The 72,089-nt window shown below is 37.2% G+C and overlaps 1 protein-coding gene across 1 annotated transcript; it reads right to left on the bottom strand.

Annotated features, from left to right (window-relative positions):
- Positions 1 to 1,131: 1,131 nt before the first annotated feature.
- On the bottom strand, positions 1,132 to 34,565 carry LOC117323712 (globin-5-like). The gene is made up of 3 exons (XM_033879128.1): positions 34,028 to 34,565; positions 13,386 to 13,617; positions 1,132 to 5,524 (listed from the first exon to the last, which is right to left on the bottom strand). Exons 1-3 carry the CDS (start codon positions 34,231 to 34,233, stop codon positions 5,378 to 5,380), a joined length of 585 nt encoding a protein of 194 aa, XP_033735019.1. The 5' UTR covers positions 34,234 to 34,565; the 3' UTR covers positions 1,132 to 5,377.
- Between the last annotated feature and the right edge of the window lie 37,524 nt (positions 34,566 to 72,089).

Here is a 72,089-nt window from a genome sequence, read left to right on the forward strand (position 1 = left end):
ACCCATTTCAAACACAACTGATACTGTCGATAACATCATGAACTATTATTTGTTTCAACAACTCAGGACTACATGCATGGCTGGTTCTAAATATAGGTAACATAGTCCTCATCAATTGAATTAGTGATTCACGTTAATCCATTTATTGTTACGAAAAGTGCCTGGTAAATTCTTAGGATCAAAAGCTTAAACAGCGTGGTTTACGAGCTTAATCTATCAAAACCGGCATCATTTTCTCTTCTAACATCCTAGAACGCGGAACAGCTTTGCATGCTCTTTTGACATTTGCAACGTGCACGGTCTGCACCACTGGAAAGAAAGGTTTTTCGTGTTGTGTCCTCGAGGAAAAACATAGCTTTGTTGTAAATGTGAGTTTGTGATGAAACCTGATTACGCAGGTTTGAAATTGCTGCTTCCAATCTTTGACGCAACTATCACTGACAACTCTCCTTTCACCACTCATTGTGCAGAAATGGCATTTTTTGGCCTTGTAAAACTCTCCAACTGCCCATTCGAATGTTTGATTTTCGGAAAATTCATTTGTCTTTAGCCAAGTCCCGTTACGTTTATCGTTAAATTGGCTGTCTTTAAATCAATTTAAAACACTCAACCAATAGTCCTTTGGTTACTTTGTAATGCCAGGGATATCTTATTCATAATCCCTGTATATCCCCCGAAAACCCTTATATTTCTCTTCTTTAGCATTTGAATTTATACTAAGACGTATGAACGTTTACTCCCGTGAGACGCTGTATACTGCTAAGGAATGTCATGAACATCGTAGGGGAAGCTCTGAATAGGTCCTGAAAGATACAGGAAGATAAAGATAGTGGCTGGACACAGTGGGTCATTAAGGCAGGTTTGACTTTGATGCAAACCATTTGAGTCTTAATATAGGTGAGTAGATTTGTTTGTATATTATGTATATAATCCCAACTTTGATTTTTGCACCCCAGTTAGGAATACATGCCATTCACCAACTATAATCTATATTTAAACTATATTCTTGTTAGGTTGTGGTAAATTTTTGCATATGCATTGCTGTTGAAATGACTGTGTAGACCAAGGCGCTGTACTACATTATTACGAACGCCCAAGTGGCCGATCTATAACAACAGGACAAACAACAGGTTAAGTGACATTTCATTTGTTTATTATAAAGTTGACACAGCGTGGCAACCATAGAACTCAAGAGATACACAGGATCCACTCCACATACATACAAAATAGTAGCACATATGACCTACATGTATAGATATATTGTGGTGAGCTTGCAAGTCACTCACACGTAATAGCGCATGGTGAAACACTTTAACATGCTTTCGTACAGTGGATCCAAGGACTCCACGAATAATTAATCAACATGAAAAATAAACGTTTTGACGTTAAAATATGTAAGATATGATTTAAAAAAACGAGGGTTTTCCCATTGCTTACACACAGGAATGTCAGTTTCAACCTCATGAAAGTCTTTTCTTTCATTATACTGTAAACCCGACTGATCAGCTACATTGTTAGTACTAAAATAGTTGACGTATCTGGATTAAGGAGGGTCGTCTCTAAACTGATCAACATATCGATTTGGCGCTGACGACCAACTACGAGTGTTTGACGGCCCGTTAAAGAGCCTTTAAGACGAAGAGTACATTAACTGGTTATATCCTTTGGAATAACTACATTATGTGGTCACTATGGCAACCATTGTCGTAGATACAGTGTTACTCGAACTCGAAGATTTTATTCAAACTATTAAGCTAAACGCCTATTCGTTACAAATCGCCTTTCACAAAGAAGTCCAATGAACTTTGAAACTGAACGCCAGTTAAAGCTAACGGAAATGCAGATTTTAGCATGATCAACACTACAGCCGTTATTTGATTTCATAATCTGGGTTAACATACCAAGGTTAGCTCGCACAAAACTGACAGCGGGATTAACATGTCCAAGATAAACCTTGTTGATTAAAATAACAGTTAAACTCAGCTACGTTACAAATGTAATGATTTCAACATTTCCGTTTCTATACACTGTAGCGTCAGATCACGAGAAGTGACGCATATTTTTAGTTTTTGTTTATATTTTTCGTAAACTGGTTTATGTTAAGTTTTGATGTAATAATACTGATTCAGACCAAGCTTCCACTTGTAACCTGCACAACATCGAAGTCGGCCTGTTCAGATTTCCCCTGGTTTTCGCTGTAAAATTCAACAGTCTTAAGTTTGGTTTGGTTTGGTTTGGTTTATTTTGTTTAACGTCCTATTAACAGCTAAGGTCATTTAAGAACGGCCTCCCGTGCGTGCGACATGCATGCGTGTGGTGAGTGCGTATGTGTGTTTTGGGAGGTAAGCCTAATGGACAAAAATGGCAGTAAGGCAAGTAATCCAACAATAAGTCACATACCCATAATGCTTCAGGATGTCTACTGATTAAATGAAAGGCACAGCCCATGTTTATGCATTGACCTAAAAATAAGTAGAATGAAAAAGATGTACAAATGTATTTTAAATTTGAAAAGTTTAATTGATTTCTGTCAATCGATGCCAATTTATGACGTCATATTGGAACGACGTCACGTCAGCGATTATCTGAATGAACATCTCAAATCATATATCTTTACAACGCAATCCTTGTTTTGGAGTTTGGCAGTAACATATTCAAGAGTTTGTAGTTACCAGGTGCAGCACTGTTGTATATGTGTTATTTGCAGTTGTTCGAAGTGGATTTAGTGAGTTATTTCCATAAGTTTTTATAGATAATCTATCGAGCCATTTATCATGTTATTATAGATAATCTATCGAGTTATTTATCATATATTATTATAGATAATCTATCGATCTATTTATCATAATGTTGTTACATATACATTATAGATACATTCTTTCGTATGCAATATCTAATGGAATAAGCCATATTCATAACATTGAAGTATTTGTTGACCCGAAACCATCGCCGCCACTGTCCGAATACACAGACAACATATATTTTTGTTGTATTCCATCAACTGCGTTTGTCGTTTCCATTGATTTTCGAAAACGATTTCTTTAATTATATGAATATAATAAATAAAACACAGCTAACATGAAAATGTGTAATTCTCAAAAAATTCTTTATCTTTATCTAAAAAATAACAACCAAATTGTCATTACAGGCATTTTGGAACTTTATTTGATGGAGGAGTATCTATATGTGCGTTGTCATGCCAACATTTGGGTCGACAGGTGTTTGGATATTTTCATTGACTTTAAGAATACAAATGTCAGACATTGCTAAAATTGAGTTCAATAAAATCTCCAGATGAAATAGAAGAAATGTTCAAGGACCTGTAACATAAGTGTTTGGGCAGAAAGCGTTTCGAAAAATTATGGTTTATTATCAGATTTTTCGTTATGTCTCATCTATAATGGAACCATACTTCTTTAGAATGTCTTTTTTGTTTTGCGTTTCATGGCTTATGAAACGCGTGCAAACGGAAGCCACCTATCAACCATACACAACAGCTACAGCCGTACAAAACGTACTCGTCATAGGGTCAATACATGATGTCAAACACAAGAACCAGTATATCTACCACACAGCAGCACTTACTCTCATATCGTACAACAAAACAGGTCTATATAAAATACTTCCTCTGTAAATAAACTCTAAATGATAAACATATATTGTCATAATAATATCTTAATAACTTATGCATGCAACATTAAATAGCTATAAATTTTATACACTTGTAACATTATTCTCTCTGCACAATTTACTTTCAAGAAGCAATCCTTGTCAAACATGCCTGTACCAGTGGCACTTTTCGAGTTGTCTTAATGATGGGTGAAGGGTGAAACAAAGGGGTCGATAGAGACCATTATAGTAACGCGTGTCACGACGGGATTCGGAACATAATATTGGTAGAGTAATAGTTATGTGTTGATCGAATTATAACACATGACGATCCCTCTGGTCAAACAATTGCAACGTGGAGTTGTACGCATATGATATTTTAAACTTTAAAAAGAGATTATATTCAGGACAATCTGCTTTAGGACAATACGTTATGCAGACAAGAGATCCTTGCAAAAATAGATTTTTAGCTGTAGGACAATACGGTATTGATACAAACGTGGAAATCTGACACATAAGTCTTGACGCTCGCGTTTTAGCTTACCTTAACAATAGATGAGTAAGCATGTCTTAAGAGGACAACCAAAAGGTAAATCAAATGCCAATCTGAATATATCTCACCAATAGATTATGGTCATTATAACCTGCTTTGTAGTTATTTCTGAATGGGGTAAATTCCATATAAATATAAAAATATTTCGCTATTGCTACGAAATACCGATCTCCCTTTTAACCCGATTCAAGCAGCATTTATAATGGGCCATTCAATTATTGTTACGTTGTACATTATATCAGCCCTTGGTTACGACACATGGTACGTATTACTCGGTTCTTATCTTCAAAAATCAATACAGCATTATGACGCCGTGGGATTAAAGTGGCTTCCTTGTTCTAAATCCCTATTTCTCAATGATGTACATTATACAATTTCTCTTTTTCTAGGTCAAATTTCCATTGTAAAAAATGCACAAATTTAATACTGGCTTTTGACTTAATAAAGAGTTATGACGTCAACCGTATTTGCAGGGGATTTGAACTTTGTTATAAGGCTTATGGATGATGCCTAATAGAAGTCTGTGGGAGCCGAAACTATCGAGGTTGTTGTGAAGAGGTTGCGAGGGTAGTTGGATGCTGCCAACTTGCCGCAAATATATTATTCACCGATTTGTATATATAATGATTAATTCAATTTCAATTAATGCTTTCAATTCAGAATGTTTCTTTAATTACACAATGTGACGTGATTCCACATCCACTACTGTTCGCACAACGTACATAAACTCCAACTCTGTGTGTCACATATAACGTAGCACACATGTGATGTATTGAATCTACACATCTACCACATAAAACATATAGGCATATTTAATGTCTTACATATGTATCCGCACCTCATCACACTGTCACTCTATCTTTTACACATTGACACCAGTTCCCGAACATCCATGGACGTTTAACTTCCTTGGTATGGCCTAACATCCTCTCTCGGCCCGTCACTCTAACACTATACTCCTTTATCTGTACAATAGGAGGACAGGCCAGCCTCCTGCTGCCACCTAGCGGGTTGTTTGTACCCACATCACTTATTTAGCATCGTACGTACCGATCCACAAAAGCCAACCCGAGCCATACGTTACACGTGCCAGCAGGCCAAATTTCCGGTAAATTTCCGGTGAAATCGTGGGAGATCCCCTATCATCTCATCCTTGTCTATTACCATGTTGGCACGATGTACGTCCGCAGCAGACATGGTCATCATCACGTGACCTCATGACACGGCATTAGACGTGTCGTATCCCTCTACCAGCGTTTTCAGAACAAACTTGATTGTTATCCTGTAGATTCTGTCCATGTTATCACTGTACCGGTCTCCAAGGGTTATTTTTACAGCCTCCAGGAACGGTACTTCAATGGCCTAAAACAATAAACAATTTTAATTAAATACACATTTATGATTTTATTGAAAGCTGTACAACAGTTTAATCCATGCACAATGCTTTTAGAGGAAGATTGCAAGAATATTATCAACTTGAACAACATTACACTTATTCTGGAAATTTAGTTTGTAGTACTAGGATGTTGAAGGTCATGCTATACATGCAGTTGTACGTTATGAATGAGCTATGTTGAACAATGCTTTGATTCGGAAAACAAAACAAATTGTCGTGTGTGGCTATTAGCATTTTGTAAGCAATGATATATTCAAAGTTAAAAGCAGAGGACGCCTTTTTCATTGTGTTTTCTTGCATGATATCATTAAGCAAATTCAACACAATAGCATTGCTTTGATAAAAAATTGACCTTGAAAGCAATACCAATCTTAACAATTAAACACATGTGTTTTTTAATTTTATCGAAATGGACGCCAAAGTGCAGATTGATCTAGGAAACAGGTAAAAATGCTTATTTGTTTTTCAAAGAAGAAATATGACATATTTTACTGGAAGTTAGTAGTCTTGTATTAAGCACGGCATATACATATGTATTGTTAGGAACTGAAAGCAAGGATTTTTAATGACATTCAACCGTAGTCTGCCGCTGTAGGGGAATTATAAGTAATTGATAACGTTTTACAAATGAAAGCTCCATGGAGAATAAGAATGGACATTCAGAATGAAAGCAGAACATTATTTCATCGGGGTATCCAGAGCAAGTAAATGTGTTTGCAGCACTCGAATCACGCAACATGACCAACAGTATGTTGACAAAGACACTGAACTTTGCGCTGATACTAGTTGACTCAATGCAAACTTCACTGATAAAAATATATTAACTAGAACACTGATACGTCAGAAAGGACCTCGGTGTGTATTCATATAACCCATAATCATTAAGAAGTCGTTTTCCCATATCGCTGAGGTTGACGTTTGACATTTGGACAATCACAAAAAAAAAAAAAAAAAACATACATTGGATATATATATTGGTTGCCTCCTTGTTTGGTTGCGACCAACTTCATCATGTCGTAACAGAATGTTCATCAGTGACAAAAAACAAAATATGATCTTGACCTTTGTCATAATTGTCTTGACGTTGACCTTGTGTTTTGACCCCAGTATCTATTTTTGTAAACCGAACACCATGACCAATTTTCATGTAAATCGGTCAATTACTACTGAACTAATAAGCCGGACGGACAGCAGACAGGCAGATACACCAACTGATTGTTATAGGGCACCTGTATCTCCGTCAGAATTCAGCCACCATAGATATATACAGAAAAAGTAAAGCACTATAAACATAGGAAACATGTAGATGTCGTATCTTTTGTTCAGATCTCTTCCTTTAAAGAACAGTTTTATTTCCGGTACAGACATAATACACGTAAATCAGCTAGCCATAAACACTAATACATGTACAGTACTACCTCAATAGATCTTACTCTTAACCGCGATCTATCAGGTGTCACAATATCAAAATAGACGTTTTATTTACACTCGCAACACGTTATCAACATGTTTGGTTTATATAGGACCAGTGTATATTTGTAAACATGTTCCATCCTTTTGTATGTTAGTATCTAGATTCCCGTGTCGGACCATTACATATACTATATTTTCTCAATAATATGCTCTCTCCAATCAATATTACTGTCAGAAGAAATATATATTTGGTCTGCATCTCGTCTCATGCATAGTGTATTTACATGCTTCTGTGGTATTTTCATCCGTAGGTCTTGATTTTATATCACTCTTCCGTAGATAAATCTACATCATTTCTGATATTTCAATTACTGTATTGTAACTGTTGCTGTAGAATTTATTTAAATTAAGGGATTAATACAATACTACAGCTCTCCACTGTGTCCATTCGTGTAAACACTGCAACAAGATAACACCGAGTAGGCGTTTTGCACAGAGATCCAATGTATTTTCGTAGACAAAGAATCTTGGCGAACAGTTGACCACAATCCAGTGATAGCATAACGGAGGTTGGCATATGTTCATGTCTGGACGTCATCAATGGACATTATCTTAAACAATCTGTGTCCCGAGTCCGATAACTGGATTCATCTTATTGCCTACATCCAATAAATCGTCGTTGCTATCTGACTGGTACCATGATGTACTAAACCTTCTCTGTAGATTTAAAAAAAAAATACATAGCTCTCATACTGAAGATAGCATGTACGTTTATCTCGGGGGACCCGTGATCAACGATACTTTTATTCAAAGTAACGTTAATGTACTCTTTCTTCACATTTGTATTTAATGTCGTCATTTAAATATACATGAGCATTAAAACATCTGAACATGACATCATCAAATGAATCTAACTAGATTATATTTATAGCGTGAATACGTGGTGTTTCTCTCTGGGGCTTACGATTCCCAGGTTTTAACCCCTTTTCCAGACCTCTCTTCAATACACAACCTCGAGTTCCGTGTGGCAGAACAAACGACAGCAATGGCGCGTGATCGCAGTAACCTTACTGTGTTTGTTATTGCTCAATTTCTGCAAAGTAAAATATTTACTATCTTTGTTCTCCTATATTAAGAATCATAATTCCATCCATATTATTATCGAATCATTAAACATCACAGCACAGATAATACATTAAACTGGGTTTGTCACTATGGTACTATTTAATAACCGGTCATAAACAAGTTTAATATCATCGGTTATATAATCATTATAACATAAACATTAATTATCTGGTGTTTTGCCCGAATGTCGAGATGCAACAATGAAATACAAGAGACGTTGTAGAGTCTTGTAATACTTCGTGACTATCTACAGTTCATCTAGGTAAGGTCGACTTTCACAAAACTACATTGGATAGGTTTTTGTCGGTATAAATATACATATATATATGTATATATCACGTTTAAATAATTCAATTTTCCAGAGAAACCTTAATTAAACTTTCAACTTCCACTTCGAAGGCGTGCGTGCATAGCATACATAACATCGCTTCAGCAAGAAGAATGAAAATTGTCATGAAACAGCAGTACAAAGGGGAGAGTATGCGCTTGGTACGTGATGAGAACCTACTTATCTCACATTGTGGGGGTTATTAGGGACGAGATTCAGTGATCAAGTACGCGTCAGACCAACCCGCACGGAGAATAGATCGATAGGCTAGTCGCTGGTTCTGCCATAGTTACCACCAAACTTCAACACTTCAACGACAATAAAGTGGTATTCAATATAACCTACAAGTTTGCATTATCAATACCAGGGCGAGTATCGGGCACTGTTAATTCTTTGAATCGCTGAAACTATTCACACATTTCCAGGAAATCAAACTTGTATTCGAGCATATTAAACACCACTCGCACACTCGTTAAATAAGTATTGGTACGTTACTCCAAACTTCTTTCCTAGTAAACTATCGTGGAAAGGACAACTATTATTAATTATTTGATTTGACGACTTTAAGGAAGTGGATTGCTTTTCAAATTCTAATAAAGATACTCTCACGTACTAATTTTGCAAGCATCAAGAGCTGGATATCCAAAACATTCAAATCAATTAACCTAAGGACTTAAGAGGACATTCCCTACTACATTTGGACATTTGTTTTGAACAATTTGGACGCTTGTTTTGGACAATATAGATATCATCACGTCTCTTTAAATATTCCATTCTAAGGTACGTGCGTAAGGTAAGTGTTACACTTCACACTGGCCCGATTGTACTACTAGTAACGTCAACAAATATACGAGGTTGGTCCAATTAATGACTATAAAAAATGTCACTGTACATACTGTCACTACGGTTCGCGCACATAACAATAACAATAACTGGAATTAATGTTGTTAACATATACATATTAAGAATTTACCTATTTATACGCTAAAGAATTCCATTAAAATAATATAACAGTTTCTTCAACAGTTCTAAATTCAAATTTTACATTTTAAGTTAGTTTGTCAATCAAAGATTGAAGAAGCAAAGCAAAAGTAAGGAAAAGGCAGAGTTCGGGAATAAAGTGTCAATTCCCCCGAGACTTTTTATAAAACTAGAATAGATGTCAAAAGCATTGATATCAGACACTGAATACAACCACTTATAGAAACCATTATTCAGTCTTTGACCTTTGACCTTAGCCTATTGTATCAGCATGACCTTTCGCCGTACGATCGTACTGTGCCATATTGAAGCGCTCACGAAGATCCACCAGGGACGTATTCTCTCATACACTGATTGTGTTCGTATGGCACCAACCATTCACGTGTCTGTGAAATGACAAATGCTAAAGCTAAGTGAAACGACACGACCACATACTGCACGATATGGCCTGTTACAATGATGGTAGAAATATCTTCTCTAATTTCGCTCTTGTCACTCCGCTTTGTGTGGTTAATATACTATCACGACTATACACGGATAAAACGTTCCACATACAAGCGTCAAACTAGAGGGCACTTGTTTCCAAAAGGTTTTTCAACGTAGCAGATATATCTGTTTATCTTATTCAAAATAACAAACTAACCATTATTCATATTTGTGTAGGTAACAACACTTATGAAAATACTCGATACCAGGTATTCTTCATTTTGTCGAATCATAGCATTGATTCTTATAAATATAAATCCTGACGTTTCAAAACGTTACAGTATCACTTTTTAATAATATGAGTCATTGAAGGACAAATTACTGTATTGCATGTAAATGAAATTGAGAATCGCAATTGTACATTTTTATACATATATATTACACACGCCATATATCCAGTATGTAAAATGGTAATGTGCTATGATTCCGTAAACAGTCCATTTCCAGATAAGCATTCCATTGTTACGTGTTCTTGCACGAAACACGTGTTTCATGGTTGTCACTGTTGTTCTAACTTCGTACAGACAATATCATGGCATTTATTTTGCCTACATTTCGCATGTCACATGTCACATGTCATATTGTTGTTACTTTTAATCGTCTTCACTTTGGCATCTGTTAATATACTCTTCTAACCAGTATATCAGACTCCGATGTCAGGAGTATTTTGCGTGCTCCCGCTGCTACGCACATACTTTACGAATTAGCACACATTTGACTTGCTCTGTTAATAAAAACTTTAACATAACTTCCTTCCAATACGATACAATGCTTAACTTTATTGAAGCAAGGGCAAAACAATTTTAAACTCCTTCTACCATATTAAATTTATTAGAAAATACCAATCAACATCTAAGACCAGATTACAAATTAGACTTGATTATTTCTAGTCAATTGCGTTTGATGTCTCCATAAGTATTAAAGCCAACAGAGATATCGCGGTAAAGGCCGACGTACGATGTATCCGGATCTACGACATTGAGTTCATTGTCACATTTAAGTGTAACGAGAGGCCAAGAGGTCATGCATCAGTCAATAAGGGTTTCTAGGGGGAAATTTGTTCAGCAATATTAGAAATACTTCCTAGTTTTGTGACCGATTCTGCGAAGTACAGTTGGGTGGATACCTTTGATAAACAATAATATATGTTTTGTCTCGTTCAAGGAGGTTTCTCAGACAACCATTAATATTTTAACCATCATTATTCTGCCGCTACAGGGTATTCCACACTACTGTTAATTACAAGACTTTATAATTCAATGATATTCCAGAAATGAAAATGGCGTGATTGAACCTGTACCTTCCCTTTTATCTACTCCTGTCCTCTGAACACCAACACTCCCATCATACCTACAAGTCATTTGGTCATAATGTCTTTCTCTGTCCTACACACCATGATTGGTATTTTTAATATCCACCCACTGTGTGGATGCACATACCAAATAGGAGAAAGTGTTAATTGATGTTGATTTATCCAATATAGGTTGTCCTCAGACACGATAATGCTCCCGATGACTGATCAAAATCAATTAAACCCCATATGATGGATTGTTATATTTTACTTAGATTTCCCAAATTGGACTAGACCCCACGCATGATGTGCAAAGTTACAAGCACATTCTCACCAGTCCTTTTGAAATGATCCGGAGAAAAGGATGATTACTACAATCGTACTAGTTCCTATTGCTGGTAAATTTGTGACGTTACTGTAGTAGTGAAATGATAGATAAGAGGACAATTAAACGATGATGTTAAAATTATGAAATACATTACATAGCAACTACGTATTCATGTAGACTGTTGTAAATCAGTCAATTATCAATATTTATATTAATTTATAATCTGAAATATCAATGTATACTTCTGAGATATACCACTAGCTGAACGCATGTTTAGAACAGAAATAAAAACAAATAATTCTGCTATGCGCATGGTCCAAAGTGAAGGGTTAAGGGCGCATGGAAGTATTCATCAATTGGCCCTATTAGCACAGTTAGTGAGAACTAGCGCTAACAATGATAAATAGTGTGACCGAAAACGACATTTTGATTTATAACTATGCGTGTCGGTGTGCAGAATGTGCTGTTTGATCGATGGTTCTACCATCCCAATATGATACACGGCCTCTGTTTTGACACGTGTGTGCATCACCTGCACTATCCAATAGGTGAAGAATAATAGAAAATTACTGTTCCACCAGGAAAACGATATTTTCGCGTGGCTAGAACCATGCCGTAAGCATTTGATGGGGCGATATGACAAAAACCAAGTTCAAGGTGTGACAGTTCTGAACAATGTGTTCTCTTCTCCAAAAAATATGTTGTACATAAATATATCATATCTACAATATTATAAACTAATGCTAGACCAGGTAATCTGTTGTTAGGAATAAATGGGTATGGAATAGGTATCCAATTTAAAGTAAATAGTCCGTTATACGTCGTTGAGTGCAAATTATAAAACAAACGTGCAGCTTCCTCCTCTACATCAGACGTGTTTTATTTCGGAATTTAAGCCTCGAAAACTAATTCCACTAAAACTCATTTTATTATCAGTCATGATTATACACTCAATGAAATGCTACATGAACATTAAGATTTCCATTAATCGTTGACCCTTAATATCTGGAAATGAGTTTCGTTAAGTGTTAGCTTTCCTTCACATCATCAAATAGTCTATCATTGAACGCAATAACACTAAATCGATACCCGACAGGTGCCCGCGCAGTGCGACATCTATCGAACAACTCAACAGACGGCCTTCTATGGCACCGCCATTTAGGTCAAGCAAGAGTTATATATCTATGGCTGATTGGTCGATACTAAATTAACATCCCAAGAAGATGCAGTTTTTATGGAAAACGTATAAGAAATAAAACGGAAAGAGTGACAGCATGATAAAATCATATCATAATTATTCAATTATACTTCGATTGCATACCGTGCTTATTCCATTTGGAATTGCAATACAGGACTGTTATTGGTCAAAACAATTTCCGTGTGTTGATATTTCTGTGTTTGTTTTCGTATGTTGGTGTTTCTTTGATACCAGTCCTAAACTGCCAGTACAAACAACCCCGCACTGTTCAAAACACATAGTAGAGCCAACAACACTCATCGTAAAACCATATGCATATACCGAGGATTTAATTAACAAACCTTGCTCCTCAACATCCATTTCATGGAAGACAAATATGTACATGTGAACCAGAAAGAATAAGGTGTCGATTAGAAATGTATTTTTCCTGTTCCATTCCGAGTTTAGAAAACAAATTATTGCGAAGAATTTCGTTCATTACTCATGTCAATATCTTGACAATCCACATTGTATTGTAGTTGGTACATGTATTTCATCTTGCCTTTTCACTATTTTATATAACAAGACGAATGTAATAATTTTAGGATAGTCCACATGTACTTCTTGTTTATATACTTACCCAGAATTTTAAGTGATCTAGGATATCCTCCTTGTATGCGTTCAGTTTAGATACTTACCCAGAACAAGTCTGACGTAAATCCCGGAATCTTCTTGTGATAATTTCCACGGTGTTTAAGTAAGGTTAACACGAAATCTACATTGTCAATATTGTTCATTGCTTCGTCTACAGTCGCCATGACAGTAGTAGCGTGCTTCTCGAGAACCTCGTCCACTCTCATTTCTTCTTCTGTCTTCAGATGAGCAAACTTTGCGAACAGTCTTTTAATGTCAGTGTTGGAACGGAACATTCTGAAACACAAAAAGTCAAAGCAAATCAATGAAACATCAAGGTGTACGGATATACAAATTTCTGTAAATTTCCCGTTAGTGTCCATGTGCAGCCATGTTTACAGCGCTTCCTTATTATAAATACGCCATTTTTTTCTATCGAATAAACATGCGCTGTTCCGTAAACTACATTCGTTTCGAACAAGGAACGAATGTTATTTTAATTGTTTTTATTCACTCACACTTCATCCTCAAGCATTAAACATCACTGCGCATGTCCTTTGAGGACGGAATGGGCGAAATTTATACGAATGTTTAGGTTTCTAATTAGTGATGAGTTGTCAAAACTATTAAAAAGGACATAGGATTTTGTTTTTTAAGACGATCCCTTTGCCGAGTTATACTGGAAGAATACTAAAACCGTATACGTATCGAACACTTTTTCCCAAGAACAATCTCGGCAATTTTACTTCGATATAATAAACTTGTCTTTTCTTTAATTCAGCATTTCCGCCGTGGTTATTTGATCATTGCTGTAATAGTCATGAAGCCGGAAGTGTTTCGGTTTGTCAGCTGAAATGCTGCCATCTTTGATTCTGAACCAAAGTTAAAGAACACTTGGACAGTGCCATGTGAGAAGCATTGATTTCACCGAATAGACTTGATGAAAATTGAGAAGTAATTGACTTAGCCATTAGATAGTAGAAACACTTCTTGTGCAATTTGCAGCTGAGATAATGAGGGTAGGCGATGGTGGGGATACCATCACCGACTCCTGTCCACAGAAATAGTCAAACACGACGCTCACTCCTTCAGCTCTAGGATATTTACGCTAAATTACCTTAAATCCCGTTCCATCGAATCAGTCGCTTTTCAGGGGAAAACAGTTTTAAGATTAAACCAGACTTCTCCTATTGGGATCCAACTATCTGTCTCGAATCATATGGACACACTTTTCATCAATACAACATTACTCTTATTTGGCATCGGGATGATGATTACGAAATTTAGTAAGCATGTCTTCAGCTGTCAAAGGACAGTGGTCTTTTAAAAGTGATTGTCTTACAAAAATCAATGTCGGGTAACAGCACTTGGGGATTGCTGAGAGCGCTTCAAGTGAGTAGTAATTTGCGGTATTTGATGCTTTCCTTCTTCCACCTATTCCTACGAGTTTATGCATCCAGACAATTAAACAAACCATGGCATTATTTGATGTAAATTCGAAACGTCAGCCAAACAACATCGCAGCCGAAGTTGATTACACGGACCAGACACCGGATACAAGAATCATTTACGTGGAAATTAACGACTTACACGTCATTGAGATAGCATACTCAGTGAAGTAAAAACTATATTTCACAAACGGATTCCCTCCTAGGTGGAAAATTGATATTTGGTCTGTGGGTGGGTTTGATTAATGCTATCCACAACTTACACGTGTGTGATACTGCGGTGTTGTATGTATCTTGGAAAATGTTTCACAATCATGGCTACCTCGATGTCTCACGAGAGAGGTCCATTGAGGTGTAATATGCGTAATATTGGATACCCTAGAGCTTTCGGGGTCAAGTTTGTTGTCCTAGACAATTTGTAGTAATGTGTTCCAGAGCTCATGAACCGAATCAATTAATGAAAACCAAGGCAATTTGTTTTGATTGAATTGTGTATCCAATAGCAACGATAAATCGTATAACGTAGGTAACAAACACACCTCCCAGCGGACTTCAATGTTAACAGCCAATCATTCTAAGTACGAGTCATTGCGCTACTTTAAAACATATACAACGCCCGAATGGTGTCAGGTAAACTGACCTATCAACCATTGCTTATTTCTTAATTGTTAATATTTTTCGTAGTTTATTTAATTTCAATTCTAATCATTTGATGCATTTTTTTGTAACCATTAGATATTAATTATTTTTTATAATCTTTTACAAATAATTTAATAGTTTGATAATTCATTACATTTCAGTAGTTTTTAAAACTTTATTTTATATATTCAACTTCAAATTCAATAATTATTGATTTTCGTTTTTATCTCAATTGCTACATACATCTGTATGTACCATGTTTATCTCATTCCAATTTTATGCTTTTCCCAAATATTTCGAAAATATTGAGTTAGTCTGTTATCAAATCGGATATCGATAAATTTTCAACTTCAAAAAGTACGACACATTCGTTTTACGAGTTGTAAAAAGATTGTTTTTAATTTAAAAAAACCCACATTATTGTATTTCCGATTTCATAAAACGTATACCACCAAAAGGGAATATTGTCTCCCCGATAACACATTATTCAATGTATTGATGTACTGACGGCTGTCAATTAAGTTATACAATCTAATAAATTGATTGAGACGGTTAAATAATCTCACGTGATATTACAAAACGACATTGACACTTACAACGTTATAACTGTAATAATCATAATACAACGGTCAAATGGATTACCAAAGCGCATCAAGAAAGTCACCCTAATGCACATAAGATGTACAATATGTACACATACTACTCGTGCTACTAACACCTTCCACAAAATATACTGATATGATTCATTCACTTTACAAAAAAGTTTTAGGAGCATTTGAAAGTATGGCTGTTTTTTTTATTAGTATTTATATTTACTATACATTATATGTGTAGCAGAAAGGTAATGTTGACAACCCCATAATTCTAAAATAGACCGTTCCTGATCATGCAAAGAAAACATATGGCACAGGTTAACATACAGTCGATCGAGTTGGGATTTATAAAGCGTACGGGACTTAAAAGAGGTTTGGTTCACATTTGTTTATCTATTTTTAATACGGGACAATAAGAGGCACGCGTCAATTTTAATTAAGTTTACTGAAAACATATACTCTTTATCTATGTCAAGGTCATATTTCACTATCAACAGTGCAAGATGTTCGTATAGCTATATTGAATGTAAAGGTTGAAATACTTTTTCTATATAAAAAAGAAAATCAATAATCTTGTTTTTTGTGTGATTCAAGCTAGCGATGCCTGTTATTATGGTTTACCAATATACAGTCGGGTTCTGAGCATGTTGTTAAATAAAATGTTATTAATGACGGCATTATCCGTGCCGTAAAGCTATTTCAAGCGACTAATAACAGCTTATTGTTGAACCGTCATACAAGAAATGACCTATTGTATACGATCGAGGTCTTTGTTCGTGAAGTCATGAAGTTTTATTTGCAGGAGAGATGTGATAATAAAGATTATTTTAAGCTTGTGTATCACCAACAACACTATTCTCATAACGATACGTGGCGTTAGGTTACACAGATAGACATAAATTAAGACATGGAATTTGATACAGGGGCTTATCACACATGTTTAAGTTATAGCTTGCTATATGATACGGCAAATATGGTCAATGTAAACTCCTGAGTACATGACGAAAGTGTTTACAGAAGATGCTTTTTCTAGAATCTTAACGAGTTGAAATAAACAATAATGATTTATTTATTTCAGGCAATGATTCCTACTAGTGTTTATTTCAGGCAATGATTCCTACTAGTAGTTAAGTCAAGTTGGACCAATCGACTATTAAAGTGGAAGACAAAAGTTTCAATCAATAAAAGTCAATGTTGCTTCAACGTAGCTGGCATCATCGTTCAGTGGAAGACAGCACCAACTTGAGTGAAGCGCTCTTGGAGTGGTACAAATTACACTCATCCTCAATGGCGTCTTTTCATTCGTTAAGGTAAATTGTCACTTGGCCTACATTGCCAACCATACGTCCTTTCTTTATTTCAGAAATTACTTTATTTCGAAATGATTTGTTGCTATAACACTTTCCTGCACCAAAATGTTCATAACTGTCGTGCCCAATAAGTGAGGTTTGTTGTGTAATTGGAGCGAGCGAGCCACGTTGAATCCCGGGATCAATGGGATGTTGACATTGATGTGACAGTATCACTAAATTTGTATAAGGCAATCCGATAATGGAGAGATCGTTTCTCCGTGGATATATAATTGTATTACAGGGCACATTGGGGTCACCATGGTAGTTTCGGCACCAGGAAAGAGCGCCGTCAGTGTCGACCATTCTTTTAGGAATCCTCAATTGTAGTAGCATCACTTCATTAATTAAACGATAAAGTCAACACGTCGCGGTATTATCATAAACGACAGATATATTTATTACTATATTTATATATATGGACTATATTTATTCCAATGTATATGTAATGTTGATCTATCAGCTAGCAAACATTCTTCTACCTATTAAACGTTATATCGGTATTGTTTCATCGGTTAGTACTTCGGACATTCAATGTTTTCGGTAAGGACTGACGTCACTTACAATTTGGTTTTATGAAGTCATATGCACTTAAGACAAAATTGAGGGACATTCCCGGAGTTGAGCAGTACTGATATTTAAATAGTATTGAGATAGGCGAGAGAAACTGGGAACGCGAAACCGCTAATCATCTTGCCATGTTTTTATCAAACTCATGGGATTTGCTTTTCTTTGAAACGTCATATATAATCATTCTTAACACAGAATATAAAGGATGATCTTTTGAACACAACACGCCCTCGTCCATATAAACAGACAATGTCGTCCTCATATTTCAAGCAGACACGTTGCCACCATCTCCTTATTGGACCCAATCATCTCATACATGTAAGACTCATCATCGCACAGTTCCGCAAACCCCTCACTATCATTTATGTAGAACTAGGTCGCAACTACTTCAAACCCCTCATTCACCAACTGCGGGAATAATATAAAAACGATAGAAACGCCTTCCCCATCTTTCTCCCGAACCTCCACCTGATGGCATTCGACAATCACACAATTAACGTCAATAACTAACGCCTTTCAACTCTCAGCAAAATATGTGATATTCATTGGTTTCCTCGAGGCTGTAACAGTGATTAAGGGTTCCTAGACAATTGGATCAGCGTCTCGCTATGTATACATTGCCCTACCGTCTGACATTAATCCATACATTGTCTAATGTTATTTGATATCTCTCCCTCATAGAGTTTATTATCCGAAACAGAACTTTTTCAAGATTATGAAAAGGAGGACTAAGAGGAATGGATAGCCATTTCATCAGCACTGTCTACCACCTACTCTTCCAATGACACCTGGTCTTATTTTCCTTGTTATCTTTTATGTGAAAAGGAACAGTGTTAATCTGTGTACTTATTCTACAAATGTTTATGTTATTTAAATTTATTTTTAGAATAAATGAACGACCACTGTCACTAGTAATTATGGATTGGAATTGGCTGTTGAGTATTTGACAGCCTGGTGCGTGATGTAGGATATGACAGGAAGGCTGACTACCGATACCTGGTGAGTGGCGTCTGCCCTCAGGACACACCCCTTTGATGTGATGGCTACTGATGTTGATCAATGTAAGATACCGAGGTACTCTTGAAACTTTGATCTACTGAACAAACTTTCCTATTTGAACATACAGCAAAGACCCTTCCAAATCTAGATATAGCGACGTGTAGATCCCTGAACTAGGTATCACTACGGACTCTTCCGTATCAAACTTTTCCGGCAACTTACAACGACAGCTACTTACTTCAGTGGTAAGCGTAACTATCTCAATTTACCAATGATCTCTATTATTGACAGTTGTATTCTAGCTTTATCAATAAAATGTCATATAAACACTTCTCAGATGGAAGTTGTTTTTAACGTCCAGCATTACAATTAATCATTATATTGTCTTCATATGGTATCTATGGTCGATTTAAAGGCCAAAGCTTTGCAGACAAACATAAGATTGCGCGCTAGCAGAATTTTGATCATTCGAATTGAATGGCTGTGCTGCGCATGCAAAAATATATCAATACGCAAGGGATGGTGTCACGATTTAGTTGTCAGTTATGCTCTCAAAGAATGCAAATCTGTCTAGCTGGTTTAAATCGTTGTCATCCCAATGTAGATATTACAGGATAGTGAGAGATCCATGCTGAAACAGGTCATAGACAGGTAGCTGAATAGTCGCCGTTCTACTTCCTGTGTGCTATATAATGCTAAGACGATTATGCGATTTATTTTACGATAAATATTTTTATAATGACATTTTTTGATATATAGTTACATTTTTTGATATATAGTTACATTTTTTGATATATAGTTACAAGTGTGTGATTTTCTTCCGAAGCTACGTATCAGCGAAAGCGAAACTAAGTGTTTGCTACAACTACTATGGCAACTTTTGTTTTACTGTAAACACGGAAATTTACGCGAGGGAAAAATTTACACGGACCCCTTTTGATCGCGAAAAATCCCCTCATGTGTATTACCCCCCGCGAAATAACCACGTTTACAGTATATAAATGGTTATATCATATGAGGGACAGCTTTGGTCAGGGAAAAAAAATCAGTTTTGACTAATGTGACATTTTGGGGTAAAAAGATGATGTTTGGTGGATCCGCGAGAGCTCTCTAAAGTATTCATATTCCATAATTTCTCAATAAAGTCTTCTTAAAAATATGTAGTTAAGCATTTTTTGGATAACTAAATCATCTCCCCGTGTTTTAAGAGGCAGACCTTAATTCCATGGAATTCTTGTTAGGTTTTTGTCTAACACAGATTGTGTATAAAACAGCGGGATGAAGTGTGTTACACACAACAGTCATTAATAAGCATTAAATCGCTTCACCATACCTTACATGTTCTTTACTGTATGTCTGCAACCTGTCCCTGACGCATGATTTAATTATCTTGTCTCCGACATGTTTCTTAATAAATCAAATTCAAAACTTTTCATCTGCCCGAGATGTGTTTAAATATTTAACCCCGTACCTTCACCATTTTCACTCTTTCTTACCAAGGGGCAAACACTTTTTCATTTATGAAGCATTTGATTCCCATGGACCAGGAACGCACCTTCGGGCCAGGTTAGCTAATACAAATTTGCAAATTCACTTACTCAAGAAAGGTGATGCATAAATAATACTAAGCTGTTTAATACAGCTAACCTGGTTAATTGATAACTACACAAGGAATTATCTTTATCGTTAAGAAGCCGAATACACTCTCTTGAACTATTTATCTAAATACCAATATACCATGCCCCTCTGTTGTGAATGTTACGCCGAACTCGAACGCCTACGAGAACGGTATAAAATGAGAAGTTGATGAATGTATATAGATATATATACCTACCTACATACATAAAGATACGCTGCCGTCGAGGCAGGCACAGATACATCAGTACAGATATAATGAACATTGCTATGTGAAATATATTGACAACACATACTTATATAGTAATTCGTTCAAGACTTGTCCGAATCAGCCAGAGCCTCGATTCACTACAAGACGTAAAGTCTACACAAGCGCTAATGGAACAGCTGGGGCTCAGCTCGTATAAAAGTCAGTGAAAAAATAGTAGGTAAAAATTTAACATTTACAAATCTACATCGTTTTGAGAGTGTAATGTCACCAAATAGCTGACTAGTTCGACATTTTTTCGTCATAAGCAGCCCCCAAATGAAGAACATAAGAATTTCTGGCAGACTATTTAGTTTTACGTAGATGCGTAATTGAATTCAAAGTCAATCCGTTGTGATTTCCAAAAATCTACCATCAAATGTCAAACAGCCAATATGCGTTGGACTTGGTAGTCTCAGTTAAAGAGGCGAGAACATATGTGGTTCGGCGAACACTGCTAAATATACAAGTGGTCGTATGTACCACGCCCAGTAGAGATAAGTAAGTACAATCCAATGTGGTAAAACGTGCAGAACGAACTTTTCAAAGGAAATGAAGTCTTTAAAAAATTATGAAAATATTTTCAATGTCCAAGCACGTTTCTCTTTAAAAATAAAACACGTACTAGACTAAACGGTTCTAAAATTCCCGGAAGTTTACTGATACGTTTATTCTTAACAGATACCTGCTGTCGACAATGAATCTGTAGCCGTTGTATGTATGGTTATCTTTCGCGATTTTCATAGTGTTATGAGAATTCATTACCTTTCAACAATACCGTAAAATTTTCAACAAACTTAACAATAAAAAAAATAAATAAAATGAACGCTGACTTAACAATTTAACATGAATTTTCTAACCAAGTTAAAGCTAAATTACATACCTAACGTTATTTTTCTAACCAACTTATAGGTGTACATTACATACCTAACGTGAGTTTTCTAACCAACTTATAGGTAAATTACATACCTAACGTGAATGTTCTAACCAAGTTATAGGTGTACATTACATACCTAACGTGAGTTTTCTAACCAAAGTAAAACTAAAGTACATACCTACCCTGAATGACATACCTAACGTGAATTTTCTAACCACATTATAGACATAATTAAAGTAGTCTTTGAACCCAAGTTAAATGTTCACTACAGATGTAACCCAAACTTTACAACCAAGATATAATCACAGTGTATATATTAGGTAAATTACATAAACGATTATGGGTATACTACATAAATGCAGTAATCGTTTTAACCAAGTTATATTTTCTCTTCAGACTTAACGAAAACTTTCTAACCAAGCTATAATCATACTGTAGGCCTATATTATAGGTAAACAACATATTTAACCCCAGATAAATTTTACGTATACTAAAAATGTATATGTATGTAAGCTACAGCTGTAGCCAGAAGGAGGCCAAGATTACTTATCACATCAATACATAATCCAAGGTTATAATAACTCAAATCTCGAGTGATCAGTCACTAGAAGTTATTTCATGGTTTGGAGTCCTCGAATCACTCTGGATACTGATGATATAGCTACACCATGAAGTGGTATAAATCTCACCATAAACCACAGAGATGATTACAGTGTAAACCTCAGCATGTCTAGACATTGGACCTTCAGCCTATATGCAAGTTTTTGGTTATTGGCTCTCGTACCCTACAATGGGAATTACCTTCTAGATCTCTTTACCAGAACAGTACTCTGGTGAGATGTCTCCTTCAACGATTCATTGATGGAAAAAACAAAATCTGATGGGAAATTTTACCAACAACAAAACAACCTATTTGTATCAGATATGGACATAACATATGGATATAATATCATATGGATAATTTTAACGAAAGTTAAGCATGCGTAACGCCAACTTGAGATTTGTCATGGTGCGCCTTCTACTAAAACATCCATCTTTGTTTACCATCACTTGGAAGTTACCTTTGAGAATTCGATACAAGAAGGGTTTACAATAATTTAGCATGCGCAGGATCTGGGAACAAAGGATACTGTTGTATTATGTTCAGTAATGGTATACGTATGTCCTTCTGTGTATAAGGGACTTCTGAGAAACCGAAAGTATATAATATCACATAGCAACAATCTAGTTATCTGTCTTTTTATACATAGCGAGAGATCACGTTGATGCCAGTCGATGATACTTAACTGATTTTAAAATGGCGGCGCCCATCTCGAGCGTTACCTATTCAGGGTATATTGATATTCATATCTTTATAACCCCCATTAATGTCTTTTTACGCATCTCTGTTGAACCATTTCTCAAAATGGCGTGACGGGGCGAATCGTTCTGTTGTGCCCCTGTCACATTTCTGTAAGATGACATATTAATGTAGCCCTTAGTTGGCCCCACAACACCATCCTAATATGTCTTTAGTTGTTGTAGGAAAACCAACGCGCGAAAGTGAAACACAGTTTGAAATTTAAATTGTCACTTAGTTCCTTTCAAGCAGCACTCCATAACTGCGAAACGAGGTTTAAATCAATGTGCAATTGATCAATATACGTATTCTTATGTGTTTTGGTATAGATAAGATAATGTCATCAATTAAATAAAATCAGATGATTATGAGCTGTAGTAAGTAAAATAACATTCCCTAGAGCAGAGAGTCAAATTCTTTTGCATACAATTTTGGTATTTTACTGAACAAATACCACAAGTAAAAACAACGAAACAAGTAATGACCCTAAATAGACTGCTAGTATATAAAGTAGCCTTCCCATTTAGGTGTATAAAATGTTCCTTCACAGAACATGCAACGTTCCCTAGTAAACAATGCGATGTTTTTATAGACAAAATGTGAAAAAAAAAAATTCTTAAGGACAAAGGCAGTTTTGGAAAAAAAAAGTCTTTTCCTATAGTGGCCAAATCAATAAACCGCGCCATTTCATTTCCCCTAGAATATATTGTTTCCTATAAGACAATTTATATATCCTGTCATAATACACCAATTGTACATTGCAGTTGTGTATGCAGTCTCTTTGTCTTCACGTACAGAACAACCTAACTTCCGGGGATTATACAGACACAAGCATTCTACTGATAAAATATTGTTGTTGGACTAGACGTTCTGTCGTCTCAAGAACTGCTGCCTACACACAAAGACGTGTAGACATTTACATAATGAGTTCCAATCACCATCCTAGCCCATCCCTATTAGTACACACGCCATAACCGTATATACTAACTCAATGACAAAACACTATTTACCTATGCTCATATAATTAACCAACACGACTGGCCAGAATTACATTACTGCCGTACGAGTGACCAGTGTCCACTGTATACCAAATCCACAATTGTTTATTATGTGCATCGCTGACTGAGGCTCTGGAAATCTATATCTGTGATTAGATTTGTGTGAAAATCTGAATGTAGCTTTCATCAGAACAAGCCGCGTGGAGACGCAGATATCAATAACGCCACTGTAATTGTACGGAATCCATTAACAGACAGTTGGGGGAGATTCGGGTTTCTTTTTGGATTGAACATTTCCATTGAACATTTCCTGACACGGGCTATTGGAGCTTTTTTTTTTTAGCTTTATCATAAGCGATCAGGGCCCTATTGGGGATACATTTGGCTTGATCACAACTCGGCAGAGGCGCCTATGAGGATCTTTAGAGAATCTACCGTTACGCGTCCATGGCTCCACTGGGACAATTTCATTCGAACGTTACTCAGTCAATGCAGGGCAGTATTTTTTTTCGCTTGCCCGTAGCAACGCCCGTGTACTTTTCGTCATCCGTTACAAGGCGTTAATGTTGTGTGTCTTAATTGGCTAAGTCAAGCACATGTGATCGCGTTTTGCTTCAACGCTGCCCAGTCAAAATTTCTTTACTGTATCCAGATCTTCGATCAGTCTATTTTTCTCGACCGTAACCAAAGCCATGTACATGCAAGAAAACTTCGGATTGGATTCTATTATAGATTGCCATACACATAAATACATTATTTATGTCAGGTCAAGTCGATATGAGACCTGATGTTGACTAGGCAGCCTCATTGCCACAATATATATTACTTGTTCTATCGTCCGTGATACGTTATTATGCAAAGTCTTATTCTGACCAAACTTTTCACACCATTTTTTATTCCACGCATGAACACCCACTTTAATGTTCAGTGATGAACCTTTACCCCGTTGCTTGGCAACTACTTTGAGGTCCAGAGCCGCTATGTAAACGCTCTTTACGGTACACAACACGAAACAAAGGTTTGTGTTCCAGCCCTCTCATTGTCCTTCACCCCAGCCCCCATTATACTGTTCATACAATATTACTTAGTCTTTTGGCCCCGAATATGACGCGACAGGTGGCGTTACTGGTCAAGATGAAGTATGTGATTGGTCAATGTAGTGATAAATGCAAAATGCAGATATGCAGTTAAAAACGGAACAAAGTTAGATTGAATGCAAACTGAATAAGTGGATGTATCTTTTCAAATGACATATTAATGAAATTATATTCCTAACAGTCTTATTATCACCAAAAATGATTCCAACTGATATGATTTTGTTATCCAGGCTGGAACGCATTAGTTCGTTAATTTATTTCACCAGCAGTTTTACAATATAACCACCAGCATTAAAACTATGCCGTTTATCTTTTTAAAAGATATTTCTTGTTTGATGTAAAATATATTTGTCCATGTAGTGATAGTCTATACGATATGTTTTTCAACCTGAATTAGAATACACTGTGTTTGAGGAAATTACTTTAAATGATACCCATGGATGTTTTGTTTGTCCTGACGATGACGTATTAGGACGTCGTACACAATAGGTCAATGCCTTAGTGGTATTGTAGCCATTGTGGTGATATCCTGACTGTAGACAGAATTACAAACAAACGATACTCGGTATATCATCACTTACAAAGCAATTGATATACAACATATCATCACAGCAATCTTATCCTAATTAGGAGGCTTCAAAAAGCATATAAGGGGTGAAAAGGGAAAATGTCAGAAGTATATCATGTAAAGTGAGATTGAAACATGAACATGTGAAATACGACCAGGAAGGAAGAAGATTTTTTATGTTTAGGGATCACAGGAGTGCATAAATTGCTACACAAAGGCGAGTCATGTTCCAGGAATGGAGAGGAATATCCTTACATAGTTTTATGTCATCATCAACAACAGGTTGTATTGGAGTGCTACAAACATACAATTATATGTATAATGTATACTAATAACGGCGATTCGCTCTTACAAGGTCACCAGTGTGTCAATTAACCGTTGCCATGGTACCATATTGTGATCAGACATGCTTGTAAGGGATGGGAAAACACCACTGTTCCTATATGCCAAAGAAGAGTAGTGTAATAGGACACTGTCAGAAATAATTATGTTTATTATTACATAACGGATAACTCGTGAGACAACATAACACGGACATCCTCGCGGAATGTGCCAGATAATTGAATCAATACATTCCACTATTGATCATTGGTTAAATTATTTGGTCCAACGTGTGTATAACTGGTTCTACCATTTAGTATGAAATGTATGTTAAAAGTCATATGGCGCACTTTTGTGACGTCATTAACATATGATACCACACAATCTCGATGGTGAAGAACGACCTGTCCATGCCATGACGTCACAAGCCTATCGCAATGCCGGCCGGGGCCACGATAGCTCAGTCGGTTAGAGCGCCGGCTATGTAACCTCAGGTAGCCAACCGAGGTGCGTGGTTCGACGCTCCTTACCCGTGTCGGTTTGTATTTCTCGAGAAGCTGAGAAACGGGCAGGTTGTGTCCTTAGGCAAGACACTTCATCCTAATTACTCATGCAACTTGCAACAGGCCGCCCGTATGTTGTTCAGTGGGGTATTCACCAACTACTACAATGAGACTCCGCCTCATAAAAAAACAGAAATCAGAGGATATCCTATTCTAGTATGTACGTAAATAAGAGCATATTATATCGTAATATTAAGGAGCCAAAATACTCCAGTATTTCAGAATTTCAATAATAGCAGCAATAGCCCCATTTCTACCCCATGTTTTTGAAACTCGAATTAACAAAATACGGCTGTGAAAAGTACCAAATGTGAAGTGTGATATTCAGATTAAAATCGAACGATCGAGGACGTTAAGCTACATTTCCAGTATGTTCCCGCACGTCGAGAACGTACTTACGTAGTACATACATGTACGTAGTAAATTGTTATGTTTAACAGAACATCTTTTATGAGTTCGCTTTCAAACACTCGGGGTAACAAGAGGCCCATGGACCTTAACGGTCACCTGAGATTTGAAATATTTCAGTTAATTTAAATGACCCCTTTTCGCCCCTCCCATCGGCCCCTAGGGGTCAGTCAGAACCAACATGTGCATACCATTAAGCTATCATCCAATGCTGATTATGTTAACAACGTTAGAATAAATTCCAATAGAAATCAAACAAATTATAGTCAAAAATGTGATTTCCCTATGTTAACTATAATAAAATTTACCCCCTCCCCAGGGGTAAACGTGACATCCCTGGGTCATGAAATTCACAATTTTAGTAAAGCACCGTTAGTCCTTTCCATCTATGAAGAGTATTTGATTCCATCATATCTAAGAGTAGGGAAGAAGATTTTTGAAATTTCAGTCAATTTGACCCTTTTTAGCCCCGCCCATCAGCCCCTGGGGGTCAGTCAGGGCCAACATGTGCATACCATCAAACTGCCATCAACAGCTGAAATTGTTAACAAAGTTAGAATTAATTTCAATAGAAATCAATCAAATAATAGTCAAAAATGTGATTTCCCTATATAAACTATAGTAAAGTTTACCCCCTCCCCAGGGGCAAACGTGAGACCCCTGGGTCATGAAATTAATAATGTTGGTTAAGCACCTTAAGACCCTTCCATCTATGAAGAGTGTTTGATTCTACCATATGTGAGAGCAGAGAAGAAGATTTTTGAAGTTTTAGTCAATTTGACCCTTTTTAGCCCCACCCCTCAGGCCCCTGGGGGGTGTGGACCATATAATTCACAATTTTGGTTGACCTTAAGCCATAGAAGCTTCTTGCCAAATTTCCCTGAATTTGGTTTAGGGGTTTTGGAGACAAAAGGCGATTAGAATAGGTTACTTGAGACTTCGTCTCAGGTGACCGAAAATGAGGTCATTGCTGAGAAAAAAGAATGTTGACTATAGTTGAGGTACTTCAGAAATAGTTTTAACACGATTGAGATAGCACTTCATACAATCGGTATTATTACAATTTCGTCTCCGTAACATTTTTTTTTTGTTTAATGCCAAATTTTGTTGACACAAACCTCATATTTATTCCTATATCTAGCCACTAACCGGATGTTGCAGAAGACAGCACCATCATATTATACCCGATTTGGGAGTCGGTAGCACACAGGACCGCCATTAACTGGATTTGTAAGGGCACCACCACACAATACCACGTAGAGTTTGTACACCGCCACCAACCGGATGTTATACAACAAGAACCAAGACCACCATGGTGTTCATGCAATGTAAGACTAAACACACATCGCAGGTGCTGGTTGTTTGTGCTAACAACTTGCCCGCAGCTAGAGTAATGTAATTTACAGTCTCGCGCCGCTCTCTGTCCAAATGTCCCTATTCCTTCACGTGATTGATAATTATTATAACGGTTTAATCAGGACGTTCATGGTTTTACGCCAATTATAACAACTGCCAGAGGTAACACATTTATGTAAACATATAGCATATTGATTCTGAATGAATTAATTTTTGAATCAAGAATTTATAGTCATTTTGATATAGATCATGTTCAGAGCCGCCAGATGGCGGACATTGTATCGTCAGATCTACAGAACGGGGTGTATGTATACAATACAGATACCACCAAAGTTTCACGCATATATACATAAATATACATAAACATACAAGTCTCTTCCTATACATACAAACTATAAAGACCTGCTTGGTCGATACACGTATCAAAATATTCGTTATCTATAATTTATTTCATCAGTCTATATTATATGCATGCATGTATAAATAAACAACAGCTGTTTGACGGGTAGTGTATTGGTAGAGCCTGGGGGCAGGTTATTTCATGGAGTTTAGTCTCTAACACCACAACAGCACAAGGACTAGGCTAACGCATGGTCTTGTACACTGCCCTGTCACTCTCATCTCGAGAATATTGGATTTACCAAGAGTAAATGAGGCAACTGAACCTTAAGAGCTTAGAAGCTAGAAGTTAGTCTATGGTTTAGGTTTAGCATTGTTTAATGCCTATCAACAGCTAAGGTTATTTAAACACGATCTCCGCTGTGTGCGAGATGTAGGCGTGTGGTGTACAGAGTGTGTGATTTTGGGAGACTACGGTATGTTCGTGTTTGTAGCCAGTCGATAGCGCGGAACTGATGCCGAGTTTATAATGCCACCTTACTGAAGCGTACATGTACTACCGAAGACATCCAGCAGAACACCCCACCCGGTCACATATTATTGACAACGGGCTAACCAGTCGCCCAACTCCTAAAATGCTGAACGTTAAGCATGGAGTAGCCATGTTTCTAGAATCTGGTATGTCTCAGTCAAGGAACATAACCCGAAACCTTCATCACATGGGCGAGCGCTGAACTAATTAAAGGCCAATAGTGAGGCATTGTTAAAGGAGACATTATGAAGAAGAAAGTTGTTTAGAGATAAAATATAAGATAAGATCCAAAATTAGATCGCCTTTAACGATCATGTCAAGAATGAAGGCAGCGGATGCTATTATTATGCCCTACCTGCAGGGTAGAGCCAGTTTATGGGTATGATGATCTTAAATCATTTATTTGCAAAATGGCTGAAGGCTGTAGTATAGAATTATCTATTTTAATCAATAGATTTATTCTTTCTTGACATATATCAGAAAACGGGGCAGTTTGTCATTGGAACCAGATTATAACGCAGACGAGATGAACCTTGTGATTTGTAGAACCTAGGTGAACTAGATCGACAATCAATAGAAACAAGGGATAGACTTGACAGGATTGTTATAGGTACATACCAGACAACCATGGGAGTGAAATAGACGACTTATCATAATGTACCGGGGTTAGCACGTCGATCCACCACAGAACGGGGGCTGCTAGTAGACTAACCACGCTGGCTAAGAGTGCCACATAGTTAGGGCAGATAGAGTTCACTCCATACATATATATATGTATTCTCCGTGTTGCTGTCTAAACGTTCTCAAATCAATATATGAATATGTTGAACTAATGGTGTCGAAGTGGTTCCTCCCTTTCTCCCTTGGACCACGGCACGCGTCATCAATGTATACCCACACATTTACAGCAGAACGTGGTCGGGATTTACAATCACGTCTAAAATCAATACGCAAGACTATCATCCACAAATACATAAGCGCACCGATGTCTAATTGGCAAGAGCCAAGTGGGGGCGGACACTGTTGTGATCACACTGTTGGTAGTGGTTTTCTCGTCAGGTTTTCGAGCTCACTTAAACACAACGTCATAATGTGAAAAAAGGTCAATCATATATCTTTTTTGGTAAATAAAGTAACCTTACATCAACATTTACAATATAGCACGTTTTTTACAGATCCTCCTTAGACATTTCGTGCGAATTATCTACAAACAATTACGTGCCATTGGGACATCGAGAGTAATTAAACATGGAGAACCACGAGGAATAAATCTTAAACGGCAAATCTCTGGCAATGGAACCTTAACAGAAATTTCTGGTAATAAAAAGTCGATCGGAAATATTCAGCAATAAAACTTTAATGGGGAATCTGAAGCAATCAGGTGGCAGTAAGAGATATCTGTCAATAAATTTGGAATCACAAGCACCACACCATCAAAGAGAAATCGTGGTCATTAAAAAGCATTAATTGGCTATAGAGGGCAATACAAGGTGGGCGGGAAATCTAAACCAATAAAACATTAGCACAACGGCAATGGAAAATCCCCGGATATACAAGGTTCACAGGAATTCTAAGCCAATGAAACGTTAATTCAAAACTTCAATTAGCTTATGTAGAACGTCGATGGAAAATCATCGCCAATAATCTAATGTCAATGGGGAATCTCTAATAATGCATAACGTCAATGGGAAATCGCTAAAATACACCGCTAGTGGAAAATCGGGAACAATACTAATATAACACCAAGAGGAAATCACAAACCATACATAATGCAAATGGGAAATCGCGAGCAATACATAACACCAATTGAAAATCGCGAACAAATAACGTCAATGAGAAAAAACATTTCAACGTCAATGAAAAATCGCCAACAATACATTACGTCTATAGCAAATTGCTAACAAAATAACGTCAATGGAAAATTGCGAACAATACATAACATTTCTGGGAAACCGATAACATTACGTGACGACTATTGGTTATCGCGAAAATGCAAAGCGTCCATCGATTAATGCAAACAATATATAACATCAATGCGAAATCGCAATCAATATATGGCGATAATTGGTTATCGTGAAAATACATAGCGTCAATGGATAATCGCAGGCAATACATAGCATTAATGGGAAATCGCGAGCAATACTCAAGTCAATGGAAAACCACAAAAAAATATATCAAGGTCGACAAATCGCGAAAAATTGAAAAATACATAACATCGACGGGAAATCGCGAACATTACCTGGCGTCAATGGGTTATCGCCAAAAGTATCTGACGTCAATGGGAAATCGCTAACAATACCTAACGTCAATGGGAAATCGCTAACAATACAACCTAAATGGGAAATCGCTAACATTACATAACGTACGTCAACGGGAAATCGCTAAAACTACAACGTGAACGGAAAATCGCTAACAATACAACGTCAATGGGAAATCGCTAAAAATACAACGTCAATGGATAATCGGTAACAATACAACGTCAATGGGAAATCGCGAACAATACAACGTCAATGGGTTATCGCTATCAATACAATAAAACGTCAATGGGTAATCACTAACAACACGTCAATGGAAAATCGCAAAAAATACAACATCAATGGGAAATCTCTACCAATACAACGTCAATGGGAGATCGCTAAAAACACAATGTCAATGGAACATTGCTAAAAATACAACGTCAATGGGAAATCGCTAAAAATACAACGTCAATGGAAAATTGCTAAAAATACATCAATGGGAAATCTCTAACAATACCTGGCGTCAATGGGTAATCGCTAACAATACAACGTCATTGGGTAATCGCGAACAATACAACGTCAATGGGAGATCGCTAAAAATACAATGTCAATGGAAAATTGCTAAAAATACAACGTCAATGGGAAATCGCTAAAAATACAACGTCAATGGAAAATTGCTAAAAATACATCAATGGGAAATCGCTAACAATACTTGACGTCAATGGGAAATCGATAACAAAACGTCAATGGGAAATCGCGAACAATACAACGTCAATGGGAGATCGCTAACAATACAACGTCAATTGGAAATCGATAACAAAACGTCAATGGGAAATCGCGAACAATACAACGTCAATGAGAAATCGCGAACAAGACATGACGTCAATTGGTCAGCGCGGAAATCTACACAGCGTCAATAAAAAATCGTTAAAAATACATAATGTTAATGGGAAATCGCTTACAATACAACGTCAATGGGAAAAAGCGAACATACAATGCCAATGAGAAATCGCTAACAATACAATGTCAATGGGTAGTCAACACATAACGTCAATTGGTTATCGCGAAAATACATAACGTCAATTGGTTATCGCGAAAATACATAACGTCAATGGGTTATCGTGAACAATACATAAGCACAGCAATGGATTATCGCGAAGTTACATAACGTAAATTGGTAATCGCGGACAATTCATAACGTGAATGGATTATCGTGAACAATACATAAAATAAAAAATAATAATATAATAATAAAATAAATAATGCCAATGAGAAATCTTTATAAACTTATCAAACATTAATAAAACAATGAAGCATATCTTGGACTTTAAGCAACGAAACATGGATGGTTTATTCGGGCAATATTAAAGCGGACATCTCAGCAATTAGAAACAGCATAACATGATCCCAAAAGGGAATCCCACACATTAAAATATCTACGGGGAAAATCTAAGCAATACATGTCACCAGGAAGTTGTAGTATACACGCCGACACAATGCGGAAAAGGCTGTTAGCGGACTTCCCTAGTACAGTCTAACACTTCATCTATAAACATACCGGGCGGGGCAGCAGTACTACACCAAAGTGTGTAAACCATCTGCTTATTTGGTTCAATTTCCAAGAAATTTTCTCGTTGTCTTGTATGCTTCAAGAGAGAAACATAAACCTTAATCTAGAGGCATGAGTGATTACCTTATTTTCCAAATATGTTACTGTAGTTAGTGTTGGTGTAATTTAAATATATGAGAAGTACTCTTTGTTACTCCATCCAAACCAAACCGAATAGCTGAAAACAACGTAAGTAAAATAATATTGACAAAAATACTACTTTTTATTGTTCTGTCAAGCATAACATAATCATCTGTAAGACGGCTATTCGAGGTTTGGGTCGTTCCCTTACCAGTGTACCACATATAATCAAATTATGTTAAAATTATGCATATATTGTAATACGGAAGACGTCTTCGATCTGAAATCGGTACATCTTGACAATCACAAACGGAATGTATTCATTCTAACACAAATAAACCACCATGCTAGGCCCCAACGATGACTGACGTGTTTCTGAGATCTTGAATTAGTGCTCAGACAACATAGCCGAGTGTTTGGCTTGCCTCTCGGTGTTGTAGAGAGATCGATGAAACGCGAGTTTGCAATCACAGCACGTAGGGACTGGATTGTCAGCCATCCTCCTTGTTTCTCCTCCCCAAGTGTCATGGACAGAGAAAAAACCATCCCTGATTCACTGTCAACAAACAACGATTCTAATATCTCTCTTAACGTGCATTTCAATTGCATAGAACCCCATTATGACTCCAGAGTGTCATTTATGATAGAGCTACATAATAGCGAGATACATCAGTAATTAGGACAAATGAAGTCAGATATTTGTGGATTGTTTTCGTTGTCTTAAAACAAAGTGATTAGTTCTAATATATTTTAAGGAAACTCACTAAGGAGTTACGGAGATCCGGTCGGAAGTACCATAAACATATCTCCAGTAACAATATATACACTCATCGCAGCAGACGCTACAGTTAGCGCTGAACACATACACACAGATGAATGAAAATTACAATATAAAAATTTACCTTATGAACATCTCGACTCCTGTGGATTCCATACACCTTTTGATACCCTTCCATGACTTTTTAAGCTTGAATACTTGTCTAGGATCCAGTGGTAGTCTAGGATCCGTGGGATCTGGCGGAGCAGGCTCAGGTAACTTATCCGCCATTGCCGCCTCTGCTGTTAGTGACCTCGTATTGGTTTCAGGCGCAGACTGCTTACATCCCATAATTGTAATATTTCTATGACTCCACGTGCAGCGTGACGTAGCCGCTAACGATTATCGCGGCAAAATCGATATCATGTGAATTACGTATCTTTACTAAAATTAACAGACACTAGATTATAAACTACAGGCTGGGGCATAGTGTTTCTGGTCAATGTGATGTTGTAATGTGTTGTTGATGAAGCTGAGAGGATGCGGTAAGTAAGCTCAGGTGTAACTTCAGTACTTCATACAGGCGTCACAATCTGGAAAGCAAAGTAAACAAACTTATTTAAAGAGAAACTATTTTATTACAATCAATATGCAAGTATTATATACTTTATTGGATTAGCCATTGAACTAGCAGGGAAGCTTTGAAGCATGTTTACACTATTCAAATATTGAATCTGGACGCAACGGGTTCGCTATAGAATTAATGTGTCATACATAATGATATCAAAAATGTCAAATTATGTAATAATATGGAAATCCCAGCGTAAATCCAGTCTTCACTAATATTTGAAGAGTTTATGAAAGATTTTCTCGAAATGTTTTTTATATAAGCATATTGTAAATCATTTTTCCATTCAGTGTTATTAAATTAAGTACACGGCTAAAAATATAGAATATGTTTAACAAAACTTCATATGTCTGCACATTATTTGGCAATTGACACCGGGCGTTATGGAAAAACCGAGATAAAAAGGAGATATCGTGTAATGTACAAGTTGGTCGTGACTACTGAAGTAGAGGACTAATATCGTTTGGTATTGATATGTAAAATGTACAACAACTAAGAAGTCAATATATTAAAAAAAAACACTAGTTTTCTTCTTTTTTTTTTAACTCGTTTTCAACTTTGTCTTAGTGTTTCAAATCCTTATTATAAATTGTTTGCAATATGTACTCAAGGGTCATCAGGCCAACTGTCAATAAAATGAATTGAATTGAATCTTGCTTCAAGTTAATAACTTTCAGTTTCAAGAGAAATGCCATAGATAACCGTATACATTATTGTAACTGCTTCCTGTATGAAGAATCATATGTACATGTCTTGAATACAGATTTTGTGTATAGCCTCTGCTTCGATTGTAGAGTAGTATCTAATGTAATAGCTACAATATAATAATACCCATAGCAGATTGGCCACGTGATCATGTCGGGGGAAAATGTCGATAGATGTGAAACTTGAGAACATGTCCCACATTTGAGAATGTTTATTCGCTTATCCATCTGTAACGTTATCTCATCATAAGACGACATCTTCAAGAAGCATATCGTTTCTTAATATGAGTAACTGTATTGCCATAACTAAGAACGGAACTTGAAATCGATGGTCATGTAAAGGTACCCTAAATGTAGATTAAGGGTACGATGGTCCAATAATATATGATTCGACCCGAATTATCTTTTGCTATCTTTGCAGTTAGGAGAAACGTCGCAGGTATGTTGGTATGGACATCAATGATCTATTTAATTCGGAAAAAAAGCTAACATGGACAAATTAATAAAATCTAGAAATATACTATTATAATGAGAGTCTCTGCTAAGTGATGATCTGTAGCATGCAGTTTGAAAATTTATAGAAATAAGACTTCACGACTGAACAAAAATAATCGATAAGGGATATAAGAATGACATGTCCAAGCATAAGCAGAGGTAGGTACGTACACTGTATAATGATCAGTGTTAGCCCCCCCCCCCCCCCCCCCCCCCCCCCCCGATAACGGCTACATGCAAAGGTATACATACAAATATACACAGCATGCGAACCAGGGGGTCACAATAGTTTTAATGGAACATATATGTAATATCAACACGTCCAATACCGTGTTTGTGCTGTAGGTTCGTCAAGCATGTTATTGGTGATAAACAGCAAACTAAATCTATCAATTGCTGTTACGAAAACACGGAGATTTATACATTCTTTTTCAAATATTATATGACTGCAGATTTTGGAAATAATGAAATTTATCACTTTTCATTATAAAACCCGCGCAGTTCAGTCAATAAAACAAACAAAAATTAATCTATTTGGCGGTATAGCGGTATCGACCAGATGAAATAAACATATATAATTCTGTATTGATACATATTTGTATAAATAATTTATGAGTTATCGACTGTCTGTATATACCAGCGGCCATTATGGATTATGTTATAACATGACCATGGTAATGAGAATCCTCAAACCTTGTCGGTCCCAGGAGACATACGACGAGGACAGAGACAGATATGGTATTCTCAGTGAAAATTGACAAAAAACACATTCTCTGCTTTCTTTATTCATATCTTACCAACCCCAGATGGCCTAACCGCCAGCCCATTGATCGGCTATGACACCCGGAAGTGACCTCGTTCTTGCTCTCCGCATTGACGAAAATAACTCCTAAATGGAAATAACGTTGATTCAATTAGTGAAGATATCCTCTTCGGTATTATAGACATGAATTGACAACAATTTGTCAGATGTATAGCTGGTATTTTAAATGTACTGAGATAGAACTAGGCCGATTAACCTTTGGTTATATCGATGTGTTAAATAACCCATCAGATAATGCTATTTTTTGTGTTAATGCTAACGTAATCGTGCTAAAGTTCTACTTTAGCATTAATTATACTTTGTTTATGTTTTTGTTTGCTGATCAGGCCACCCACGTACACAGTCGTAACTCACAAACAATGTTATTTTATCCCAGGATATTGTATTAATTTCCTTTTTTTTTAAAAACAAAACTCACAAAACAGATTTATGAATTGAGACTATTTTGGAAATCTGTTTCAAGGGCGAGGTCTGAATATCAAGCTTTAACAGAGTGAAGCTAAGGGAAGCAACTCTGATAGATCAGAATTGGGTAACCCACACACGCGAAGCAAAGCACAGGTAATATAGCCAGACCAGTGCATCGAATGACATACAGGTATCCAAACTCATTCCTCGTCAACAAAAGTGTTCAGGCTATATTGTATTCACGGAATGTTGGAAATAATAGGAAGATGGAAATTCAGTTTAGGCGGTGAACCGAAATTAGAATGACATCCGCTTATAGATCGTGAGCTTCCGGCTGGCTTATAATTTCATTTGCCAGTCTATTAGGGGCGCATGTGTATACACTTATACTAAATATCCTACATTTTAAAACAAAGGATAACGACAGCTTGTATCCGCACGTGGATATATGCATGTATATTGGGCACACGAGTATTTTGTCCATACACCTTTATTGTTCCAGCATGGATAGTGACAGAATGTATCAAATCTAACTGACCGTCTATGGTTTACATACGTGTATTTATCTACATGTATTTGCAAGTTACATGTGAAGAATAAAAAATTCTTCAAAATGTATCCCACCTCTTAAAAGGGTCGAAGGCTTTGTAAATTATGATAGCAGACTATATTTATATTTCTTCTACTTGTAGCAAAAAACGGAGAGAAATGGTTCAACTAAATCATTTGAAATTGGCAGATTATAAGACTATTTCATATGTGTGTATGTAAGATAGGGATATTCCACTCGAGGGGTCACAAAATGTGGTGAAACCCGAGGCTTGCCGAGGGTTTTACCGCATTTTGTGATCCCGAGGGTGGAATATCCCTATCCTACATACACACATAATGGAAGAGTCTTTTTCTCTCATATCACTACCAAATTTCTGGCGAAAGAGTCCCTCAGCCATCCAATTTGTTCAATTTTTTAAGTTCTTTATTTGACGTTTTTACTAAAAATACTTATGATATTCTGAAAGATCATACCCGATTTTGACAAACTAAGTTTGCACCCAAATTCCATTCCTTTTGTGTTTAAGTGATGAACGAATGAAAAATTCGCCGATAAAAATTACTTTAACTTGACCGACTTTTGACGTGGCCGTGATCAAATTGTCAACATCCGAGAAAAAGTAGTTCTAACAACAATAACTTGAAAAATCCAACTCTGAAATGAGTTTTCCAATTTTACATATACTTTGATTTGCACCTCGACATATTTGATCATTTCACGGAACACAATGTACTTTTTATTGCCAAGTCACATTCTTTTATAAAATACTACGTCACTACATGACGTCACGACTGTCATTGGAATTCCATTCATAGTTCAAGGCTATTGAGAGTGATGTCGATCTCATCGCCATGTTTCGTGGGTGGTAGTTTTAAATTCACAGTGATTTTGGCAACCTAATGTGTGAACCAGCGAACAGTGACTCGATACGAGTATTCGATCTTTTCTGTGACATAGGATTATATGTGTTTAACCGGTTTTCTTGATAACGATGGAAGGCTAAGAGGACAATTAGTTATCCCGGTTACTCTACACAAATAAAGACTATGTGTTACAATTAAAATAAATATTTATTTTTATATGAACATCGAGGGGTGTCATTTTTACCGAATGTTTGTTCTTTTAAGAGCCAATTCCCAATTTCCAATTACAAAGGTTAATGAGTAGCCCTACTGTAGGCCTAGGCCTACTGTAGAGTAAACAAATTCCAGGCCCCTTGTGCTGACGCAAACGGAACCATTTCATCGGTTGTGATGTTTGACATTTTCTTTTTTATAAACTTTTTTTTATTTATGGCCTTTTATTCAACTTCCTATCATTGTCAGGTGATTGTGTATTTGCATGTTTTTAATGGCAAATGACAAACCTGTAGGGTAGACCAGTCTGTACAGTACTGTACTGTACAGTCGTAACTGTTATTAAACTGTTATAACAGGGCCGTACTGTAGCCCTAGTCTACAGTAACGGAGTTAGGCTATATTTTCGCTCAGATGAAATGTCTAATCGTTTAAGCGTGTAGCCCTATCGGTTTATTGTTGGTATGATATATATTTATCTCAGAATGTATGTATTTCTATTATTAAGTCCAACGTTTCAAAACCGACACCGACCATAAGGACTGTCGGATATAAACACAAGCAGACGACCTTGTAAGAGTTGTCCCCCTTGAACGCAGATTGCTCCGCGCGCGTGAAATGCTATGTAAGATAGATTTATCTTACATAGCTATCTTACATGGGCAAACTCTATCCAACATGGCGATATATGAGAGAAACATGTATCTATAAGATCCCGTTTGAAATTTATTATTTATTTAACAATTAAACGCTTGTTAGATTGTATTGAATATTATTCTATACGTTCTTTATTTCTGAAAGAATAGTATTTTAAAATCAACTTCTTTTCTGTGATTGAATTGCAACCAATCCGATACACAGTAAAAAGCCTAGACGTGACGATGATCAACAAAGCGGCAAGGTGACGTCTTAGTAACACAATTTTTCTCAATCATTATCCTCTCTGCATTTAATTCATTCGTAGCGCATAGCGCAGCTTTTCATGATGTTTATCAAGATGACGTAAAACACGTCATGTGATCTTGACTGCATCTATACGCTCATAGATGGAGCCCAGATTCAATTAAAGCAATTGGAGACTGTTATGCCAAATGTAAATATTAAGTACTAGAATACTGTGGATTCAATATAGAATAATTCACCATATCTTAACAACAAAGTATCTCTTGTATAAATCACCACACTCTGTCCTTTTTGTGATTAAGAGCAAGAAACGATAGTTCATATACTATTGTAATGTTGCGGTATTTGATACTCTAATACACAGCAATGTGTTATATTTACATTTGCTCCGCTTTCCCCCATTAACACAATGCTAAGAGGCAGTTGCCACCATATGCCTATAACACCCAGTGCCTCAGACTATAACACCCAATTGGGTCATGTGACTGAAAAGTTGACGAAATGGTAAGACAATGTAAATGTAAGTATTGAACAGTAGTTTTAATGTTGTTATAGTCAATATGGCAGCAAGATGTATGGTGGGCAAATGTAGCATGGGAACTCTGCCATTTGTCCACCATACATATTGCTGCCATATCGACTATAACAACATTAAAACCACTACTGTTCATTGCTTGAATAACACTACCGTGATGTCACGAATACTTATGACGTCACCATGAATCTGATGTCACGAATACTTTATGACGTCACCATGCATATGATGTCTATAAAAACAAAAAACAAAAACGTATCGCCAGAGTCGAAATGATTGTCTTATATAGAAATAAATTTAAAAGTATTTACTTATATTACCATAAATACCTGTATACGTTATGTGATGAACAGAATCCCACACTAGTAGCTATGTGATACACAATATATTAAGCTCATTAACTTATTTGTTATTCCATTTGCCTAAATCCTCTAGGCATATTAAATCATTGAACTCGTTTGATAAAAGCTATATATTATAGCCAGTTATGTTTGACCCTCTGTTAGATAAAGGTACACTGCTGTATATTAGTGGAGAATACAAAACAGTACAACCGAAAATGTTCAACATAACCATTCATAGCCAGTATATTAAAGACGCTTCATCCCCAACAAAGATCTGTTATAATCGATAAGCCTGTTGAGTAGTATTATTCATCACCGTATGCTAATACCGTATTCAATTAGCACCCTCCCACAGTTTGAGGTTCTGTTTTTTTTTTTTTTTTTATTTTAAGTGAAAAGATAATCAATTGCATCATGAAGAAATCCAACCATACTCCGCCTCCTTACTTGACATCAAACCTATTTTCTTATCATTTAGTATTTTCCAATTCGCTTGTGTTAATTGATTTATTTATATACCTCAGATGCCGTTTTATGCATTTTTGTCACATGTATATTGAGTTGTCTGACAGTGATTGATATATCTTGTAACTCGTATGCAACATGCATAATCTGATTAGTAAACAAACTCCTTTTAATTTCTGATTTTTTATTGTCTCATATTTGTTGATTCACTGTTTAGTACGAAATTAAACTTAACAACACAACTCGGTTGTGAGTAGTGGAACTGTAAGCGTATATACGGTAACTCATTATATCACTAATTTTGGAATAGTTCATAATGCATATATAATCATGCATGTAATTAATAGCGGAATATGTATCCTCAGTAAAATATAGGAGGATAACTGTGTGATAGATAAATCGAAACAAGTATTCGTGGATCGAGCGTCAAAATGATGTGTTAATGGGCAAGAGGGACGGTCATGAGGGGAAATCGGATTTCAATCTACAGTTTTGCAATTTAATAGACAGTTTCGCGTTCCAGTTTTAAAGTAGGTAGTAAATGAGAAAAAAACTTAGATTAATATATTAAAATGTATCTTTTATATAAGGGTAAGCACAAATGGAAATATATTTTTGATGGTGTAGGAAACATGAATCTGAGTATACCAACGTTACGATTCTGGAATTCCTTCTAGATGCAGTCGACAGTTTCTTCTTTTGTACATGAAGGTAGCCCGAATCTCTTCTGACCCTAACACCATGTCTGATGTAGGGCCAGAGCGCACTACTATACATGAATACGTGGAATTCTCCGAAACCGTTTGGTGTCGCTAAGATTTGGGCGCAAACACAAACAATCGGGCGTGGCATAACACCTACCTTATATATATGGATAACTGAGACATTTATTTACCCCCAAACACCTACTTAGTCCCATATCAGTGTTCTATTCCGTCCGTATAGACCCTCGTTTTACGCTGGTCAAAATCTCCGAAAAAAATATCATGGCTGATTACTGAGACACTTCACCGGTAGTATAATATTGGAATGTGCAAATTAAAGATTTCCAGTTGTGACGGTAGGCTTATAACTTGATAAATTGCAAAGGAAATGTTTAATTAAACCAAATCTTACTGCAAAGTTACACGACATTCGAATTTTGAAGCATTTTCGAGGTTCATTGTTTTGCAACACTGTCGTCAATGGAAGGGAATCGTAACTCTGACGACGACCATCTGTCAGAAATTGTCCGTCCGTCGTCCAGAGCTACGTTATCGCAGCTAGTACGTCACTCTCGTATGTTTTTTTTATTCGTCTTAGTTGTCTGTTTACTCTATCATTCAAGCGTATCCACAACAATAAATAGGAGTGTCCCTGTTAGACGGTCTAACATACGACTAGAGAGAAGATTGCCTAATGTGTGCTTGGATATAGACTTCATGTGTCACGTCTCGAAATTTCGATCATTCAAACGTTGAATAGCTGTTGCGTGTAAATAAAACTATGTCCATAAGCATGTCACGATTTCGGTGTCGGTTATTCTTTCATAGACAACAAATCTATCTAGTTCGTTTATGTCATGACTTTTCCATCCAAATGTACATCACACACAGAGTCAGAGTTCCTACGTTTTGGATCCCGCCATTTACCCGTTGAACGTCATCACATTGTCCAATACCTGCAACTATGGCAATCTCCTCAAAACTATTGATCATCAGCCTTGATGTTATTAGTTATTAGTTTGACATTGTGTCTGTAAACGAGATCCGCACGACTCTGTATATATATATAAGAATAGTTTTACTTGTGAACACACTGCATTTCCTTTCATGTTGAAATACCATGGCAACTTATAAACAAAAGATTATGTTACCATGGCGAAGGTATTTGTTATTATTATTACAATGTATTTTGTTTTAAAAATGATGTCATGATAAGATGTGAAGTGCTATTTTTATAAAATATCCCTGATATGTTTAAATTCACATATATTGCTGACATGCCAGATTAAAAAATCGCAAACTTTTGACCAGGTCATTGTTTGGTTATATATTAGACTCATTCGATTATTTAACATGACATGGTACAATATCAAGGACCAATAATTTGTGTGCATAAGCTCTCATCTGTGAAGCACTGTTCCAATGACAAGGAGTAGGAATTTATACTCTGAACAGCTAAGGTGCTTATTTTCTGTTCCTTTACGGTTTTGAATATGATTTGTGTTCACGATTTTCCTATAGCAAAGCCCCTCATCCCTCCCTCCCTTGCGACGAGTCGGCTAGGGGCCCGCCTAATACACAAATGTACGTAGGTTTTATACGACGAACGACGCACGCACTACCGATTTCATTATTGATTCAATCGTCCTCAAACTTCATACACTTACAGCCATAATCACTTGTACCAGTTCGCGTTTAAACCACCCGGGGGTTCAAAATGAGATCACTGTTACTAACATTAAATGTTGGACGTCCTCCCTCTAACGACGATGATCGAATTTCCCTGAAATGTTTAACACTTTCTCACAACCATCAGCTTTTGGTATGATATTTAGCAGCATACTTGGACAATTCTTACCATATTTAGTGCTATCGCTTATTGTGAATAGCGAGGGATTCGTACATGTCTTGAGAAACCTTGTTTACGTTGGCTTCTGTGTATGGAATGGTTGATTATGACATAACATTGTCTGTTGGCTATATCTGTGTGCATCAACACTTAATTGGCGGACGATAATTTCCTAGCTATTATCATTTTGAAATAAACATGTATTTTCATTTACAGTGATTTTGAATATGGATCAAAATGTTATTATCCCCTTCCCAAATTTTGGGGTTTTAATTGTATTTTTTAAATTGAAAATGAAAAAAATATTTAATTGCATACCGCAGAAATACATGAATGTAGTATCGTGTTCCTCCTCTACCAACTTTAGATGTAGGCGATCCCATTTATTCGTACACGTATAGATATAACGTACATATATGTACATTTTATATATGGAATGTAAAATTGGGGGAAAATAAAGCAGAAAGAAAAAAGGAGCGGAGAGGGGGCAGAGGAAAACAGATACAACACATACCCACATTTAAAAAAAAAAAAAAAAAATGCACACAAACAACACTTCAATGAAAATAGCTACTTTTATTACATAGAAAAAAGCAAAGTTCTGGATTTGAATTTCTTACACTTATGAAATATGTACTCACCGACTAACCTTATAGCCCTCATGACTGATTCGTCAATGTAAAGTCTCAGACATCATTCTGTACTGTTACACATATGGAACATGCCTATTTCCCTTCCTGAATATCGACTCGTCTGCCAAACAAACGTCAACACGGCGGGAAACTGTGATGGGATGGTAACTTCAGTTCTAAAGGATCATTAATCGGTCATTTGTTGCTGTTAATTAGATAGTTTTTATACAGTGAGTGAATTTTTATGCATTTTTGTGACGGGCATTGTATAGGCTGCCGGCGATACATAGTACCTTTAACATATGAATTCAAGGAATATCACGTTGGCGTATTCCTCAAATAAAGTTAAGTATGTTTTCACATTTCAATACGAATGAAAAACTAATAAATTTGCTTTACAAATGTACTTTGTACAAATGATCATATATTTTGTCGCCTGCATACAAAATTGATAAGTCGGGCTGGTATAGATTCCTATAAAACCCCTGTCGTATAATACTTTTCGAAGTTATGAATTTCATGATCAAGAGTAGTGATTTTATGTTCTTTACGGCATATTTAAAGACAATACATCGTCAATATCTTTTGTTGAAATTTTAGGAATTTAGCAAGGTCGTGGTTGCATGTTCTGATATGCTCTTCAATATAATCAGCTTCGCATTTAAAAAAAATGGCAAACTAAAGGGGCACAGTTTTCGCCATGGGCATACCAAAAGTACATGTATGTTGAACGATTTTGCCACCAAATTAAAAAGATGCTGTCGACTAGAATATCAAATTGGGATTATTTCACTATTGTAATTTGACAAACTTCGTGGAAAGATGGTCTGGCTTGAAAGGTGATCTGGGGCGAAAGGCTGTGTGGGTTGAAAGCAGTGGGGGCTAAAAGGTGGTGTGGGTTGAAAAGTGGTGTGGGGTTAAGGTAGTGTGGGTTGAAATAAAGTATAGGTTGAAAGGCGGTGTGGATTGAAAGGTGGTGTGGGTGAAAGGTGGTGTGGGTGAAAGTTGGTGTTGGTTGGAATTTGGTAAGGGTTGACAGATGGTGTTGGTAAAAAGGTGGTTACGTTGAAAAGTGGTGCGGGTGGAAAGGTGGTGTGGCTAAAAGGTGGTGGTGAAAGGTGGTGTGGTTGACAGGTGGTGTTTGTAAAAAAGTGATGAGGGTAAAACTGTGGTGTGGGTTGAAAGTTGGTGTGGGGCTGAAGGTGGTGTTGGGCTAAAGGTGGTGTGGGGCTAAAGGTGGTGTTGGGCTAAAGGCGGTGTTGGGCTAAAGGTGGTGTTGGGCTAAAGGTGGTGTGGGGCTAAAGGTGGTGTGGCGCTAAAGGTGGTGTGGGTTGAAAGGTGGTGTTTGTTGAAAAGTGGTGCAGGTTGAAAATTGCTTGATGTTTAAAGGTGGTGATGGTGAAAGGTGGTGTAGGTTGAAGGTAGTGTGAGGGAAAGGTGTTATGGGTGAAAAGTGCTGTGGGTGAAAGGTGGTGTTGGTAAAAAGGTGTTGAGAGTGAACAGTGATGTGTGTGAAAGGTTGTGTAGGTGAAAGGTGGTGTAGGTTGAAAGTTTGTGTGGGTGAAAAGTGGTTAGGGTTGAAGGTTTGTGTTGGTAAAAAGGTGTTGTGGGTGAAAGGTGATGTGGTTTTGGTACATCATGAATCTGACTGGAAGAAGAAAACGTATTGGATCTGGACATTCTGTACTAACTGTACTCTTCCTTTTCCCAGATCTAACTGACAACGCTTTCAACATTTTTAGCTCTTCGCGTTTAGCCGTGTAGCAGTGCATATCTTTATTTTTGTAGTATTTTATATATTTTATACCTGTTAACATGATCGGGATAATAAATCGTTATCGTTAATACACAGTATATTAAATCTGGAATGATCGTAACCAATTCCGGCGTCATGGGAACCACTGGTGTTTAATTCAGAACGTGTGCCTTCCATGTACTAACATTGTCAGAAGAGATTTGTGTTTTTATTATCCAGGTGAGCGCATATTTACGTTTTGTCTAAATGGTCCGGTGATAGGCTACTGAGATTCCCATTAATTCGTTTAATTAATTTTTCATCCTTATACTATATTTGATAAAACATGACAAAATAATAAGAAAAATATATAATTAGATAGGCACAAAATTTGTTATGACATTTTCGATGCACTCGGTATGGTCGTACAAAATTACTATTGCCAAACACATTTAATAGGAATGATTGATCACCTGAGCAGAGGTGTGCTGGGAATGATAAATCGATCAGACTTATTTTTCTTAATCTGCATTTATTATTGGAAATGTTAGATCCATGCTTTAACCAAGGGCATCGTATTTTATACCCACAAATTGTTACATGTGCATACTGACCCACTGAGCATGCACGTGTGTTACTAATCTCGGTACACATTTCCCGTATTGTCTACACTTTTGCTATTTATAGCTCATGATATTGCCTTATACATAATAGTCGTTGAATTCAGGCTCCTTGTAAACAAGGTCACTATACTAATAATGAACAACGGAGAGATAAGCATTAAAGGAAATGAATATTGTTTATGAAATGTGACAAAAATTGGGACAAATGTATCAATAACGCAACCAGAAATCAAACGGTAAATAAACAAATCTAAATTTAAACTAAACAACAATGATCCATTAATAAAACAATTGATGGAAATATCAGAACAAAAGATACATAAAACGCCAACAAAACAACAGAGATTTTATTCATTTGTAATATTTACGAACAGATTGACAGACTAAATCCTCCCTGGCCTTTGTAATATTCACGAACAGATTGGTAGACTAATTCCCCCTGGCCTTTGTAATATTCACGAAAAGACTGGTCTGGTAAACTATTTCCCCGGCCTTTGTAGTATTCAAGAACAGATTGGTAGACTAATTTATCCTGGTCTTTTTAATATTAACGAACAGATTTGCAGACTAATTTCCCATGGCCTTTGATATCATTTATTGGACTGGGATGTAACCTGGACATGGCGTACATCAACTGCACTAGTTCCAGGATGCATGTTTACAACCACGTGTGCACAGCATAGAGTATTAATTAATTCTTTGAAGTGAAGACAGCTGGCGCTCATTTCCTGTAATGGCCGTTTTGAAATCCAACATATGGAGCGCTTGAGTTATGTTATTTCATTACTTACTATAAATACATCAACTGACCTATGGCAACAGCACGATGTCCGGTAAACCAAGTGTTACATGTCAACACAGTACGTCGCCAGTACAACCGTATATAATCACTAGTAGTTTTTAATAATTATGAAATTTCATTTAAAAATAGATTTAACATGATGCCAAAGGCCATCACTCGTTTTGTTAACTGCAATAAATATCGTCCAGATATTCAAAACATTGCCCTGTAACGAACAAATAAATAGTAAATGTCAATAAATGTCAATCTACATTATTATTGAGAAAAAAGAAGATTAATTTCAAAGGGGAAACATACATTTTTGTACATGTTTATGGATTGAAGATGATTCATCGTATCACTTTCTCCTTCTAAGTAATGTTAGATCTCCGTTCGGAACACATATTTAACCACGTTTACGCATACGCCCATTTGTCGGTTTACTTTCGTTGATGGTTGATGCTAGAGATTGGCAAGAAACATGCAATCATTAGAACATATATAGATGGGATCTCGTAACTTGCCAACCATTTCGGATATTGATTTTGCCCATAAAAATGTTTAAACATTGAACATATTTGTCTATACATTGGCTAATCTGACTACGACACCATCGCAATTGCAATATGGTTGCTTCCGTCAAATAATTTACTTCTTGTGATTACGTAGCAACTAATTTGTTTGAATTCTATTTTCGGATTTTAACAAATACTTTAGTAATGCTATAAAAGATGCTGAAATTGCGATGAAGTTTAAAAATAAGGTAATTAGAGAAATGAGCCCCCTATCTTACATCGTTTACTATTGATTAATCGGGGAACAAAGCGAACTTATTGATTAGCCTATTGTTGTGCTTGCTACACGTTAAAACTCAAGTGAGATTATGTAGGGATCGTTTTTGTTACAAAATCGTACTGCAAAATATCTGGGTTTTGATTAGCCACACTGTCGACTGTCGCTGTGGCATACCTTCACTGTAGTTCGGATATACCGTTAATCAATGGTGTTAACATTGCTGGGTAGTTACATTGTAAGAGAAAAAAACAGGCCAAAAAGTAAGCTCTCAATCCATAGCTGTACAAAATACCATTTCAATCAGCTTATGTTCATACCACTTGATTAGTTTAACATGAAAAAGACAGAAGGACTCCTCTTTATAGCTGTCAATGGAAGAATACATAGTCCAGAAACAAGACACGTTACGTACGTTTGTACCTTAGTTTTAGCTGTAGATTTAAAGTGGCTGTAACAATCCATACCCTGTGACTTTTTATATTATAAAAAACTAAACATTTCTTATCTTATGATTTTTTCTTTTACTATAGCTTAAAGCGACGTCACGGAAAAGCATTTGAGAATGAGATTACTAATTGGATTTCGCTGGAGTGTGTCCATGGAGATGCTAATTAATAATTATAAAAGGGAAATCTTATGTTAATTCCTTGCGTCATATATGTTAGCACACATAACACACCACACACCTGGAAACAGAAGTGGTATCATGTAAGTGAATCGTCTGCGGTTGAAAAGCGTTATAGTGTCATATACAAAACAAAAGATGGTTAAATGGGCAAAGGGAAAACCTAGAACTTCGCTTGGGAAGCAACATGTATAGCAGATGGGATCTGGTCATACAAGCAGTGGCTATCTGGACGATACACATAGTCTGGGGTATAGCCGGTAACTGTGTATTGACAGACGAGACAAACATGGACGTATAATTGGTTTGATTTGAACATATTTTATTGTTTAGACACATTTGGATTGGGCACAAGTTTTTAATAACTTATAAAAGCCCTCTCCACAAATATATATTACAAAGATTGTGATAGCAACACAGTATACTTATAATGATTATAAAGAAAGAAAAGCAAATAAGAATGACAGGAAGAAAGACAGATCTATAGATCTAAGAGTAAGATGAATGTCTACCTGTTGTTTAGACCATCTCGTTTAGACATATAATTTGGTACAATACTGGGAATAAATGTCACCTTTTCATAATTCTGAATTGACTTATAGTTTTCTATTTACAGTTTATTCACATATTTACAAGTTCTATTTACAAGTCACACATATTTACAGTACATGAGTCAAAATTCCACACGCTGTCCGCCATCCGCACTCCTCGCTGACTCCTGCCACAACTATAACCTAACCCTATGTCGTAAAACAGGTGTTAACGTACTGTGTCTCCGCATACATCATGTGTTCCTGTATACAAAATGACAAAGTAATTGGAAGTGTATAAGACACCTGCAATCAATCAAAAAATAATGTTTTCCCATTATGTCCCTTTAAATACATTTCACTAATCAGTTTATCATTTAGTACTGATAGGCTTTCGTGTTTCCTTCTAAATTCCGCTCATTTTTATCCATTTTCAACTTATCTTACTATATGTGAGCTTCAAGTTATTCCCTCCGTCAGTAAGAAACTCGATCGAAACCGAGACCTTTTTAGGTCAAAATTGACCAAATCTGAAAAGGAATCTAAGTCCGCTTACTCATCTCATTAGCAATATCTTAACATAACAGACAATATTTAGAATATATCTCTCTCTGCATTAAGACAACTGAAAAAGAACAAAGATAATAAAGCAACATGTTCCGGAAGATGAAGCGTCTCCTGTTTCATTGACGACAACCACCGTACAACACAAGGTCGAATTCTGGTGAAGTCACAACCTCCAGAACCGCCATGCATATCAACAAGCAAGCATCAAACACATCTGACTTCATGAAGTAGAATATTTTATAAAGAGATCATGATGTTGACCGTAGAACATACATCACTCGATCTCTTGTGTTGTTAATTTCTCAGTCAATAGTCGATCTCTGTCACGGAGATCGTGATAATTAGAACAAGCCCTGGAACATCGAATCAACTGGGACACCGTAGAAAGGGGATGTATGAATGTTGCTATCTAGAAAAGGAAAACTAACAAATAAGAAAGTAAAATCGCCACACTTATCACACAGCCTAGTTGTAAGCTGTCCCTGCTGGTTATGTTGTACCTAAAGATCGAGGTTGAAAGTCAATCTGTAGTGTCCTTGATTTCAAGTTCTACAGAGTATGTCCGATCGCCATGGTCAATAAAGTTGATTTTGTTATTGAAAGATAACACATCATCAATGTATCTTGGTAAAATTGAAGGACTTTGCAAGGTCTCTGGCACATGTTCTGATAAGCTCTTTAATGTAATTAGTTTCGTATGAAAACAAAAACAGGTCAGTAAGCAGAGGACATTACAGAACACTCAGGGCTGTACCGCAATTCCGAAGTGCGATTGATCATAAAAAAATAACGGCAGCGAGAGACACGGACCATTTTTCTGGGGAGCATCTGCATATAACTCTTTACGTGTGTCACTCAACTGTTGATAACAATCAATATTTAAAAAAAGAAAGAAAACATTTCCATCATAACGATAATATAAAACGATATGATTGGGTAAAAGTTGTAGAACTCGTCAGATATGATCAATTGAGAGTCAGTAGTGGAATGTTTGCCATTCATTTTGAATGAGATATTTGATTAGGAAGTCTTGCGAATTGAGAAGTGAATGAGTCTTAATTTGTACGTCCAATGATTGATCTTACTGCCACGAAAAAGTCGCCGCTAATTTGAAGTCGTTATCACACTGACTCCGCCGAACGCTCTATCGATTAACCGCTACGCATGACGGAGTAGTGACGTGCATGCGTACTCCATCGCGAAATACACCACAATTGTGGCTCAAATTATCGCACTGCTTCTGGGTTTTATGATTGTTTTTGCCTCTTATCTCCTTAAAGCGATTTAAAGAAGATTATTTTCAGATGAGTATAAATGAGACGAATTATACCCTTCCCATCGCAGTATAATTGGCTTCAGATGGTTCATGTCATCGCCAACATTGCCGATTCTCATTGCCAGTGCTTGTTTCTTCAAAAAAACAAGAGATAAGCTACCTTACTATTGCGTTCAGACAAAAAAGGGTATATTCTTGTTAGTATTTAACCATTCATGTAGACACAATACTAGTTTGTGAGATTTTTAGGTGAATTACACTTTACCATACACTATATAACTGAACTTATTTCCATCAAATAACACAATAAATGATTAATTAACTTTAAATCACTGCTTTCGCGCTAAGGATCGAACCCAGGACCTCTGGCTTACTAGTCTTACGCTCAATCGATCGAGCTAAAGAGACGATATCTCTAGTCGAGCGGTATATTGCGGATAGTATTTACCAAGGTTACAAATATATGCCAATATGGCCGATGAGTTGCTATGGGTAAGCTTTATTATCAACAGATCAAGGAACTGAATTACCGAGCTAGAACGTGTTAATGTAATGATAACAGATATGATATACTATGTACTATTTACACAAGTATTCGCTGATTGAGGCTAAATTATCTGAGCTATACCTGTATACATACATGTCGTAGAAACCAGACAATTTGTCATTGTAAAAGTGTTGGAAGCATCAGACATTTTACCATTTCGAGAGATGAACCTAATTCTTTGATCTATCATGCATGTAGCACGTTCGATATACATGTATGGAATAGCTATATTTTCATATATTCAAAAAGGGTCATTTAGGAACTCTTATTCGTTTGACTCACAAAACACGAACAGTAACTTGATAAGTTGTTTGAAAATATAGCTTTAGCTTCGTGTTACTCCATATGGTCACTTTTGAATTATATCGAAAACATCAAGCCGTCTGAAAAAAAAAAACCCAAAACAAAAACAAAAAATCATGATGGCATTAACGCCATGCGGCGTAGCGTTATTTCCGCTTCAAAATCTCGAGGAGATTATATATGTTCCAACTATTGTCTTATTTAACATTTTAATGTTGACATATCGGTTGTTGTTCCTTTAGCCTGACACTTTTACGCCGGTCAGTGGACCCATTTATAACCACCCGAGGGACATAGTATTATTTGTAAGGACACTAACGTACGGGAGTATAAGTCCTTCCTGTGAAAGAGGATGAACCGTATACATCAACCAGATTCCATTTAATTGTCTTCTAACATATAACAATGATTTATCATCACTTACTGGGATAGACCCGCGTCTCTTTAAGTATTAAACCATTAAACGGACGCCAGTCATACATACAAAAATACATTACAAGCGCATCCTCGGGATTCCACGAGTTGTGTTCACGTATGATCAACTTATCCAGATGGTAAACCTCGGATTTCGAAGATGATGTGTAACAGAGAGTAAAAATACAATGACCAGACCGGCACTCGAACCCGGGACCTCAACACTCAGACGGACGCTCTGACCATTTGAGCTGCCTGGCCACAGTCATTCAATCCAGTCCGGTTCCGTAACACAGGCATGCCATTTGACAGTTTATAAACATGGTACATTTTTTTTGCGCGAGTCTTAATTCATATTGTTCAAGTACCTTTTTAAATCAAGAGAAACATTTCCCAACTTCTTTCCCTGTAAGTCGTCTAAGGAAGTTACTCTGATCGATCAGAATGATATTTTAACTGTTGCTTGTTAGTCTTGAAACATTGCTAGAACGATTAACATTCCTGCCGTATGATTTAGCCAGAGGCCAGTTGCCGTGATCACAGCTGGGATAAACAGGGGATTGATAGAAAGAATGTTCAACAGTATAATGGACCCAGACATCAGCTGCCGTGTAATGATATATTAACGTTATTCAATTAACGATTCTATAGGGAATGTCAAATATAGCAATGGAAGTCTACAGTATACGCTAACGTATATAACCAGACAATACTACCCTAAATAATGGTCTTTCGGGCATTAGCCTGTGGTCTTATTTAATTTTATATGCAACTCTTAGGTGTTATTGAAAGGTCATGTGAATTATTTTCAAACTGCCAATGTCATATCGTTATTTAAGCTGTTTCGTTCCATTCACAATTAAGAACGACAAGATATGTAGAACATGACCTCGAAAAGTCAACTCTTATGGTGAAGATGATTTCGACGGAGATGGAGCGAAGAAGAAAGAAAGCACAGTGAGGGAGTAATAAGCGAGAATAAGACGACGAGGGAGCGAGGAGCGAGAATGAAGACGACGAGAGAGCGAGGAAGGAGAATAAGACGGCGAGGGAGCGAGAGACGAAGATAAGACAATATAGCAGTGAGGAGCGAGGAGAGATAATAAGACGGCGAGGGAGCGTGGTGAGAGAATAAAACGGCGAGGGAGAGAGAAGAGAGAATATGACGGCGAGGGAGAGAGAAGAGAGAATAAGACGGCGAGGGAGAGAGTAGAGATAATAAGACGGCGAGGGAGTTAGGAGAGAGAATAAGACGGCGAGGGAGAGAGGAGAGAGAATAAGACGGCGAGGGAGTGAGGAGCGAGTATAAGACGGCGGGGGAGAGAGGAGAGAGAACAAGACGGCGAGGGAGCGTGGTGAGAGAATAAAACGGCGAGGGAGAGAGAAGAGAGAATATGACGGCGAGGGAGAGAGAAGAGAGAATAAGACGGCGAGGGAGAGAGTAGAGATAATAAGACGGCGAGGGAGTTAGGAGAGAGAATAAGACGGCGAGGGAGAGAGGAGAGAGAATAAGACGGCGAGGGAGTGAGGAGCGAGTATAAGACGGCGGGGGAGAGAGGAGAGAGAACAAGACGGCGAGGGAGTGAGGAGAAAGAATAGGACGGCGAGGGAGTGAGGAAAGAGAATAAAACGGCAAGGGAGTGAGGAGAAAGAATCAGATGGCGAGGGAGTGAGGAGAAAATATAAGAAGGCGAGGGAGAGAGGAGAGAGAATAAGACGGCGAGGGACAGAGGAGAGAGAATGAGACAGTGAGGGAGAGATGAGAGATAATAAGACGGCGAGGGAGTGAGGAGCGAGAATAAGACGGCGAGGGAGTGAGGAGCGAAAATAAGACGGCGAGGGAGTGAGGAGAGAGAATAGGACGGCGAGGGAGAGAGGAGGGAGAATAAGACGGTGAGGGAGTGAGGAGCGAGAATAAGACGGCGAGGGTGAGAGGAGCGCGAATAAGACGGCGAGGGAGAGAGGAGAAAGAATAAGACGGCGAGGGAGAGAGGAGAGAGAATAAGACAGGGAGGGAGTGAGGAGAAAGAATAAGACAAGGAGGGAGAGAGGAGAGAGAATAAGATGGCGAGGGAGAGAGGAGGGGGAATAAGACGGTGAGGGAGAGAGGAGGGAGAATAAGACGGTGAGGAGGGAGTGAGGAGCGAGAATAAGACGGCGAGGGTGAGAGGAGGGAAAATAAGACGGTGAGGAGGGAGTGAGGAGCGAGAATAAGACGGCGAGGGAGAGAGGAGAGAGAATGAGACAGTGAGGGAGTGAGGAGAAAGAATAAGACGGCGAGGGAGAGAGGAGAGAGAATAAGACAGGGAGGGAGTGAGGAGAAAGAATAAGACGGCGAGGGAGAGAGGAGAGAGAATAAGATGGCGAGGGAGTGAGGAGAGAGAATAAGACAGGGAGGGAGTGAGGAGAAAGAATAAGACGGCGAGAGAGAGAGGAGAGAGAATAAGACAGGGAGGGAGTAAGGAGAAAGAATAAGACGGCGAGGGAGAGAGGAGAGAGAATCAGACAGGGAGGGAGTGAGGAGAAAGAATAAGACGGCGAGGGAGAGAGGAGAGAGACTAAGATGGCGAGGGAGTGAGGAGAGAGAATAGGACGGCGAGGGAGAGAGGAGAGAGAATAAGACGGCGAGGGAGATAGGAGAGAGAATAAGACAGGGAGGGAGTGAGGAGAAAGAATAAGACGGCGAGGGAGAGAGGAGAGAGACTAAGATGGCGAGGGAGTGAGGAGAGAGAATAGGACGGCGAGGGAGAGAGGAGAGAGAATAAGACGGCGAGGGAGATAGGAGAGAGAATAAGACGGCTAGGGACAGAGGAGAGAGAATGAGACAGTGAGGGACAGAGGAGAGAGAATAAGACGGCGAGGGAGTTAGGAGAGAGAATAGGATGGCGAGTGAGTGAGGAGAGAATATAAGAAGGCGAGGGAGATAGGAGAGAGAATAAGACGGCGGGGGAGAGAGGAGAGAGAATGAGACATTGAGGGAGAGAGGAGAGAGAATAAGACGGCGAGGGACAGAGGAGAGAGAATAGGATGGCGAGTGAGTGACGAGAGAATATAAGAAGGCGAGGGAGAGAGGAGAGATAATAAGACGGCGAGGGAGAGAGGAGAGAGAATAAGACGGCGAGGGAGTTAGGAGAGAGAATAAGACGGCGAGGGACAGAGGAGAGAGAATGAGACATTGAGGGAGAGAGGAGAGAGAATAAGACGGCGAGGGAGTTAGGAGAGAGAATAAGACAGGGAGGGAGTTACGAGAGAATATTGGTCGGCGGGGGAGCTAGGAGAGAGAATAAAACGGCGACGGAGCGAGTTTCGAGAATAAGACGGTGAGGGAGAGAGGAGAAAGAATATGACGGCGAGGGAGTGAGGGGCGAGAATAAGACGACGAGGGAGCGAGGGGCGAGAATAAGACGACGAGGGAGAGAGAAGAGAGAATAAGACGGCGAGGGAGAGAGGAGAGAGAATAAGACGGCGAGGGAGTGAGGAGAGAGAATAAGACGGCGAGGGAGTGAGGAGCGAGAATAAGACGCCGAGGGAGTGAGGAGAAAGAATAAGACGGCGACGGAGAGAGAAGAGAGAATAAGAGGGCGAGGGAGTGAGGAGAAAGAATAAGACGGCGAGGGAGAGAGAAGAGAGAATAAGACAGGGAGGGAAAGAGGAGAAAGAATGAGACGGCGACGGAGAGAGAAGAGAGAAGAAGACGGCGAGGGAGTGAGGAGAAAGAATATGACGGCGAGGGAGAGAGGAGAGAGAATAAGACGGCGAGGGAGTGAGGAGAAAGAATAAGACGGCGATGGAGAGAGAAGAGAGAATAAGACGGCGAGGGACAGAGGAGAGAGAATAAGACGGCGAGGGACAGAGGAGAGAGAATAGGATGGCGAGTGAGTGAGGAGAGAATATAAGAAGGCGAGGGAGATAGGAGAGAGAATAAGACGGCTAGGGACAGAGGAGAGAGAATGAGACAGTGAGGGACAGAGGAGAGAGAATAAGACGGCGAGGGAGTGAGGAGCGAGAATAAGACGCCGAGGGAGTGAGGAGAAAGAATAAGACGGCGACGGAGAGAGAAGAGAGAATAAGAGGGCGAGGGAGTGAGGAGAAAGAATAAGACGGCGAGGGAGAGAGAAGAGAGAATAAGACAGGGAGGGAAAGAGGAGAAAGAATAAGACGGCGACGGAGAGAGAAGAGAGAATAAGACGGCGAGGGAGTGAGGAGAAAGAATAAGACGGCGAGGGAGAGAGGAGAGAGAATAAGACGGCGAGGGAGTGAGGAGAAAGAATAAGACGGCGAGGGAGAGAGAAGAGAGAATAAGACGGCGAGGGACAGAGGAGAGAGAATAAGACGGCGAGGGACAGAGGAGAGAGAATAGGATGGCGAGTGAGTGAGGAGAGAATATAAGAAGGCGAGGGAGATAGGAGAGAGAATAAGACGGCTAGGGACAGAGGAGAGAGAATGAGACAGTGAGGGACAGAGGAGAGAGAATAAGACGGCGAGGGAGTAAGGAGAGAGAATAGGACGGCGAGGGACAGAGGAGAGAGAATAAGACGGCGAGGGACAGAGGAGAGAGAATAGGATGGCGAGTGAGTGAGGAGAGAATATAAGAAGGCGAGGGAGAGAGGAGAGATAATAAGACGGCGAGGGACAGAGGAGAGAGAATGAGACATTGAGGGAGAGAGGAGAGAGAATAAGACGGCGAGGGAGTTAGGAGAGAGAATAAGACAGGGAGGGAGTTACGAGAGAATATTGGTCGGCGGGGGAGCTAGGAGAGAGAATAAAACGGCGACGGAGCGAGTTTCGAGAATAAGACGGTGAGGGAGAGAGGAGAAAGAATATGACGGCGAGGGAGTGAGGGGCGAGAATAAGACGGCGAGGGAGCGAGGGGCGAGACTAAGACGACGAGGGAGAGAGAAGAGAGAATAAGACGGCGAGGGAGAGAGGAGAGAGAATAAGACGGCGAGGGAGTGAGGAGAGAGAATAAGACGGCGAGGGAGTGAGGAGCGAGAATAAGACGCCGAGGGAGTGAGGAGAAAGAATAAGACGGCGACGGAGAGAGAAGAGAGAATAAGAGGGCGAGGGAGTGAGGAGAAAGAATAAGACGGCGAGGGAGAGAGAAGAGAGAATAAGACAGGGAGGGAGAGAGAAGAGAGAATAAGACAGGGAGGGAGAGAGGAGAGAGAATAAGACGGCGAGGGAGTGAGGAGAAAGAATAAGACGACGAGGGAGAGAGAAGAGAGAATAAGACAGGGAGGGAGTGAAGAGAAAGAATAAGACGGCGAGGGACAGAGGAGAGAGAATAAGACGGCGAGGGAGTGAGGAGAAAGAATAAGACGGCGAGGGAGAGAGAAGAGAGAATAAGACGGCGAGGGAGAGAGAAGAGAGAATTAGACAGCGAGGGAGTGAGGAGAGAATATAAGACGGCGGGGGAGCTAGGAGAGAGAATAAAACGGCGACGGAGCGAGGAATGTGAATAAGACGGTGAAGGAGAGCTCTCGTCTTTAGGCCTTAACCACCACCATAGACATCGGTTGCTATCATATATATATTTTTTATATTGAAGATCAAGCATTTGTTCTATTTTAGTATATAAACTACCAGCCGTTGTACATTTTTCTCTCTTCTAGGCTATGTTTTTTTCTGTTTTAATTCCAACTTCCTGCTGGCACTACAGTCTGTACGACCTTGGATAATAAACACTGAAGAATCGAATCTCGTTTCTCACTTTTTGCTGCCTTTCGTATGTTATTTGACTATGAACATTACAGATCGTATAACTTCTAAACACAACAGTCTGTGTAATTAAAGTGTCTTTTTAAACAGTCTCTAGTCACTGGAATCTTTCATGTGTTCGTGTACTGATGTTGGCGTGGAGAGCGATGGGTGCAGCACCAAAGAGAAATGTGTGACATTGAGATGGAATTAAATCTTGTTAGCTTAAATAATACGGGTGAGTCGGAAACATTTCAAGTAGCAGGGTCTATCAACATCTAACACAGTATCTGTCGACCTTTAAATATATGTCAGCGTCTTGCATCGCTTGTAGGGTTAAAATCGATACCGTACCAATCGCAGACTATCACGGGCTTAAAATACCAAGGATGCATCAGGCCCTTAACTGTGCGTACATATGAGGCACACGTATCAGGTGTGCTGGGAGTGAGTATGTAGTAATATGATATTACTTCCGGGACGCATATGTGGTTAAAAGGTAAATTATCTTTTTTTGTGTCAAGTTAATTACATGTAATGGCTGGAAAACGGTAATTAAGTCAGGAAGCGGAATTAATGTACCTGAAATTTTAGCAAGGGATTGGTTTGTATAAGGTCAATGTTGTCAATAGGTTTCATCGCGGAATAAAATCTATAAATCTCATTTGGTAGTTGATATCACGTAATATCCGTCTATAACAGAGGAATAAACAAAAATAAGCAAGAAGATATCTACAACAAAATCGTTCTCTAAAAATAGATAAATGTATGAACCAGGATAATAAGACCTGGTGTCCGACAGGATACGCGTCTTTCGATTCATAAACGACACCCGTACTGCAAAGCTTCATTTGTAGGTCCAATCTGGGTTAAGACAAAAAAGTCAAGGTCGTTAAAACACATCCTCCATAGAACCAAAGTGGCGACAACAGAATCGCCAATGAGTCGACGAGTATCACCCGACTTCGTAAAACAAGGAGATATAATACTTCCGAATACTTTCATGATGCCAACAATACATTTATTCATGGCTAATATCAAAGTACATTTCTCGAAAGTCTCTGCTGTTAGTTTTTATTTCACTAGCATTCTACATCTGTTATGGAAATCGTGATAATAAGAACATGCCAGGCTTATTGAATCATCTGGGACATGCAAACACCATATGTAGTGGAAGTTGGTAAATGTGTGTTACTATCAAGAAATGGAAAATTATATGGGGAATCGAGACATCACGTTTATCAAACAGCTTAGTTGTAAGTTGTCAGTGCTGGTCACGTGTAAGTAAACATTCACAAAAGTAATTAATATATTATCCATCTAAACAAATCACATGCATCTATTCTGTCCTGAAAGTAAAGAAAGCTCTTCACTTAAAATTCTCCATATTAAAGCGTTACAGAAATGAAGGATTTTCTAAAAATATAGTTTACTCTCTAAACCAATAACGCTTTCCAACGGAAAATTTTAAGTTACGGAATTTTCTAATAAAAGGAACGTTATTGTTCCAAGAACTTTGATAATTGTCGGCCGTGTTAACCTTACAAAACTGAGTAATTATTTTCGTTGTATTACTATTGAATTTTTTTTATTGTCAGATAGTAAAGGATGTTTCGTAAGTGATACTAACTTGTGTCCGACACTCTTGTCTCTTTAATGATACCACATATGTTTGATATTGAACGATAAGCCTTGTAGTGTACGATACTAAGCCTAACATATCTACATGTATTTGTCTAGGAAGTAACTAGTGTTACGAATTCTTCTTACTGGTAATTGAACAATGTTATATTAACGAGAAGAAACTTTTTTTTTTTTTTTTTTTTTGTATTTTCAACATTAATTATTCAAAATTGCATATAATGAAAATATCATCAACATGTTAGTCTCACAACGCAATAAGTTGATAGTGTAAATACTGTTATTTGAATAGCAGAAACAAGGAACACCTTGAAATGTTCTTAACCAGTAAGGGATACAAAAACACGAACCTACCAAAAAAAACGCCCAGATTCAGTGTCAAAACTAGAAGCTGATAGAAACCTTATAATTTGTTCCATCACTTCATGCTCTTAAGGCGAGATAAAATGCAAACGTTCGGATTGAAGTATTATAATTAGCTAATACTACTATATGTAATATACAAAAACATTTCAGCAGACTACCGGTATTTGGCGAATTAAATAAAACCGTTGATTTCATATTTAATAAATTGTTAGATATTTTCTTTGATTTTTCTCTGTGTTTGAAGTATTTTAAGCACTTTATTATGATTCCTCAAAAACATTGAAATTAAACCATTGACTAGTTACTAACACAGTTACGATGTAAGAGTTGTCTCCCGCAGATCGGTCTGTCAGAAGTTAGATATTATGGTACAGCTGCTATATGGAACAAAGACCCAGGGACACGGAGAGGGAGTGTATAGTATGTAAACTGTTCAGTGCAGACACGGATTCAAAATAAGACACGAATATCACGTCTTTTTATTGGTTTTTATTACATAACGTCTATGGAATATAAAACCGTTGTTTACGTTGTATACAACGATTTCTTTGATACATACCAGGACTATTGTATCTATAAGAATTCTCCTGGTCTATGTACAGAATCAAAATGTACAGTATATTGCAAATTTAAATTCTTCAACACTTTATCGTTAACTGTTAAAGGTGACGACCGAAATTTCGTATTAACTTTATTAAAATTAATTATCATTTTGATATATCAATTCAAATCAAATCGACCGTAAATCCGGTAGATAATTCGCAGTGTTTACACGTTCGCACACTGTCAGTAGCTGTGGTGTGTACATCTGAAGCGTTCGGGTTCAAGTATTCGAGTTCAGAATTATTTTCGGGAGAGGGCTTGTATATGTTATAAATACACAAAGATTATAAAACTAAGATAACCGGTTCTTGTTTATAAGAAGTCAGCCTCCTTGACGATAATTTATTTACTTAATCTACACTCAGCCTGTCATAGGTTCTATCTTTATACGTTTCCCCATTCATAAAGGGAAACGTCTGTTCCCTTCCTTATACTTATGTCAAAATGGATACATGTAACTTCAGTCTTAAAAACTATACCTACTACAAAAACGAAAACCTACCCATAGCAGTCTATTAGGGACTTAAAATCATCATTTTCGCAACAGGAAATACGTAAAGAAAAATGTTTCCTCTTTCTTCCCAGATTTGTATTCTAATTTATTCTTTCTTTGAAGCACAAGGCCAACTTTTTAGACAGGGAAGGACAGCGATACCAAAGGAGCCAAATAGTTGAGTTATCATATTTTGTACACAATACAACACATACTATACGCTCATTATACAGAAACTTTATAGATAAGCAGATCAATTCTCAAAGTTTTGTTATTGGTGGCTGGTGAACTCTATCAAAAATTCAATTTCCAATAATGGGTTGTTCAAAACCTCCTTTGTTGGTTTAAAAAAATTACAAGGTTGTCATTCACTTTTATTTTAAGGCTTAAAGAAAATAGCCTCAATGATCAGGGATGATCAACGTCTTTCCTGCCTGAACAGCTGTTTCACCATTTTATCAGCGCATTTCTATTACAGAGCCAAATTGCACGCGCTGAACCGGAAGTATGATCCGCCTTATTATTTTACTGGCAATCGAAATTCATTGCATTTTGATCTGTAGAGAAAATTAATGTTTCAAATGCTTTATATTATTTTTTGCTTATAAAACAACATTTTAAACATGATTTTTGGAAACACTTCGCAAATTAAAAGTGTAGTAAAGGTAGACATACACGATGTATGTGATAGGAGGATGGCAGTAAGTCGGTAGTCGTTAATCTTGGCGCAAGACTATGAAATTAATTGTTCTTGGCAGGCACGAGCTAGACATTTCAGCATCCTACCTGGCTTGGAATGTGTATGCCTCGTACAAAAAAGAGATTCTAAGGTTTCGATTGACCAAATAGAACATATAAACGGACAATTCCATTATAATCTAATCTTGCTTGTAATAAGTTTTTCATTGGCTTATGAATTATGTCATCAGCCCGTAACGTAAAAATTGTGACGTCGCAATTGGTAACGTCGATTTTGATTGGCTGATACATATCATAATAGATTCCAAGAGAAAAAAAAGTCCGACAGACTCATTCGCAGCAGCAATATACATTGGGCTTTTGATCACTAGCCCGCACTTCTTCAAAAGAAACCAATTTGCGCATGCGTGTATGATATATTTTCTGCGGCTCATTTGCATATAGAAAGTGGAGCCTACTTACAAAATGTCATCATTAGGGCATGTATTCTATCATTCAACACATTTTTGTAATTTTGTCAGAATGTATATGTTATATAAACATAGAGAGGCTTTTAGCGTGAAAAAGAACCATAAATTGGCAGTGAAACTGATCCACATTTGATAAACAAACCCGTGCTTTTCTGTTTATCATACAGTGATGTAACTCGGCGCGTTCAGGTTTTGTTCGTGTTCTATTTTTGGGTGTTTATTAGCTACTTTACTTACACATTGTTGCTGTATCTAATGGAAATGAAATTAAGACAAACATATTGGGGATTATGAAGCATAATCGGATGAAGTTTTATATCTATAAACAAAAACAAAGCAAGGCTTTGAATTTTAAGCATTAACATTTTTTTTTTCAAATGAACCACAAAGATTACGGTACACTGCGTTTTATTTTGTTTTATAGCTCCGAGACATAAAAATAAAATTCAAGCTACACTGTAATCATGAAATAGCTATTTTTAATAATAATTGCGTATTTTAGCCAAAGCAATACATTGCTTGGAAGAACTTTACATAACATACAATGTACATGTTTGTTGTGTATTTCCCAGAAGCGATAACACGGAATTAAGAGATAAGAAGTGATGTAACCCAAAGTTGAGGACCATATTTTGAGATTTCTATAAAATTTGAAACTTCACCTTAATGCATACAATACAAATTGATATCTTACAAAGTACGTATCAAATGCATTGCATTTTCACAATATTAATAAAAGAAATGATTAATTCGGCAATAACGTATATTTCCACTGCAATGGCGCCATACAGAAATCTATATGACACGCTCTACATATATACTAAATGATTTGGTATTCAGTAAGTATCTGGCAGTATATTTTGTGAGAGTGAGAGGGGGAGGGTTGGGGGAGGGAGTTGAGTTGGGGAGGGGGAGAGGGAGTAGAGGTGGGGGAGGGGTGGAGGAGGGAGTTGAGGTGGGGAGGGGGTGGGTACTACTAAGGCTACTCTCCACTCTATTATACGGTATGTTTTAACGTGTTTTATCCATTTATTACATTGTACAAATGTACTTATAATGTATTAATACGCGTGCAATATTGACGATTTTTATGATTCCGCCCCCGCAAGGACCTTAGCTGTTAATAGGACGTTAAACAAAATAAACCAAACCACCTCCGCGATTACAGCAAAGTCTATTTTTCTTATAAACTGGTAAATATGTAATCGAATTTTAACTGTTTATATAAATTTTTAATAATTTTAGAAAATACGTTATCAATTATGACGTTTTGATATACACAATGTGTTTTGTTATGTACTTCGGTAGTCATCAGTTACTGGATAATAGATAACCTAAATATTTATGTATATATACATATTTTAAAATGTTCAACACAAAACGTGTTTTTTTTAAACTATCACGATATGAGGAACAATTTTGATGGTATATACATCTGGTTAAACCACGACAGGCCAGTAGATCAGCCGTATCGTGTTTTAATACTCGCGAGGGAACGATATCACAACCTGTAAAAAACCAGCTCATTTTGAGATAACTCAACACAACAGTTTGGATGTTACTCTCCAGAACAAATTATCGGCGCGAGTTCTGAATAGGGACCCCCCATATCGAGTCTGGCTTTCCTCTAATATAACTATATAGATTTAGTGGGCTAGTTATTTGCTTACCAGAGATAGTCACCCCGTTAATGTGTAAAAAGTTTGCCGTGAAATATGGTTGAAAGCATCTGCAATGAAGCAATGGTTTTCTTTCGTTAATCTAAAATCGGAAGGAAAAGAAGGATAAGAAAATATTCATGATATATACACACATCAGCAAGTGGCCGAAAAATATAACTACTTTCGCTGTTTTATAATGCAGCTAGTCGTTTAAAACAACATTTGAATGATATCTAAAAACGCACAGCGCTTGACTAAGACTAAACCACAAAGTAAAAAAAACAAGCGATTTTAACTAATTTCCGGTGAAATTCTTTAGGATCGGCACGATTCCCTGGTTAGGCGGTACGTTTGTGTAAGTGGGCGGCTGTGAAGAGAGAGACAAGTAACATATATAAATACGACATCTTTACATTGAGCTGACAGGTTCAACCACCACTAAGATAACATACATGCAAATGATTTCAACTCATCAGTAAACCGGGGATGCAACGTTTGTTTAATGTTCGGTAACGAGTAAGTCAGGGTGATTGAAAGGCTTGGATGAGACCGATCGAGATATGTTAATGAATAATGGAAACAAAACAGTACACACCATAATCAACGTGCTTCAGACGTTTGAATGCCTTTATCGTGATTATGTGTTTCAAAGTTTTCATTTTCCCTGATTTTTTTTTTTTTAGATTGTATGCCAATTTACGGTTCATGTCAATGTAAATACAGCATTTGGAGTAAAACCTTGTTATAAAACAGTGAGATTTCCAACAAAAACGTCCGTATAATGACAAAAACGGGAAATGGATTGTGAAAAAATAATGATGAAACCACAATGACAAAATCAAGCCAAAATTTTTATCACCCGTCATTATTTTGTTAAACATTGTGATCATATTTGTTAGATTTGTAGGATAAACAGCTATCTAAATAGAAGAAAACGTCTCAGAACATTTTACACATTTATATATTATATTTGTTGCTGACGAACTGGTATTGTCTTCGTACTAATTCAAAGTGGTTATACGTATTATTGACTAAGGCATACGAGAGCCAACCGAGTGAAATACTATTATTGTCAGCTGGAGGACCAAGGCAAAGTAGGACATGCATTACAAGTTCTGGCATAATGATTGACTGAAACACCTACATACATATGTAATGTTTCTATGGATGCTGTGCCACAATTCTTCAAAAACCGAGTTTAAGAAAACACTATTCCGATATAGAATTGGCGTACTAGCTTCGAAAAAAAATTGATTATTGATAATCAATCAAAAGTTTAATCAACTTATATTAGTCACGCTTGCTGGCATTTTTCGGATGGACGCACTAGGGACCTTACTGACCGAGGCAACCGTAGTACCCGGGAAAACTGACGTCGCCGGGCATGTGACCCCTTATCTCTTCACGTCCGATCGGGGAATCGAATCCCAACCGCCTTGATGAAAGGCAAGCGTATTGCCATTGTGCCACCAGACCACCCGTATGATGTGATGTTGATTTCTCCTACAGTTCACTGATTATAATTAATATCTATTTTTAGACTTTAGGGATTTCTCTGTCAACTCTTAGGGTATGACAGACTGCACGCGCCAGCCTTCTGAACCGGAAATACTTCTGGAACTACTTATTGAGTGACGTCACTATTGTTCCCGCGTTGTTATTTAATGTTAAATATGCGTAAGAGACACACATTTTATGAAATGACAAGATGTTCTTTTGTTAACATAATACTAGTATCATCGATACCTTATTTTAGAGTCGTTTTGAATTAATTCAAAACCTATGTTTTCTGGTTTTGCAATTTCATTTTAGGAGTTGTGATGGATACTTCTATAAATGATGATATTCATGCGCCGACTATGTGCATTTGTTTACAAACATACCTTGATCACTGATGAGATATGTAATTACGTGAAATGATGGGAGAAAATAATCATTCCCTACCTAGAGAGTGTGACAAATGAATCTCAACCCTCGGGGAAAGTCATGAATGTCCAACCCCTGCAAGCCTCGGGTTGGACATTCATAAATTCCCCATCGGGTTGAGATATTTTTGTCACACCCCCAAGGCAGGGAAAAATCTATTAGTCATTAATACACTTCGTAATATGAAGGACACCAGTAACACTAGAATCAATCCTTGAGGAAGGCTTCCACTGGACTGAAAGTGAAACTTATAACAAATTCAGAAAGTACTGACCACCACCATCAAGTCCAATGTCTTGTAGCAAACGGTCATTATGATAAGTTAATGCTTATGAAGGAAAGATGATAGAGAGAGGAAAGATAGATGAATGAGTAGTTAACTGAGAAATGAAGTGAGGATCTAAAAACCTCCACTACAAGCTTACACGTTTCATACCGACATTGTGAGGATATGGCACTGTTTCGCCGACTCACTGTGAAGTGAGTTTGTCGTGAAAAATGATAATCATCTTTGAAGACGCCACTTTTTAATTATCACCCCCGATTTAGATGTGAGAGTGACTTCTAATGGCATGATGCGTTATTCAGTGTCCGTTAGACGGGAACAGTTCGCGTGCTGACCGATTCGGATATCGCGTGCTGCGTCCACTATCGTGACCTTGGCATTAACAACTTTATCATTCTAGTGGTCACAAGGTCTATATATGGTTGTGGATGTATTATTTTGTATACAACAATTACACCTATACTTGGGATTGTTAATATGCTGATGTCAAATTTAGGATATCTAAAATTATATTATTTCATATGCATTTAGCAATCAACCGTAAATAGAAATCTAATTGATATGTAAAGTATATTCGAATATTTGTTCTCTCATATCAGCAAAGTACAAAACGCAAGCTGTGCTTTGAAATACTTTGCGATACTAATAACCATTTAAAATGATTCTGAACAAATCCATATTTTGTCTTTTCTTTTTAACCAGAGACCAATGATATATATAATTCATTATTGTCCCTTCAAAAAATGATATTACTAGTAATTCCAAGCCAGATACCATGTGTTGGGTCTTTTCTTATCCCTTCTTGAAATACATTGGTAATTCAAAACAATTCGGATAAGTGTACCGATTCTGATAACTGCAATCATAGTATTAATATATTTTCTACCTAGAATTTATGGTTTACATTGTTACTATTATTATTTTTTTTAACCTTCCTAGTATTAATGGTTTACTTTCATAATTTAATGGTGTACCTTACTAGTATCAATGGTTTTTCTTCCTTGTATTAATGGTTTACCTCCCTTGTATTAATGGTTTGCCTTCCTAGTATTACTGGTTAATCTCCCTAGTATTAATAGTTTATCTTCCTAGTATTCATGGTTTACCTTTCTAGTATTAATGGATTACCTTATTACTATTCATAGTTTACTTTCCTGGTATAAATGGCTTACCTCCTAGTATTAATGGTTTACCCTTATAATGAATGTGTGCTTAAGTAAATGTTCTGGAGATAAAGTGACAAAAAAAAAACAAAACAAAAAAAAAAAAAAAAAAAAAACAACAACAAAAAAACAAAAACAAAAGAAATCTTATACCTAACTTGGCACACCAAACTATTACTAGTATCAACGTCATTATAAAAAAATATTGCCATGACTAACATTATGGCAGGTATCAACGATTGGAAGTAAAATGATGAAATGTCGTTGATGTTGATATTATTTAAGAATAGAAAATTCTTTTGTTCTTATGGTATATTAACATCTAATTGACGTTAAAAGTATATATAACACTTCAAATAAAAGTAAATTAAAAATTGATTATTATGGTTTGGTTGGGTCTGGTCTGTTTAACGTCCTATCAACAGCTATGGTCAATTAAGGACGGCGTTTATAGCCTATAGAGGAGGGCGTATTCTAGCTAGATATTTACTCTTACACAGTGCCAGCGTTTGCTAATTAACATATAGAATAGTTACCTGTGTGTGCTGTTGCATTTTAAGCATTGAACACAAAAGTATAAGTAAACACCTTTATTATTCACGTTCACACACTATCAAAGGAATGTAAACTCAATCTTGTACATAATTCAGTTTTTTTTTTTACAACTTTAAGGCAACAAAAGTGAGGATTCAGCTGGCTCTTCATGATATTATGGCATGATAATAAACTTTCATCGGTTTTCCTAATTATTTTTAGGCAGCATAGAAGTTGATTAGAGTTTGTTTTGTTTTTTTTTACTTTCCGGAATTATAAGTTGCTGGGTGTGCTTTCTGCCTCATGATCCAGCAAATGTAATTGTATACGCCTTTAAATTTCCATATCTGGTATTTTTAAAAATTGAAATAACTATAAACTGATATAAAATGATAGAATACATACCGTATTTGTTCGTCACCTTACATATACAGTTTGACTCAGTTAGTTCAGTGACAACTAATCCATTTGTTGGATAATCCATGGGAGTGCCAACTGACTCGAATGCAATATTCAACAGCCACAGCTAACCCGGATGTATCGCTATCTAGTCACCACTAACCCGCGTATCTTACTGATTATAAATAACGGTTTACATAACATATCGAGCACTATACAATTTTTTTCTAAATCAAACCGGGTTTTCAATCTTACTACTTCCTCTTGGAGTAAAATGAATTAGAGGATTGTGGGTAGAATATGTAAGCTAATAGCCACATGCACGACAGTGTAGAACTATTTTAGGCTATCTTTCAGTACAAAAAAAACCATCGTTTATAAACCTTTATAAACTGATATCGCTTTATCAAAACTTACCGTTTCAAACTTTGTCAGAATAAATGCTCCCCTTCTATGTAGACTTCTTAAAAATCTTCCAATAATCCTGAATTTGATTACATTGTGCCAACGGCATGTGTTACGATACAGGTGCTTGTAAATAGCCCACCTTTATCCAGACACACTTTACAAAAGATCACCTTTGTGCACATTTGTTTCACATCAAGCATTTGGAGCTTTGTTCGAGGTAAGGTAAAGTCTGAAGACTATGTTAAAGGTTTGCTGTTTGTGCCTATTATGAGTATACAAGTAGTATGATCCGCGCTCTGCAGGACCACACACCAGATATATATAAACTACTCAGTTACTAGTTGCATGCTGTTCTCGCTAAACCGATGGAATTCATTGGAATGTCTTGGCAATTGTCGTGTTTTCTATATAACTTTCAAATTTGATAGTTGGTTAAGTGCAAAACTACATGTATAAACTGTAAAATATACTTTTTGTTAAAACATTGTTTGATATCAGCTTTTGTCATGGAATTGTGCTTTCTGGAAACAGTTACTTTTTATAAAGAAAAGTAGCACATTTTCGATATTTGAGTATAAGCATTCTGCCAATCCTCCTATGATGCCATTTATCAGTAAACTTGAACAGGTCTGGGCCCCTCATCCACTTACAGCTGAAATCTGAACTAAAGAATACGTTAATTTCCAGCATGTCAAGTGCATTAATCTCTTCGCTCGTGAACAAATATGTGTTTCAGTCGCACGCGCTCTATAAGAGATCTTAAATATGATTGATTCATTTAAACACCGCCTATGTGTGTTTTGTTGGCTGCATAGTCAAACCAGATTGTATTTTCAATCAATGAACACATAAAAATGATTGCTTTTGATTGTTTAGGGGGTTTGAACTTTACATGCTTGTCTTGTACGACTGTTCTTAATTCTGAGTTTACGTATGACAATATAAAATATACATGTATCAGCAGGTTTTGGATAAATGTTGACAATCAGGTCTTTGTTTTGGTGAGACTTTCTTCTTTTACTGGTTAAAAGTAAATTTACTTCATCGACGGCACCAGCCACATGGATCTATGTTAGATATGTGTTAAACAAATAATGAACATTAAGTATGTTTATATATCATACGAAAAATATAATGCTTATCATGGTGATGATGACAAGAAAACTTCTATACACATGTTCCCTAACATGTACCTTCAGCCCTCGAACATCAGTAGGGGTCGCGGTGTGGCCGGAGTGGTTAAGGTGTCCCGACACTTTATCACTAGCCCTCCACCTCTGAATTGCGAGTTCGAAACCCACGTGATGACATTAACATGAACAAACCAAACCAAACCAAACCATAAAACAATGCGGATTACTTTAGAGCAGTGTAAGTATAAATGTTGTTTATGGTGTAACCCTTCACCAGAAATTTCAGGTTAGTGTGGTTTTATTAGTCTACTGTTATTGTTCTTGTTCTAGTACTTCATACATGCAGTTAAAGCGACAATATTTACATTTGTTTGGCATTGTCACTATATAGTCTGTTTGAGAGCTCTGGCATTGATGTACGTTTAAATGCTATCCATCACACGCTACACTTATCAGCGTATTAATACAACACAGACCGGAACTACATTATCCAAGATAATTAAGTTTAACGACTATTTATTTTGTCTGCATTATTTGTTGCCATTTGCGCATTACGTTGATAATAAAATGAATAACAAAATTGATTTTTTCAAAAAAAAATTCCATGTACTATTTTGTTTGCCAAAAAGCACGTGACCATGTTCCGGATGTTCCAACGACTGACAAAAAATCTGCTGACTGTCAGTAAGGCGGGAATTATGAATTTTAAATATGAATTACAGCATTTAAAAAATAAAAAAAGTAAAAGGAATGTAAATATAAGCGTTGAACTGTTTTGTATGGTATTTATGATAAACACCATACAAACACAGTTCAATGCTTAATTATCGAGTCCTACTGTACAAATAAGTTCCATCACTGATACCCGGAGCGGACGCTGTTTCTTTCACTTAAGGATTGATTGTCAATTTTGTTGCTTGCATGGACTGATGAAGGGAAGTGAACCTCGTGCAAATGAAGTGAACTGCGAAGCAGTTCATGTACCATTTGCACGAGGTTCACTTCCCTTCATCAGTCCATGCAAGCAACAAAATTGATAATCAATCCTTATATTTACGTTAACCAAATTCAAAACTTCGCCACCAGATTGTAAAATTCGGTCGCAACAGTGTGACGTACATATGTAAGTGCGTCACTTTGTAACATTGTTATACTTATCGTACATGTGTGCACAGTAGTGGAACAGCAGACAGTCAACTATTCTCGTCGCCAAGACAACACAAAATATAGTGCCATACACGTTTTGATTATTACGATGTTGATACACATAGATACGATATTTTCAAGGTAAAATATTCATTTATAACAAATATTTATGATATTGTATAATAAAAACTTAGCAATACCCATGTAAATACGAATTTAAAGTGCAGTGTTGACAGTATAGTATGTGTGTGATTTGGTCACTCGAGACACAGGGACAGGGAAAAATTACGTGATGCAGTCTAATAGCCGGGATATTCAGAGCTCGAGAAAAAGTGTAACAATGTGGATTTTAGTCGCAGGTTAGCTGGTGATGTACATGTTGTTCTTGAAATATTGGATTTCATTGTCGAACTGGCGTTTTGGAATGTAAATTCTGATAATAGTAAGTAAAGAAACATTGACTTGAAAATTGGCGGTATTCGACGGCCGGAAACTTGTGTCCTCCATATGTTTAGATTGAGTCAAATTACGACAATAATGTGTCCCTGTTCTCGATATAGCATACTTATGCTACCAGTCTGTTTTGTGTTGTTAAATAGTGTTTAAATTGAGGTTTTTTTCTGTGACCACTGAAATGGTATTAAGCATGGCATTCGAGATACTAGACCTACTGTACTACGTAGGTCATGAGCTCGGTGCTATTGAGAGTGTCAGTGTTCTGTCAGATCCTGTTTTCTAAACTGTCTGCATTATACTGGCATTTTTATTAGCACATCAAGCGGCTATTCCACTTGTGTTCATATACGTTTATAACAATGTTACACAATTCACAAAGTGAAAGTGCATTCATGTCTGAGGCGGTACAGAACTCGATCGCCATTGTAAACTCAGTGAATGTATTCACACGCCGGCAAGAAAGTGATTCGTCTCTCAGAACAGAAGCATGCGACCCAAAATCTTCAACGGGAAATGAAGTGATCTGAGTTTACAATGTTCAGTGAAAATGTAAATATTATCAAATGGCGAGTTTCTTTTTCATGTTTGCTATATTTGTAAATAATTCTTGAATCAAATGTAACATACACAGTTTCTGTATAGTGTTGTAGATAGTAAAATATACCGAATCTATCTGATCTGGTATGTAGTACAGATTTGTTACCTTCACAATCAGGAAAATTATGAGAATGTTCTAAAAGCACAACGCTGGAATGAATTTTAAGCACGGAAGCATGATGAAATACTGAAGTTCGACATTTTACTTTGTATA

The sequence above is a fragment of the Pecten maximus genome, chromosome 3, assembly GCF_902652985.1.
Source record: "Pecten maximus chromosome 3, xPecMax1.1, whole genome shotgun sequence".
In the NCBI taxonomy this organism is placed as follows: domain Eukaryota; kingdom Metazoa; phylum Mollusca; class Bivalvia; order Pectinida; family Pectinidae; genus Pecten; species Pecten maximus.

Bases quoted from the DNA above. Each gene is read 5' to 3' on its own strand.
- LOC117323712 (XM_033879128.1), bottom strand. From the start codon at position 34,233: ATGGGATGTAAGCAGTCTGCGCCTGAAACCAATACGAGGTCACTAACA. The intron at 13,618-34,027 runs GTAAATTTTTAT...TTTGTGTTTCAG, and splicing joins GGAGTCGAGATGTTCATAAG to AATGTTCCGTTCCAACACTG. The intron at 5,525-13,385 runs GTAAGTATCTAA...TTATTGTTTTAG, and splicing joins TTACGTCAGACTTGTTCTGG to GCCATTGAAGTACCGTTCCT.